At 42.8% G+C, this 72,089-nt stretch overlaps 1 protein-coding gene across 2 annotated transcripts; it reads right to left on the bottom strand.

Annotated features, from left to right (window-relative positions):
• Positions 1–14,667: 14,667 nt before the first annotated feature.
• LOC148017633 (O-fucosyltransferase family protein) lies at positions 14,668–64,970 on the bottom strand. 2 transcript variants are annotated; one of them, XM_087663017.1, is made up of 11 exons: positions 64,820–64,970; positions 64,543–64,694; positions 64,059–64,121; positions 63,885–63,972; positions 63,549–63,619; positions 63,396–63,484; positions 63,105–63,308; positions 62,716–63,019; positions 16,488–16,715; positions 16,135–16,332; positions 14,668–15,078 (listed from the first exon to the last, which is right to left on the bottom strand). In XM_087663017.1, the coding sequence occupies exons 2-11, from the start codon at positions 64,669–64,671 to the stop codon at positions 14,845–14,847; spliced, it is 1,608 nt and encodes a 535-aa protein (XP_087519143.1). In that variant the 5' UTR covers positions 64,672–64,694; positions 64,820–64,970; the 3' UTR covers positions 14,668–14,844. The 2 variants fall into 2 exon arrangements, with proteins under 2 accessions (XP_087519143.1, XP_087519142.1); XM_087663016.1 differs by having other exon boundaries at positions 64,543–64,962.
• Between the last annotated feature and the right edge of the window lie 7,119 nt (positions 64,971–72,089).

Raw genomic sequence — 72,089 nt, 5'->3', positions numbered from 1 at the left:
AAACCAAAAAGTTCAATAAATCTATATTATGATAGTCTTCTTGAAGAAGATGAAAACCCTAAGGTATGAAAGATAATTCTAAGATATCCATTGTGATTTATATTAGAGTATGTTATGCATTATACACAAATATTTTTAGATATTTATCTAGTAACATCTTATACTACTGCAGTTTATTGTGCAGATAGAAATTAAAGATGCAGACAACTTTCTTGGAAGAGCCAAGGGCTCAAGGCCATTAAAGCTTGGCAAAAGTCAAGGCCCTGGTCATTATATTTGAAGCTTAAATAATCAAACAATTGCAATTTATCATACCAGGTTGTCAAGCTCTCCAAGCTTACCAATAATGGCTTTGAAAGTTATCTCCAAGGTGATTGGATCCCAAGCTTTCAATAGAGATTCAGACAAGATAATTTTGGTGGAGAAGGAAGAAGCTGTAAGAGTTTTTGGCTTTATACCTGGATATAGTGGATCTAGGGAAGGATACTTTGGAGTTCTTGCCTCTTATTTGCTCTCCCATGTAGGAGATGCCAAGAATTTGAAGATCCTTCTAGGCTATAGGAAACAAGAGTTCCTGAAATGTAGAGGTCTCATCAAGTGGGATGAAACAAAATATTCCCTTAGAGGACCTAGTGAATTCCCTGAAACTAAAGACTCTTCTGCAATAAATTCAGACTAAAAGATGTCAAGGGTTTCTTGAAACCCATCTTTTTCCATCTCTTTGTCTAGTTTGTAACCATTCAAAATATCTTTACTTTGCACAAGAGTTTAAATATCCATCTTTTCTTCTTTGGGTAATAGTGGATATAGTCCTTGTCAAAGATGATACATTACATGCAATTGTGTCTTTGAGCTTAAATTTGTGTCAAATTTGTCTATAGAACCATTGAAAGACCTCTAATAAACTGTTTGCTTTGTATATTTCACCTCCATGTCTTGTGTGTCTAAAGTATTTTATTCTTGCTTGATAATGTGATTTTTCCATACCTTGGGTTGACCAAATATATAAAATCCATATTTCTTGATAAAATATAGAGCATGGTTGTATAAAATATGATGCATAGTTAACAAATAAATAAATTCAATTAGAAAACCCTATATGAGTCAGACAATAAGGAGACATACATATGCAAACTTCTTACCATATAGTGAGTGAAGTGTTGATTATCCCAAGCTTCTGTCATTGCCTTTTTAGAAAGGTTCAATTGGTTTTTCAAGTCTTTGAGATCATCATCATTCCACTCTATTTTATTATAATTAAAAAATGCTTTGTCTAGTGTTTTCCAAACATTCACTTTTCTATTCCGAGCTTGTCCATTATCACCATGATCCTTAACTACATTATCTAGGTACTTCCATTGATTGTATCTAATAGTTGAGCCACCATTCCTAGAGTTTATCTTACTAGGTCTCCCATGAAAGTCTAGGAACCTTCTAGTCTTCACTCCACCAATAGTTGGCTTTTTGGGGACACAATTGCCATCCTTAGACTTTTGAAGATCTGGTTCAATAACAACATTACCATCATACAAACCAATTGCAAATAAGACTTTTTCAATCTTTGTTATAGCATATGTTCTAGCTGATAATGACTTCGGCTTCCATGCAAATCCTATATAAATATGAACAAGGTTTTCAATTATCTTACAAAGTGCATGAAGTGTATAGATATGGGCATTCACTAAAGGAATATCTAGGACTGGCTTAAACTATGGATCCTTGTTGTGCATAAAGGAAGCGCTATTCTAATCGCTTGAGTTCAACTCTCTGGCTGGGGACATGCAATATAGGCAAGGAGATCTAGAGTTGGCTCCCTTTGATACATTGTACATGCATTTAAGTGTCTTTAATGAAAGGGAGCGACGGATCGAAGGTTGGACTCGAGAGCTATGGCGGGAGAGCAAGAGCAAGAAAGGGAGATACTAGAAATAGGAACTCCAGCCATCACAATGTGTGACTGGGCCTTTCTTTATTCAAACTGTCACTAAAAGAATAAAGAATAAAGTGACAGTGACGAGCGCTCGCCACCTGCAGTGTGCAGTGGCGGTGATTGTCAGTGTAGTAATACACGGGCAGCTAGGCAAAGACGCCTTTACCCCCAACAACCTCTTAATGGGATAAGCCTAAACTTTTTGTGAAAAATCATCTATGAACGTAACAAAATACTTTGCACCACCCATAGACTGACAAGGCATGGGCCCACAGACATCTGAATGTACCAATGCCAAGGGCTCACTCATGCGTGGCTTACCAGACTTCTTATGTGTAGACCTAGTCTGCCAGCCATCCATAAAGACAATGCTCACATGAATCAAAACATGCATAATCAAGGGGCGGTAAGTACTGAAAACCAAAAAGCATTTTCATTCCCTTCAAAGACATATGGCCCAAACGGGCATACCAAAGAGATACATGTGGGATAGAACCCACAAACAAAACATGATCAAGGGAAGAAGATGATACAATCAAGGGGTAGAGAGTGCCAGCCTTGGCACCTCTCGCAATCACAAGTCTGCCACGAGTGATCTTCCATGCAGAGTCTCCAAAACATACATGATATCCTATGCCATCAAGCTGTCCAACTGACATGAGACTGCGTGTCAAAGCAGATACATGACGTACATCCTGCATAACAAAATTGCTACCAGAAGGAAACTGTAGCCTAACATCACCAATGCCCACAATATCAAGAGAGCTGTCATCACCCAAGCGCACAGAACCCAAAACAGTATGGTATGAATGGAACCACTCTCGGCAAGGTGTCACATGAAAGGACGCACCTGAGTCCAAGAGCCAACATTGTGCATACATGGAGTGTATCTCTATCATCTACGAAGCACTAGAAGAAGCTGCTAGGATATAATCATCATCATCAACATTCTCAGGCTGCATAACATTGATCTATTCAATTTTAACACTCAACTTTGCAAGTACTATGCTGCGATCAGAAGACTTATCTTGCACTTTGTCTTTCCCCTTATCTTTGCGCCTTTCATTGTGCAATTCATGGCATTATGGCCTAATATGGCCCTTTTTCCCACAATGGTGACAAGTAACATCTGCATTCCTACCACGGGATTTGCTACGTGACTTCCCACGAGACTTAGACCAAGATTTCTGAGAATCCTGTCCACGGCCACTATCACTGCCATGCTTTCCATATCCATCATTCCTCCCTCTAATTGTCATAGCATGAGACACACGAGAGGCATCCAAATTCTTACGGTTAACCTCTTCCTGCAGAAGAGCACTTTCAACATCAGATAATTTCAAGGTAGCAGTAGAGGCACATAATGCAGTGCGGAATACATCCCATGACTCATTAAGAGTACCAAGCAAAAAAAGAGAAGTGACATCCTCTGCAAAAGTGATATCCTCCTGCGAAGTCAAGTTCTTGAGTATAGCATGGAACTGGCTCAAGTGAGCAGACATAGTCACATTCTCCTTCATGCGCAGATCCATAAGCTGCTTCAGCCAATACATCTGACTTGCTGGACTTTTCTTGTCATAGAGATTTTTTATCTTTTCCCACAACTCCCATGCACTCTGTTCTTCCTCAAATACATTATAATGAACATGTTCTGTGAGAGACAATACAATAGTGGACTTGCATAACTCATCAAGCTTAAGCCATTCCTCATCTAGCATAATTGCAAGCAGATGCCCGCTTAACCTCAAAGGTTTAATCTGTGATTTCTGCACCAATACCTGTCAAATCTAGCTCTTTCAATAAGAGTAATTCATACCATCAAGCTTAATGATGTTGAAAATAGCATGATCAGTGGACGAACGCGCCATAATGCAGGCTGGAAGACTGTAGACAATTCAAAACTGCTTGTTGTTTACTGTAGAAAATGACCAAAAAATCACCAAAATCAAGGAAAAATGGCGAAGAAAGTAGAACCAAAGCTGCTGCCCACCAAGTACTAGTGAAAGTATATCATTTCAGAGTGTTTCAGCGTGAAAACTCCATGTTAGTCCATACATATATGCTTGCTGTAATAAATTTCAGATTTCAATAAAAGAGAGCTAACACTGCCAAAATCGGATCCCAAGGCAATCAGATACTGCCAAGACCAAATCCGACATCATGCGGGCATAGCATAAGCATATGACGGTTGATAAGCATGAATCCAACACCCAAGTATGTCATACAAACATCTGCCAGTGAGTAGGTACACCCCCCAGGCAATGGGGCAAAGTGTTCCTACCACTACCAAAACTTGACACAAGTAGGTGTCAGTTCACAAAGATACGGATCCAAAACTGAGACTTAGCTCATAAGCATACAGTGAACCAAGACATATGATGTATCATCCCAAAAGGTAAGAAGTCCCAAAGTCTCAAGTATCTGTAACTGCTCAATAGCATGTAACGGCTCAATGCATAAAAGTAGCATCTACTCAATGTCTGATAAGCATTCAAGAATACTCCCACTGGCACAAAAGTCGTATGTACGAGCTCAATAGCTCAAGCCAAGACCGAGCTCTAGTAGCAATAGGCTCCAAACAATGTAACTAGCATGTAGTAATGGCATAGGCTAAGCATGTCAAGACCGGTCAGACATAAGCAACATACATGCCATAAGTACATCCAAGACGGAGCATCCAAATGCTTTGCAAAGCAAGCTCAAGCTCAACCAACGATCCCGAATCAAAACCAAGCTCTATGTCGAGCCCCAAGTGTCAATACATCACCATATATGCCCGAAACATAGCCCGAAAAGCATATACATAAGTATACATGAGTAAAATGACTTCAGCCCAACTGTGTACAGCAGTGATTTATTGCTCAAAACTGAGAATTTCAGCACCAAAATTAGCTCCAAATGGTTGCCAAACAATAGGCATACATTCCCCTAACATCCGGGCATCAAACTGGACCAACCGAGCATCAAATGACAATGCCAAACAAGCTGTAGCATCAAATGTCAGTGTAACACTGTCATAAACTGCCTGTGGACTGTTATGATAGTCCCAAAACAGTGTTAAATCAGTCCAAATGCATCAACCATCAAAACCAAGCATCAAGCCATGTTCATATGCCCGAAATGGAGCCTTTCCAAGTGCCAATGGAGGGGGAGAGCTACTATTGTGACTGTCAATGTTGAAGAAACATATGGGAGGGCTATGTGATTCTGCAAACTGTAAATGCTGGTCCTGGGGCTGCAAAAAATGGTGGCCAAGCTTCGGAGGGGTCCGGTTAAAGCCAAGGAAGGCCTCAAACAAGCTCCAACAAGTCTTGTTCAAAGGCAAGTGAGATATGAAGCAAGGGAGCTTCAATGGTGGCTGCCCCAATCTTTTTTACAGCCTGTGAGACCTGAGAACTGAAGTAAACCCTGAAGAAAATGATCAAATACCTCTGATGTAATGCCCTGAAGGTACTCAACAATGCCAGAAAGGTGCTCGGGAAGCCAGGGAGTGACGGGAGCTCGAAGGAGTCGGATATGGCTACCGGGAAGGAGACCCAATGCAAGTGGGGAGTTGATGGGAAGCTGAGAATGCCACGAACCAAGCTCAAGAGTCGGAAAGCAAAGCTCTGATACCATTTGAAAGGGAGCGACGGATCAAAGGTTGAACTCAAGAGCTATGGCGGGAGAGCAAGAGCAAGAAAGGGAGAGACTAGAAATGGGAACTCCAACCATCACAATGTGTGACCGGGCCTTCCTTTATTCAAACTGTCACTAAAAGAATAAAGAATAAAATGACGGTGATGGGCGCCTGCCAATTGTAGTGTGCAGTGGCGGTGACTGTCAGTGTAGTAATACACGGGCGGCTAGGCAGAGGCACCTTTACCCCCAACATTTAAGTCACCAACTATGTGCCACTCAATATTATACTTTCCAAATCCTTCAACAAATAGCTCTTCTCCTGCTTGTTATCTCTTAATAACATCAAGTATTAGTGTTCGATGAAAAATCCAATGCAATATATCAAAATCCTCTGTATCTACTTCAAATGCTCCTAGTCACCAAATGTTGTGTTTCAATTGAATATTGAATGACATTGGGTGATTGTAATAATCTGATGAAAATGCTCTATTCATCAAGGTAATAGAGACCCTCTCTAGTTTTGTACATTTTAGAATCTCACTTTCATCAAGTTTAACCACCAATCTAGCCACTCCTTGTGCCTCTTCTAGTAATAAGTCATAGAATCTAATCATTAAGCATTGTAGGGTGGGCAAGTCAAGGAAAATATTGTTAAATTCATTGAATACAACTTCCTTTTTCTTGCCCTTGAAGCTAGCCTTGATATGGAAAGGCTCACCTAGAATCTCCATTACCTTGTTATTCACTCTCTATCTAATAGTTCTAATCACAGATGGCCTTGGAAGTATGCAATTATGTACTTATTCTTGCTTCATATTTGATTGTAAAAGCTGGAAGAGTTGTATATAAGCATCTCGAATGATACTAATATTATCTAGTGTCTTCTGCACTAACTCAGTATCCAAAGAGAGATCCTTTATAAACGACTCCAAGCATTATTTCTTTGCCTTTTTAAATTCCTTCTTCTCCAAAATATCTTTTGAAACTACTGAAGGAAAAAGATGATAATAAAACTGAGATGCTTTCAAAGAATCTCTTTCACTTGCCTTTGGTTGAAAAAGAGACCTAAACAAAACCAACATTACAAATCAATACAATAATTATAAAGAAAGTCATATTTTATATTTTTAAAGTGAAAAAAAATGTACCTTGCTACTTGGATTCTTTTACTACAACCACCTCCTCCTTGTCTGAGACTCTTAATATTTCTAAGAGCCTTTTGTCGATTCCGAAGTCCTAAAATCGTTGCTTTCATTGATAAGATTTGATGTGTTTTTCCAACAAATGAATCCTCTGTTGATAGCCTTCTAGCTTCTGCAGTAACTCGTTGTTATGTTTTGATAAAATGGTTCTCCAATTTGAGGACATCATTTTCTGCACCAAGTTAAATATATAGCCCAAAAACCCATTATAACCATCACCAATGAACCTCAACAATGAAGAGCTACTATAGAAAGGCGGAGTGCTATTTTTGCTAGGATCTTTGGGATATAGCCTGTCATCTAACCAAAGATCAAGATTCTTCTTTTCGTCAAACCTGAGTATATGTTTCATAGACTTTGTAACAGTAATGGGTTTTGTTCTCTTCCTTATTGGTTTATACTCACTATCTAGCTCAATATGAAGATGATAGAGATGCCTTTTACTAGAGCTACAAAGATCATTGGATGACTGATCTATAGCTAAGCATGTGATTAGAAGATTGGATTGAAAAAGAATGCAAATTAGAAACAAGAAGGAAAATGAAGAAGAAACTAGTAAGGATGGAAAAGAAAGAAGAGTGAGAATGGAGGGAAGTAATCAAACGTTGAACAAAATTTAAATTGAATATTAGTTTTCACTTTAATATAAGATCTTTATTATGACAATCTTTGTCACCTTTATGGCGGCCTAGATTTCTAGGTTTGATGTGACTACGAGAATATCATGATAATAACTTATTAACAATTTTTTATATATTTACTTACTAAAATATAAAAAATTAAAGATAAAAAATAATTTTATTTTCTAAAATATTTTCTCTCTCTAGGATCGCTTACAGGGCATTTTCGAGACCTCAAAACTCCCCTAGTGATGTACTACATCTTCCACTACATGAGGCAATCCAAGATCAAGTGCATATTATTCGAAAGCATGTGGTGCTGCAACATCTTGCTATAATAAGTCTATGTAGCTATTCACAATAGGATTGGACCCCAAAGAAAGTAGCTGAAGAACCTCAAATACATCACATATGTCATAACTGCTCATGTGAAAATGCTACAATTTTAACAGAGATAACGTCTCGATTGATAAAGACTTTCTTGGTGCATGGATCAAGCAAACGATAGCCTTTGCTCTCCACCAAAATGTAGCCAATCAAAACACCAATCAAGTATAATCTTCCTCCATACATTGAGAAACCTCTTCTTTATGCATGTATTTGCTATTTTCATTGATCCTAACATCCACACCTTTCGCTCCTTTTATAAACAATGCATATTCTCCTCTTATCTAAATAATATCTAAATTTTAAACATTATATTTAGTCTTAAATACATATGCCTAACCTTAGGGCTATCAAATAGAGGAATACAAATATAAAATGTTTGGAATTAAGCACACAAATGATACATCTCAAAAATATCAAAAATATTATCTAAACTCGATATAGTGCTTCCTTGGTAAAATAGAAAATATAAATTTCTCAAATTCTCCAATCTAATCAACTACCTACTAAAAACACAAAACAACATTAATTCCCCTATCGTGCACCTAACATAATGTGACCAATGTTATATGTTGACACATGCCACAAACAAAACCAAAAATTAAGACAATTCTCAAAATGTCATTTTTCTTAGAACTCTACTCAAAAAATAATGAATAAGAGGAAACAAAGAAAGAGACGAGCACCTTTGTTTTTCCCAAAATCTACTACTACAAGTAGAAGAAATTAAAGAGGTAAGTAAAGTAATTAAAACCCTAGTTTCTCGTAGTATAGAGCTTCAATATAGATGAAAATCTACTAGAATAGAGAAGAGAGGAAAAGAAGTCTGTTGCTCAATTTTCAAGGTAGACAAAGTTCTTGGGAAAGAAAAAGAGCAAAGTTGAAAAACATCCAAATTATATGATGATAGACATACTCATACTCAAAACTTGTGCACTATTCATTCCCTCTTTTTTAAAATTTCCACTACCCCTTTTCTTAATTAGAAACCCAAGATTTGAAGAGAGAAGATTCAACCTCCATAGATGTACATATTATTTTTCTATTGGACAATCCAAAAGGCCCATCTCTTGTATTATAATATTTTTAAGGGGCCATTTTTTGTCCAAATTTTTCCTAATGCATCATTATGTTTTTTAGTTAGAACCTTAGTTCAAATGGATGGAACTATTAAGAACTTGTTGATGTAAGAAAATGGTTTGGAAGGTGATTATGAGCTACCCATGTAGGGTTACAACAAGTATACTTCATGCCTATGTAATGGCACCCCAATCAATAGAATATGAAATGCATCTCTCTCTCTCTCTCTCTCTCTCTCTCTCTCTCTCTCTCTCTCTCTCTCTCTCTCTCTCTCTCTCTCTCTCTCTCTCTCTCTCTCTCTCTCTCTCTCTCTCTCTCTCTCTCTCTCTCTCTCTCTCTCTCTCTCTCTCTCTCTCTCTCTCTCTCTCTCTCTCTCTCTCTCTCTCTCTCTCTCTCTTTGCGTGTGTGCGCGCGCACGCATGCAGCTAGCTCATGTAGGACAAGAGACTTCATGGTATGCATAGGTCGAGCAGTGGCTTGCAAGATATGGGATCAACATGGACCATCTCCCTCCCCCCTCCCCCCCCCAACCTCAGTATGATCATGACTCCCCCTTCATACACCTCTCCCACAAAGAGAGAAACTTGATCGTGCAATAGAATCTCTACCAATTGTACGTATAGTATACATAGCTATCACCCAAGCAACACCTTCCCTCGAAGATGTCTTACAACAAAGACCACTTCATGAAGACTACCATTGATGGCTTCATTGAGAGACCTATATACCTAGATGTATACATGCCACATGAGATGCAATTAGCCATAGGCCAACTTAGGGTATCCTCTCATCAACTCAAGATCAAGACCTCGAGAGCAACCCACATCCTTAGAGCTAAGCTGATTTACAGATTATGCTAGGAGAAGGTAGAGAGCAAGGAGCACTACATCAACATATGCAAAGCTTGCAACACAATTCAAGCTAGATACCCCACGCCATGTGGAGGAGACACCTCGCTTAAACTAGTTATGGAGTTCCCACACCAAGGCCACCTAGACCATTTCCTAGTTTTTAAAGGCTCCTCACATCACTACTACATGCTAGCACTACACTGAGAGGGGGGTGCCAGTCTCTCAACTTAATAATCTCTTCTAGACAGTAACCATACACATGGCACCTACACAAAGGGGGGTGACACTCCAGAGAGCGGAGGAGATCAAGGCAACACATTGCACGTAGATATAGGGGTACCAGCCATAATCATATGCAACCATAGGTAAAATTGCATAGCTCTAGTTCTTCACTAATACTAGCATTCACACAACATCCCTTTTCTTAACTAGCCAACTTATTTTTAAAGAGCATATCAATTTGTTGAATCCCCCATTCTTGTAGCCAACATTGCCCCAACAATGCTGACATATTGTACTTAAAAGGTGCTAAAGAAGGTTTAAAGGCAATCATACTAGTAATAGAGCTCTGAAAATCTTTCACCCTCTCCTACTAGGGGCTAAAGTGTAGACCTCGAGATAGGATCCAAATCCTATAAGATCACCATAAAGTAGCAAGGAGTCCTCAATTGAAAGGGAATATTGCAAGTCAAAAAAACTCCATATCAAAAGTTTTAACCAATTAGGTTTTTCTCATTTATTTCAATTAAATTTTGCACTTTTTGTTGGCATCATGGGCAATATGCTAGTCAAAGAGCAACCCAATATTATTTCATTTTCCTCTTCATCTAATACATCAATGAGCCTTGAAATTATTAACAAACCTATAATATGTGAGAAATACACCATTGTCAATAATGGAGAAGAGAATGAAGTGGCATCTAAGCTCAAGTTGAAGGCCAAGAAGATCACCTACAAGAGAAAGAAGCCCAATAACTAAATTGATATCTTACATCTCTATGGCTAACCTTGGTACCAACTACATTGCTACAAATTTGTTGTAATCAATCAAATACAACCTTTTTTTTTTTTGCAAAATTTAGTGTGTTCTTTTGCCAAGCTCTTGTATGGAGTTGGACATTGCCTTGAAGCTATAAGTTCAAGTTAAGAACTCTCCAAATTGAGTAGCTCAAACTTAATTTTTCAAGCAGAAAAGTTTAATGGTCACAATTTTCACACTTGGTTCACCAAAGTGACCTTTTAATTAATACATAAGAATTTTTGGGATGTAATTGCTAAAGGTTCATCTAACCCAAGCTCATCTTCATGGAAATAAGAAAATCAACAAGCTTTGTTATTAGTTGGTTTAAATATTGCATCAAGGCTTATCCAAGTACATGTAACCAAGTGTGGTAGGAACTAAAAAGGATATGTGGATCAAGGCAAAGAACCAAGAAATGCATCCAAAGTTTGTGTTTTACGGGTTAAAGAGTTCAAGTACTCTTTCACAATATATATCAATAACATGGAGTATTATTCCATAATTAGATGACATAGATGCAAGGATACCAAAAACACATATTGTTGGTATGCTAAATGTGAGTCCACTAAAAATATATCACTACCAAATACACATTAAGAAATATGAACAATGTCCCTTTGGAGCATTTTGTGTTGGCTCTTGTTTAAAGAGAAGGAACTTAGAATGACTTATGTCAATTGTTCCAAGAAACAATGTAATCTTCTACACCAAGAATACATGATTCAAAAGAGTAATTTTGTGGGAGAACGTGGCATGGCATGGCATGGCATCTTCTTATCAAAGGAATGAACCAAAGTGCTTAAAATGCAAAAAACTAAGGTACACACTCAAGAGATTGGAGCCAACAACATGCTAATCTCAAGGAGTAAGTCTCCAATTCAAGAACTCAAGTTGATCTAAATAGACTATTCTAACACTTGTTTGTACAAGTTGAAACTACCCATCAAGACACTTATTGAAGCCACAAGCCACGAAGTCCAAGATATGATGTATTATGTCACGATTTTTTTTTAATTTTATGTGTGTGCATGTGTGTTTTTTTTTTTTTTGGGGGGGGGGGGGGGGTTGCGGCGAGGTGTAAAATTACAAATTCAATCAACCCTTCAATGGGATATTGAGTATTTGTCTTTGTTATGACCATAGTCCAAAAGGATGCTCAAGCTATTACGAAAATGTTGATGTAAGCATGAGCTTCACAACTATTGTGCTAAAGAAAATGATTTGAATACAAGGCTACATCCTCTATTTAGGTTGGATAGGTGATTATGGGCTATCCCTTGAGGGTGTGTTGCATCAATCAATCTCTCTTATTTCATGATGATACCCTTTCATTCTAATCTTGGTTCAGGTTGCACCCAACACATCCTGGTACTGAAAGAATAGTGATGACATGTAAAGAAAAGCATCTTTTTTAGTTTGCCTATCACATGTATTTCTCAAAGGGAGCCTTCACAAAATATGTAGAATTTAATTGGTTGAAATCCAATGATTGGCCCAAACTTTTGCAAGTGGTGCTACCAATAGCATCAAACATTTATTAGCTTCAAAAAAATAGGAGACCATTCAATGCATTCATTGAATAGTGTGATGGATATCTAAGGAGATTCCTCAACCTACATCAAAGAAAGCTCCGGGCAACTCAATAGGAAATATCATCATGGCAAATAAATATCCTCTAGAAGTTTCTTGATGATCTAGATTGCACTTATTGATGCATATAGTTGATGAGTTTGCTATAGCAAGGGTTGTCCATAGACAATGCACATTCTTTCTTCCAAGATTTAGAAAAGGGACTGAAAGGGTTTGCTTATCAAAGAGCTTAATCTTCGACAAGTATAATAATGACTGGCTTGTTCAAGACTAGAATCTACTAAAATTTCATAGATAAGGAAAAAATCGAGATATATGAAGGAAGACTAACATAGCCAAGGAAGCCCTTTGGGTGTCTTATTGATGCCAAGGTGTTGTAAACAATGTGTACCAGCTATTTCACTTCAAGTTGGAATTACTGTTTGTTGCCATACATGAGAGGAATTTTTCATTGAGGAATCCACATGAGAAGCGTGATTGATTGATTGGGCAAAAAGCTCAAGGCCAATGTATGAAGGGAACCATCAACATAGCAACGTTAAGATATCTTAAGCTTAGGTACCATGAAGAAATGGATTGAGAGCTAAAGATTAAAAACATTCAACGTGGCTAGACTCAAGTTGCTCAATATTCTCACTTCCGTCAGTTGTAGAATATTATTACTCTAATGCACTTCCGTCTCATAGACACCAATCTTGAATGGAGTAGATTAGAAGTTTATAATCTTTGATTATGTTGTAAAGTCTAATATCTTACAAAAGAAAGTCATGCATATGGATAGTTCTAGACATGAAGTTTTCATGCTAAACATCAAGAAGGTTGACATTGCAAAGTTTTCCTACTTCAACTTTCCAATCAAGTGGTTTGAGGTAGCTATACACGGAACACAAGCAATCATACACGAGGACAAGAGTGACACTTTTGTGACTCGATGTAACACAGTGATGTCACATTAATGAGTCAAATAAGCTTTAATCCCATGCATGCTAGAAAGAGATTTTCAAGTACTTCTAATAGTCGAGATGTAGATGAATTGAAGCAGTCAGGGGAAGACCAGATTAGCAGCACAAGAATGTGAAGGCAAACCTGCAGCAACAGAAAACATCACCATATGACCTAACATGAATGTCTGATACCATGTCAAAACAGAGGGCAGCGATGGAAGTGTGAGAATCTGCTGTAATAGACTGCACAGACTCAAGAGAGGAGGGAAACGCTGCAAAAGAACTCAAAAGATTAGATGCTCAGGAAATTAAATCCATATACCAAGACAAGAGAGTACTGAACAACAATGAGTTACTAGCTGTGGGCAGTAGCTCCCTCTCTCCAATGAGACCTGCAGTAAAGGTGTATGCTGAAGTGACTAGAGGAGGGAACCCCTGTCCTATTTTTAGGCCCAAATCATGAACTGGCCAGCCAGTAGTGAAGAGCCCAGAAAATAAGGTCAGCCACAATAAAGTATGCAATCAGCCATAGAAAACTAGTGCAAAATACACAGCAGCCCAGACAATGACTAGTACAAGGTACACAGCCCACTAATACATGCACAGACTCACTCATGAACTGACTAATATACTGACACGTTTTGCCTTTGGGGGGCATTACCTTATTGGCTCCTTTACCCTATCAAGCTCTGGTTTCTACCTACTACAAGTGATGAGCCCTTCCACTCCCATCATCTAGCACCCTTGAGTGTACATGCAGTTGGTTGGACATTATTCCTCTAACATCGCAAATTCCTTCAAAAGCATTTCCTCTGTTCTATCAGTCATAATTCTACTCTTTCTCATGTCCTTCATATGTTGCAACAAAACCTGAGGGACTCACGAGCTTCCCCCTACAAAGTATTATTATGAAGGATCTTCAGCTAATCCGGTTATTACTTCACCCATAGGACCACACAGATCCATATGTGGCAATGCCAGTAACCCTTCAAGTAATGATTTTTAGCCTTGTAGGGAATAGAAACCATTTTTGGGTCAGACTTTATCTTCTATATCCCTCCCAACTTCCTAATCCGCCCCCTTCTCCTCCAGCTCCTTCAATACCACCTGGTTTTTGACCATGGCTTCATCGACTTGATACCCCAATCATCTCAGTCAAAGCATCAGTAAGATGCTCTATACAAATGCATTGTCCTGATTAAAGAATTTTATTTGTCCACACATGCAGAGTGCCTTCCTAGTCCAGGTACTACCAATCTCTCATGTATTCCACCTCTTTATTAGCCTGATCCTCACACTGGTATTGGCCTTTGCCACTTTTTTAAATCCTGAATTTTTAAATTTCAGACAGATTTTCGCTTGACTTTAGTGACAAGAGCTATGGAGAAAAATAATTGAAACAGCCCTTGGAGCATAGTACATACAAGTGAAATTTAGCTCTCATTTCTCTTATCTGCAAAAATCTGGACAGTAACATTGATCAAGTCTAAGAAAATTGTAGGGAGGAGTCAAAATAAATAAATGTTGCCTCCTTTAATGAAAAGGAGAGGCTTGTACAAAAATATAATCAAGAGTATGTACAAAAAGACTTGCTTCTCTCACCCGTCCTTTGGAGGAAAAGTATGTTTGCACACACAATCCGGAGCTGGATATGTGTACAGAGACTGCCCAATTTGACGAGGTTTTACCTGGCCAATGCGGTTTGTGTGACTATTCCTAACATGTTCCTGGAACTCTCCCCACTCAATACTAGTGTTAGCAAAAAGCTGAGGCAAGAGGGCAAAATTTGGTCTTATCGTCTTTTTAACACCATCATATGTCCGATGTCCCACCTGCCACAGGTACAGATTCAGCTATCTACATTGAGCTCTTTTGCAGCACCACATACTTAAAAAAGTTCAGTCCATGAGAATAACAAATGATATAATGCCAGCAAAAACCAAATCTTCTTAATGCTATGCTAGACATAAGGTTCTTTTGTAGAGTTTACTGCTGCAGGCAAGGGACAATCAGCGGAAATACACCCACAAAACATTCTTTGTCAACAGATGATCTTAGTGAATAATAAGGACCCTATTACAGGACTGTAAATCCTACGCATGCAACAAATCTCAAACAAATAACCCATTCTGTTGGCTTCATTGCGTTTAAACCCTGTCGCTGATCATGTTGCCATCCATTTAAAGTTAGTTTCTGTACAAACTATTCTTGATCTATTTGTATTTCTGTACGACTAGGTTTTCTTTTATGCTATGTTCTCATTTTTTCTGGGTCTCTAACATAAATCAAATGTTCCACTGTACATAAATAGAAAGCTGAGAGTATTAAAACCTATACATATATGATTCTAGATGATGTAGAGAGATCAGAAGTGTGTGGTTACTCCAGTGTTTCTCTCTTGAGCTATGCCTTATCCATAATGCCAACATTATAAACACCTCTCTCATCCAGGGACACCTTGCTAAAAACTTTTTATTTTGTGTTCTGAAATGTTTCCAACAGGAACATAAACTTCATCCCTGGAAAGGTAAGGTGGTATTTGAGTCACAGTAAAGTTCTAAGCTGAGCAACAATAGGGTAATAAATTCCTAAATGTTAGACTAACAGATCAACAAGAACCAACTGATAAGCGCCTGAGCACCTTATTTACATTTGATGGCATCAGCACTATGTTTTAAATTCACCCCTACACAGAAAATGTAACATCAGTGAAAGACGAGCACAGCTAACTAGGAAGATTCAGATTGTGAAACCAAATGAGAAAGGAAAACTGGCAAAAAGCATAATGAACAATAACCACACTAGAATTCACTTAAATTAAAACTTGAACTGAAAAAACAAGAACAACTTGTGATTTTCATAAGCTGAAATTTGTGAAGGTAATCTACCAGAGCATTATGCATGTTTCCGGGTGACGCTGAAATGAAGACATCACTGTGAAGACTGACATAATAGTCAAGAGCTGCCAAAACTGAGGCCTTATTACGGAACTTTGCTATCTCCTCCTCCATAGTTAGACTGTATTTATTTTCCATCGAGGGAAACAACTTGTGCAAAGCAACCATTCTAGAAGCACCTCCATACACCTGAAGGATGTGTTATTAGATAAAAGATTTATCATGAAAGGCAATGATCTATTTGAAAATGCACAAACAAATGTATCATGATAGATAACTAGTTATTTGAGAATGCATAGGCAAGAAGAAAATTGATCTCTGATAAAACCCAATAAAAATGTTACCTTGTATGATGCTACATACAAGCGTGTATTTCTCTTAAACCCTAAGGCAGCTAACAGCAAACCAATCTCTTCTGGTGTCAAGGGACATTTGCCAAGTTTCCGAAGTTCTTCAGCAGTGCGATGTGAATTTGAGACCCTTCCCTGCCATAAATCTCTTCGATACTTTGCCATAGCCAAGCGTTCAATTTTCCCACCCCCAAAATCACAGGCAGAGTGAGCTGCCATATCCTGCATAAACATGTTTGTTACATCTGTTTAACATCAAATCAGGAGAGGAGGCATATGAACTTGCAATGATTGCTGAATCCAAGTTAAGAGAATAAGATGGCCAAATTCATCCTTCATAAAACAAATGTGCTAAGAAGCAACAATTTTGAACAAGATATTTGGACAGGATTCATCAATGACTAAAAGTGAACATGCATGGAAATAACACTTTGAAAAGGAAGATTGCTCTTATTTGTCACCCAACTTCCTTGATCGCAAAATGCTTCATAAAATTTGCAACCAGAAGGCAGGAAATCTGCCATGTTTCAGAGGAAACTTGAGGAGCAAAAATAAGGAGAAAAATATCCAAGAGAAAAGAGATAGGATGATCCAGACCAGACCCTGCCTCAGTCCCACGTAAGAAAGGAGGAAAAAATTAGGAAGAGAAAATAACCATGAGGCAGAAGAGGGTGAGGAGAAAGAGGAGAAGAAGAGTTGGAGGAAGCTCCCTTGTCATTCTGTGGCTAACTAGCCTTCCTATGAGCCCGACTTTCTTGCATTCTTGCAGAGCCACTCTATTTGCCTGCTACTGTCACTTTGAGCCTACTGTTCCCGCAAATTTGTATCTTTTATGAATGATTTGATAACTGATGGTCTGTGCTGCTCTCTACACCTGCCGCTTTTGCATTTTGTATTTTCAGAGGTCCTGCACTTGCCTTGTAGCCTGAAAACACTGCAGCTAAGATGCTTTCAGCACCTCTAGAGTTTTGTTTTAAGGCCGGTTTACCCATCCACCGGCTTAAGGCTACCAAAAAGAGTGATAAGATATAGATGCTGGCTGATGGCGGACGTGTCAAGCAGGGACCTAAGTGACAAAATACACACTCTTCAAGATAAACATGATCGACATTGCAACCTGTCATAAGAAAGCTTGTTTATTACTAATGTCACTGCTTAGTTACATCTACTCGAACTTCACCACTTGATTACAGGTATTGCATGCTTATAGAATTCTCCAACTCCAATAAACATAACTCAAATTTGAATTGAAATAGAGACAAAGTGACCTGGAATGCCTGCCCCATCACCAGACTAGTCACAACTGACCAGTGAATGATAGCCTTGTGGATTCTATTAACCAAACTAAGATCACACAAATACACAAGCTCCAAGCATGACATTGCACACTTCCTTCCCAACAACAAAAGAGCAGGACTTAGTCATACACTTGGATCAGCATAACCATTGCACATACAAACAAGTGTGTCCCTTCAGTTCAGACCACCATTTCACATGCATGTACGTGGATCATATAACATATATGCATATGTTAGGATCTCCACCGCCCCTCTTTTCTTGTCCACAAGGCACTTGCACTTGCATCCACGAGAGATTCCAAATACAGAGCAATGATGTGGTTTTATTCTAGTGCAACTCACGTTTTACCACATGTGCCCTTTGGTGACAAATTAAAAGAGCAATGCTACATTTGATCCAATTTCTTGGGTGTAAGGAGGTTTGTCATACATGCAAATTTTATTTTAGGATAAATCTAATGCTAAAAAATTCTTACAACATATAAAAACGCATCACACAAACTCAAGTTGTTCATTCGAATGGCTAGCCCTAACGCTTGAGTCATTTGTTGAACATGAATCTCCAAAAAGATGCAACAAGCACAAAAAATAAACATAAAAAGAGGCATGTAAACATAGGCTCGATCGTGACCCCACAAGGTTCATGCTCTTGACCAACTTTCTTACTTTGGCACATGGTTGACATAGAAAACTCTTTGAGGATGCATTCTATCATAGCTCACACGTAAGGAGACTAATTGCATGCATGTCATTAGCTCTTCAACTAATAGCAAGGTGTCCCATGGTGGAAGAGATGACTGGTCGAAGACAGCCACCCCAAGAAAGTAAAGGATGGGTGAAGAACTTTATGTGGAGTAGGTTCCCCCTCTGAGATGGGAGGTGGAGGGGCCCCCGCTGAAGTTGAAGAAGTAGATGCGCCCTTTGAGGGCAAAGAAATAACATCCCCCTCTGAATCCCCCTCTAAAGTAGATAGGGAATCCAAAAACTCATGGATCACGAACTTTGAAATGTGTAATGACAAAGGAAGTGCCACCGGTCGGGTCAAAGAAGGTATCTGAGGTGCCAAAGAGCTCCCAAAGGCAGCCTCTCGAACCTGAGTAGTCGAGGGTGGGAAAGGATGGGCCTCAGAATGAGCAAGAGATGGGCAACAGTCGCTGTCTCTCAGTGGAGTAGACTAGGTAGTCGATGAAGACAAAGAAGTCGAGCAGCCACTATCTCTCGAAGGAGCGAACTGACGATGAGACAGTATCAAACAATCACTATCTCTCGGTGGAGCGGACTGCAAAGCCGTAGGTCGTGGAAGCCACTGTACCTGAAAATAAGTGGGAGAAGACTACCGCTGGCATTGCGACGATCTCCACGAGGTCGTAATGCTAATTGATCCTCCATGTGCTCAAAAGGACTTAGTTCACATTGGATGCACCTTATTACCTTGAGCATAGTACTCTGATAACCGATGCAGAACGATCTCTGTAGCCCAGAAAGGAGAGGTGGCACAAGGAGTGCCCGGTGGAAGACACATGTACTCCAGAGGGGTGGCGAGTAAAGGTCGATTTCGACAGTCTTCGATGGGATGACCATTCATACCGCAGTAGGAACACCCAGTAGAAGGGCAATCTGTCGGGGGAGACGCCATGGTACCGGTGTAGCAAACTGAAGAAGGAAGAGCTCAGCCACCATGAACCATGAACCGCAATGTCCGCCTCAAGGGGTGGGAGGATAGTGGAAGGGCTGGAAGTGAGCTGCTAGAGGGAGGAGAATGTGACCAGCAGTAAGAGCTTACAACCAGTAGAAAAACGCAGGTGAGGAGAGAGAAGGACTAAAAACGCAGACAATAAGAGAGAGAAAGACTAAAAACGCAGGCAAGACAGCCTACAGGAGAGAGAAAGACTAAAAACGCAGACAGCAAGACTGATGACATGGCAGGCTGTTCGGCAGCAGGTTTGCACAGGAACAGCAGTCGCCTAGCTGGAATCAGCTCCAAACTGCGTGAAGAGGGCTAGAAATCAGGTGTCAACTGATGGAGAAAGCAATGGACAACTTCGGCTGAGATGTCCTCCGCGAACGGGGTGTGGCCAACAAGCTGAAACACCTGAAATCTGCAAAAACGAGATTTTGATGCAGCGGAAGAAGAAGAAGAAGAGAAGTGGATGCCGAACCCGCCACTGGTCTTTGCCTTCACTGGAGTGGAGGATCTTCGCTACTAGGTGAGCAAATCCAGCTCTGATACCATGTCAAAAGATGACGTATCAGCGAGATAGTAGGGTTGCGGGGAGGAACATTGAGTGAACTCAGCAAACATGAAGAGAAGAAGAGAAGAGAGAAGAAACTCTCATGAATGGAATGATGAAGTTCTGAATCATGGAGTGAATGTGATACAAGGGAACAAGGGTGCCGTAGCACAAGGAAGATGATGAAGACAGCCACAAACCACGAACCACAATGTCATCCCGAAGGGGGGTGTGAGGGGAATGAAGAGGCTGGGGAGAAGAGGTGACGGACTGAATGAATCAACCATGAGGAATGAATGAGAGAGTGGCCTATAAATAGGCATAGTCAGTCTAGGATGGCGCCCCTTTTTAGGGCTGCAAATCCTAAACGCAAAACGTAGAAAGGCAAAAAACACAAATTGCAAGTGAAGGATAAAGGGTTTCTCAACACGTGCAACGCAAAGAGACATCACATATCTGAATCCCATGGTGTTGACTTGGATGCATATCACCTGCGCTTGATTATCATTGCTTGTGTGTGTGCTGGCTTTGCTCTCTTTTTTTGTATTATCTATACACAGTCACAAAACACATTGTTTATTTATATACACATTTATAAATCCATGTCGCTTCGTAAAGATAAGAACCAGTTGTAGAACTCAATATTGCACTCGAGTGTGGCACACGTATCCAATACTCGTGTCAACCTACTCAATATCAACAGATATTTCGCAACATCGAGTAGCATGGTACCTTGTCCGAGTCTACTTGCAACATGTAGCTCCTCCTCAGTGAGAATCTTATCAACCAGAGAGTTCTCTTGGCTAGTTCCAGCTAAGTCCATACCCCGAATGGCAGTCAGTATTCGAAAGGAAGTTGATGCCACATAGGTTGGGTCTCTTTGAGACCGCCATTTGGCCAATCGCTCCTCTGAGACTGTCATAATCTGGGCTCCAAGTTCGGCCATTGTAGCACAGTTTTCAAACCAACGTTTTTCAAATTGACTTGGACCCTTTGATTGTCGCTTTAATTACTCTATCTCTAGGAGATTTGGTTGGCAAAGCACTTCATTGAATGTCACAGTTAGACGTAGTTTGTCGGCCTCCTTGTCAAAGATGAGTTGCATGCGTTCATGTAGGAGCTTGTCATAGTGGTCGTCAAGATATTCCTACTCTTCCTAGGATAGAGGATATGACAAGTATTCCTCAAGCTGCTCCTTAGAGAATGTACCCATTTCTGCAAGGACGTAGATACGTGCGAATAATTTGAGTTTAGCATCCAACTCAATTAAGCATTCTGTGACACTTCTATGTTTAATGAGGGCTTGCTCGATTGCTATCTCATGCAAGGTTCTAGGAGTTTCCCTAGGCTTCAGCATGGCTAGGGACTCAGGCCTAGATGAGCAAGATTGGTCAATGCTAGGATTGCTTATGTCCTCGGGGTTTTCATGTTTCTTCTGAGACTTTGCTGCTATTGTGTCATGGTTCTCCACAAATATGACTGATATACTTTTGTCAACCTGTTGTGACAGTGTTGTATCCACCCTTGATTGGTCAATGCAAGTTCTATTGTCATCCGTGGATTGAGTGTTACAAGCAACCGTTGATGGTAATGGTTGCTTTGATTTATCAAAACACACGGATGTGTCTGAGGTTTCACTGCTGTTAGGAGAGATGGCAATGGGTTCATTCGTCAGTGGACTCCATGCTTTATTCCTCGGCTCTTCAGCACTCTTGGTCTCAATCTCCTTGGCGTCTACGATCACTTGTAACTCCCGTTGTTTTCGTTGTTTTTTCCTCTTTTTCTTAGGCAATTGAGGTGTATCCCTTACAAATTCTGGACCCTGAACTAAGTCAACCGTTAATGTGCTTGGTGGGCCTCAGCCCTCTCTTCCTCTAATGTGTCCTCATGGGATGTAGCTGCGGCCTGCTGAACAGCCTCACTAGATTGTGAGGGTACAACTGTCTCATTTTTTGGAGAGTCTAGCTCTTCAACTAATTCCCCTCCGTTTAGCTTCTCATTTGATTGCATTGGGAGTTACTCTTGGTCGGGCATTTGCTCTAGGCTCTTGTCCTTACCCATTGAAACATGTCTCCATTGCTTCTTATCAATGCCGGTGTTGTACTTAGAGCTATTTTTCTCTTGCTCAGGAGGTTTGGGTGACCCTAGTGTAGAACCAAGGGACGGTTTAGGATTCTTGTCATGTAAGCTTGGACAAAACCAGTTGAAGAAGTCAAGGTTGTATTGACGAGAAGCATAGAGATCTAGGATTGCAGGGTCTTGAGTGAGACAAAAGACATATGCGCTAACATCAAGAACCATGCCTCCTACTCCTAGCCTGCTAGCTACATATAGATCTTCTTCTAGAAGCAGTTTATCATACAAGGGATGTTTTTGGATAGTGGCAGAAAGCTGGACCTTATGGACCACTGCCAACACTCGTAATGAGGTTGGGGTAACGTACATGGGATCATGTATTGATGTCCAAAGGGCTTTCCTTTGCTCAGTGAGTGTCATTAGTCGGTGGCCAATTTTCGCTACCACTTTGATTGGAGTATCATTTCTGCGCAAAGTTGCCTTGTCCTTTCCCTTTTCACTTGATTGTTTCAAGCTTGTCCTTGTTTATCTCACATTGGGCAACATAGAGTGAGGGTATCAAGCGCAATTCTCTAGCTATGGCCTTTGGGATGTCCTTTATGACTTCCTCAGCAATAGCTTCATAGCGGGAGCAAACATGTTGCTCATCCCAAGTCAAGGGTTCGGCTATGAGCTTCATGTGCTCTAATATTGGCCTTCCCCCATCCACATGGACGTACGCACGTGTGATGGCTGTCAGCTTGTGATCAAGCTTCATCAGGCACTTCATCAGGCCAAATCTTCAAGGGATTTCTCCTCAAGTCTAGACTTTAGGTGTTTCGGAAGTGCCGGAGGTGTCAAGGATGTTGGTTGTGACATCCCTTCTGCATGCGAATTGCTAAGGACACATTCCGCAAGGGGCCTCGTCACGTCCAAAGACTGTGACTGTTGTGATTCCTGATTGGAAGAAGAAGCGGCTAGTTCAGTGAACTGGATACTATTGGTAGACCACGGTGTCAAGTCCTTGGGCAAATCAAAAGTGGTCGTGTCTTTTATTGCCCTTTGCGCATTCACTTGTGTAGATCAAGCATCAATTGAGCTAGTCAAGGTGGATTGCACAAGCATATCTTCAAGTTGAGAACTAAGGGAGGTGTCATGTTGTGCATCTTGGACCTTTGGAAAGCTCAGATGGAAATTGAGATAGGAATTGAGCAGCTGCACTTGATGATTGTCGTCGTGCCTCCTGTGTCCGTTTAGGAAAAGAAGGTGTAGGAGACTTGGGACTCCTAAGTGGACTTGACACTCGCTGGAAGATTTGCTCGTTGTTGTTTGACGATTCTGCCATTTGCTTTATTGAGCAATCAGCCTTATCATGAGCAACATTGTGCCCGTGGTACTCATTATCCTCTTGGAAAATCAAAGGCTCCTTGGGCACTAGTGGCTTTTGTGTACCCTCAACGATTACATCTGATATCTGTTTGTTAAGCACGCTAGGCTGAGGATCTACCCTTCAAATAGTCATGTTTGGTTTCTTGATTTCAATCATGAGGGGCTCAATCACTCCAATGTTTTTGACTCGAGACTTGTTTTTTCATTTAGATTTCCTCTTGTGCTTCTTCACTCTTGATACATCCTGGCCTTCAACTGATAGAGGTGGTCTAGCAGGGGGTTTTGGTACCCAAATCCATCCGTTACCTACATAATACCCTTGAGTACGTAGCAACGCTTTGGATATCCATCGCAGCGTTGTGCTGGCTCTCCATTGATACCTTCGTCTATAAGGCTTGGGCTTCTTTTGTGGTCTTCTACGGTATTTGTAAGTCCAAAGCCTATCCTTGGCATTGTCTCTTGACCTTCTTGTTTCAAGCATGGTCTCACTCACTAGTTCTCTCTGTTCAACATACGCTTGCATCAACTCTTTCAACAAGTCCTTGTTCTTGTTACTAGACTTGCTTGGTATGTCAGAATGTTCCTTGTCCTTCCCTGAAGGCTTGACGAGGTCACCCTTACTAAAGGTTGTGATTATCCTCACACCCAATAGTGTCAAGTGTATCCTTTGTGCTACATAAATAGCCTCACACTTTGTCGCCCTTTTGAAAGGTCTTCCTAGGAGGGTTTTCTTTCCACAATTAGCACTATTTGAGGGAACATGGAACAGGATAGGCAAGCTTTCAGTTTCAATAGTTACAAGGATTTTGCACTTCCCTATAAGTGCTTGTGGATGTCCCCCATAAGGATTAAGAGTTGCATCAGTTGGTGCGAGCTTTGGTTAGCCTAGTAGAGTCCATGCTTCATAGGTCAAGATATTAAAATCTGCTTCTTCATCGATGAGAGCATCGACACTATGCTCTCTTTTTGCGATGAGTTTGACCCTAAGATAAGCAGGAGGTACTATGTCTTCATCTTCCGGGTCTTGGCTTATAAATTCAAGCCTTCTAATACATGCCTTTGAGTCCCCAACTGCACAACTAGATGTGGATTCTCCACTGATGTCTTGGGTCGTCTGTGCAATGCCATTCGAGGTGCATCTATTATTAGGATTGCCATGTCTAGTCATCCTCGTAGTAGCTTGATGTTGTTGCATTCTGTTTTGACTAGATGCAATCCGAACGCAACCTATACATGTTTTTGTGGTATGGCCTTTTTGCCCTTGTTGGCTAGATTGGCCCATTGAGGTTCTAGGGTCTCTTTTTATCTTTGTTTGGTTATGGGCTTTTGGTTGTTGTTTTGCAAGTGAGAATCTATGCTTGTGCAGAGCCATTACTACACAAGGATCTAATTTGGAGGACCTATCATGGCGGGCGTTTTCTCTCCATCCTTCTTGGAGGAGGTGCAGAGAGGGAAGAGCCTCTATAGGGGTCCAGGGGGGACAGTCCCCCTCGGCCCACAGAGCCGTTACGCTAAACACCATGCGCGATTTGAGGGACCGCATCCATAGCCAAGTTTTGAACTACTTGCTCTAGATTTCAATCTAGTGATGGATCTATGATGTGCTTTTGCTCTATATGGTCTCTGGGTCGGTTTCAAGGTCTACAAGTTAAAATTTTAAAGAAATCCAAATTCGGCCCAACAATCCCAAATTGCAGGTACCGAATGTTTGATTTGGCTTGTCCGAATGGCCTAGGGCCGAATGAGGAAATGGCCAAATGCGACTGGTTCGAATGTCCGATTCGGCCAATCCGAATGTGGTTGTCCGAGAGCCAAATGGTCGAACGATAGTGGGCAGAATCAACCGAGCCAAGGACCGAGTCATGTGGGCTGAATGCCAAGTTGGTTCGAATGGTGAATTCGATCGGGCTGAATGTCAACTTGTCCGAGTAGGGAGTTGGGCCAAGTCGGCAGGACCGAGGGTCAAATATCAAGTTGGTCCGAGTGGTCGATTTAGATAGGCCGAGCGATGGGCGTCCGAGTGGTAGTGGACCGAATGGCAGAATACAAGAGGGCCAAGGGCCGATTCTAGGACTCCGCCCAAAATCACCGTCACTCGAATGGGCCAAACGCAGCGCGATTTTGACCGACGTAATGATAAATCACTCGAATCACACGATTCAGGTCACGACGTATCGCACACACCTCCAGATCAAAGCTATGGATAAAGGAGAAGAGTTGTATATACCTGGAATAGCACATAAACTCCAAAATGCAAATCGGCAAACAAATCAAACCCTCATGCTCTGTTACGACAGCAGAAACCCTATTGCTTATTTTCATTTATTTTTGTGTGTTTTTTCCTACCCTAATGCATCCAAATCACAAAAAAAAACCTACACTACTCCAACATGCTTTTCCAAATCCAAAAAACCAAAAATCTACTTACTAAGATGATCGAATACCTCGTCAAACTCCCTCGCTTCCTACCTATCTATCTCAAGCACCGGTTCGAAAATAACCCTATTTCAATGCTCGATTCAAAGTGCGCAAGCACTCAAGGCTTGAATCAGTTGGTTCTAGCAACAGAACCAAAATATTGAGCCGAGCACAAGCTTAACCACCAAGATCCACGAACCGCTTATTATTCAAGCGTTCCAAGCCAAGCACTTATGGCTACCTCTTACACACCCGATGTACTATCCATCTCTACAAGTGTAGTAAGCTTACCTCCATGCCCGATCGAGTTGCTTCCTCTCACGAGCACTCCGATAGCTCCACGATCCAAGTGCAAGCTTCAAGCGAGCTCCACACTCCAAGCTCCATTGCCATGAGCAAGACAAGAGAAGAGAAGAGAAGAGAAAAGAAGAAGAAGAAGAAGAAGAAGAAGAGAGAAAAAGAAGAGAGAAGAAGATGGAGAGCTTCTCCACAACGGTCCCTCAACCTCACACACTCACTCCCTCACACTGTCACACACCCTCTCTCAAGCACAAGCTCAAGCAAGCAAGAATAAGAAGAAAAAGGGAAAGAAGAAGAAGAGAGCTACTTTTGGCCACACATAAGAATGAGCTTCTTATTCACTTTTCAACTTTATATACAAAACCCTAAATCCCTTTTGAGCGGTCATAGCCTTATCCCCTTTTTTACATGGCCAACCGTGGCCTAGGCTCTTTTTCCCATTATTCTCTTATCTTCCTAGCTTCCTTTCCACCGTCCACCTACCTTTACAATTTGCATGGGTAAGAGCCTGATGCTCTTAAAATAAATCCTGGTGCGCCTTGCGCTTTTTTACAAAGTATTGACTTGTGCTTTTTCTTGTGTATCTCTCTCCTTGATTTGGGACTATTTTACACTTCTTGTGTTTTCTGATTCTTCTTTGGCGCGAAAAGGTCCTCCATTTCACTTTTGCCTTAGCCTTGCCTTTTGCTTTAGATTTTCCGGATTTTCCATCTTGGTTGTTTGAAGGTTAATATATGTACTAGGCATACTCTCTGGGGTGATCACTTGGGCTCCCTTGGTAAGATAACCATCGCCTCTGTAATCTTAGTAGGCCACTGGACAACCGCTTGCACCTTTTGTCCAATGCTCTAGCTACTTTGAGATGGGATGCCTTGGGGTAAAAGATCTTTCTCGTGGCATCGTTGTTAGACCTATGAGGGGGTGTTGAACTAAAAATGCATTAGCTTTACTTAAACATCTCCAAAATTTGCTTAACTAATGAAGAAACCTTGTTTATTTAAAAGAAACGCGATCCTAGAGAGTTTCTGTGTCCCATAAGCACAAACCCACTTGGAAGGCCCCAAACTTTCTATAAATAACTATGATGCCCTCCATTCAGCTTTCAATCTCGTTTTTGCATATTTCAAGTGTTTCATCTTACTGCCCACATCCCGTTCGCGGAGGACATCTTATCCGATGTAACATGCCCACCTATCAACTATCCAAGCACGTTTTAGAGATCCATCAAGAAACGAATCTAAGCGTCGCTGCCCGGTACTTCCATGGAATATTCCAGGTTTTATCGCCTAGGATTTCTCCAGTTTGCATTCTATCGTCAAGTTTTGGATATCCTACTTTACGCAAAGATACCCAAGCCGAAGCAGATCCATGCCGCACTTGGTTCACAGAGAATGGGAAACGAGAGGGATGCGTCGCTCAACCTCTCTACCCGTAGGGTATAGTCCCATTTCGATCCCCTAAAACGGCATGAATCGGGTTCCAAATTAACCATACCTAAAGGTCGAACGACGATAAAACCTTGTGAAAAGCCTCCCAGTTCTCTGGGATCACCTTGCCATAGGACAGACCCGTCGAGGGTTCCACCCACCCATGTCCCTCAATAGGCGTTCTTTAATTATCTAATTAGGTCCTATCACATTTATGTGTGACATTTAAATCAGCTTCATTAATTAAGCCTTTTAGGAACAGGGTTCGTTCGCACAAGCAATCCTTTTGACAAAACAAATTCCTTAACTTATCTTTAAGTTAATCTTTGTCTCCTGCCATGCAGGAAAAATTATGTATCCCTTCTGTCCAACAGAAGTACTCGGTCCAAATCATATGGCACCATGATTTCCATCCATTATCTAGAATAGGATCTTCCAATGCCTTCACGCATTGGGCTCACGGCAATCTTCAAATCCGTTTCGGACTAGGCAAGGGATGTCCAGAGCTCCACCTGACCCTGAGCGACCTAGGAGTGAGACAACTTCCGTGGTTGGCCTTTTCACCACTCGACCTTCGGCTCGTGAATCAAGCAATGCCCTCTCAGGTTGAAGCGCAGTATGACCTTGGAGATGATCCACTCGCACAAAATATCCTTCCTTAATTAACTCAATTAAGAAGCAAGCACAATCAAGGCAATCAACCTAATATCATCTTCCAAGAAAACATTCCTTTATCCCCATGGCAACTTGTCATCACAAACCCCTGCCATGCATTTACCATCAAACACAAGCACTTGAAATAATCATCCAAATCACGTCCTAACAATCAGTTTAATGCAAAAGCATTTAGGACGTTGTTTGATGAATCAACAAAAACAATGGTATCCTTTTCCAAACATTGCAAGGACAGTCGCGATAACCTTTCCATCGCATATTTTCTCTCCCCCTTGGGATCAGGAGCGGTTCTATGTAAAATTTACTTAACGCACCCTTCTCTCGGCTAAGGCATATGTTAAGGTTTCAAACACTGTACAAGACATAAGTTCTATTAATCACTTACATTGATCGATAACCCATCCTTCTTCCCAACAAGTACAAAAGCATCAGTCTTTCCCTTGACTTGGGCTTTCCTAACCCCTTGAGCTCTCTACTTGCCTTTGAGACCCCGAGGAGTTGTTTGTATCTAGCCCAATCCCCAAATTTGGATTGATAAACGTAGTGGGTATCGAATGGATCTCAAGGCTTCTTAGTTTTATCCCTAAGTGAACCTTTGTAAGTCTGATAAGCCTCGGGACAAGTAAACTCTTCCCCTCAAGGAGTTCTCCCATTTCAATCAAGAGAAGACAAACAATCTACTAGCAACAAAGTATATCTCAAAATTTTTGACATAAACCAAAGCAATTTCATTTGAATGCTTTACAAGGAATGAGATAGTCCATAGCCTTCTTCTCCTAGATGTTGACCTAAAATATGCATTACTTGCTGATTAGCCTCTTAAACAGCCCCAAAACACACTAAAAAATGCTCTTTTGGAGTAAAAACCTTAAAACGGGAAGCAGTTCGAGAGAGTTCAGTGGAAACCCTAAAACGGGAAGCAGTTCGAGAGAGATCAATGGAAACCCTAATTTTGGGGCACCCTTCCACATCTATAAATAGACAAGCTGCCCCCATTCCGCCTCAATTCTGTCTGTGCAGGTTTCTCACTCCACGTGCAGATTTCAGCCATCAACTTCCTCTCATGTGGCTGTCCAGCCCTCGAGATTGCTGCCACTCCATCCGTGTTTGCCCCTACTACTGGCGCCTTCATCCATGCTGACGTCAGCTGCTGGCGACATCATCATCTGCTGTAATCTGATCATCCAATCATCGCCAGCCACATTAGACACTGTTTACAGCACCTGTGCGCAATTTCCAGCCTCCGATTGGCAGTACACTGCTGCATTTACCAGTGTCCAGCCTCCATACTGCTGTGTTTTGGTGACCAGCCTACTACCATTCACTATTCAGCACTCCGACTGGTGGTCACAGACTTGGGATTTGTCTCCAGTGGGCGTCACACTTCGACATTGCTCTGCCCTTGAGCACACTGTACACTCTTACATTCATTTACAGCATTCATTCACTTCAGAGTTGTGTTCTCTCTCTCCCTTCTTCTGTTTGTGTTCCAATTTCTATTTGTGTTCAAGTTTCTGTATTTGAGTTTTGAGTTTTGCGTTTAGGGTTTGAGTTTTGCCCTCTGTGTCTGTGTTTGTGTCTGTCTCTTTGTGTTTCTGTCGTGGTCGTACACTCTGTGTGTCCTCAGTGCAGACCCTAGCAGTTTTCTTCACATGGTATCAAAGGCAGTGCTCTTGAAAAGAGTATCCTGCGGCTATTGTAGAGAGCTAGTCTTTGTGCGAGGCACACAATGTGACTCATAACCGAATCACAATGTCCCAAACACCTTCTTCTCCAGTTCCTATGATGTATTATCAGGTTTCTCCATCATTGGAGGCCCTGAGATAGCATTATGAGCTCAGTGAGGAGGACAACACTCCACTTTTACCTTCACCTTCTTCTACTCCTATTCCAGATTTCACTAACATGACAGAGGAGGACTTTGAGGAGTACTACCGCAACAAGTACAGTGATGTTTACACTCCTACCAGTTTTGCTACCACATTTGGACCAGTTGGTGAAGCTAGCCACCTCTCTGATCATGGAGGACATACGGCATTCGAAACGTCTGGCGATCCATCTTCATCATCTCAACCAAGTCCAATGTCAAGTTTGTATAATTCTTTTGTGTTGCATGAACCAAAACCCTCGCCTGTTTCTTCTTTTGAGGTACAAGATCCGGATGGCCTTACGTATGTGAACTTCAATAGAGGGGGGCTCACGAAGCAGACGGAATTCAAGTACCTCTACAGCTTCTGTTTCATTTGAGAATATCACACACACTTCTCATTTCCCTCCCATCCCAGCCTCTTCTATAACACACCTTGATCACCTCTCATCATCTTTCCAAAACCTTGGATTACACTCCACATGTGCGTCACACACCCTAGGGGTTGGGTCTTCCATCTCCACTCCTAGCACATTTTCCTTCTCCACCCCATTCTCTACCTCTTTGCACCATGGTACTTTGTTAGGGGGAATGCCACCCTTTAACACAGTGCCTCTCATCTTTCAGCAAAGGAGCACACCCATAACTCCTGGGTCGACTGTGATGGGCATCCCCCTCACTATCCCCAGCTTCACATCTCCCATGACCACTCATACGTAGGGGTTTCCATCCTCAGCTTATGGTGCGTCTTCACACTCTCCTTAGGTTACACCTACCCAGGGATTCCCATCTTCTACTTCCCGTGTTTCCGTTCCACCTCCTTGGGTTTCTCATGTGGCTACCATGCCCATGCCTAGTCAGCCCATCCCTACCTATGGATCCACCTTGCACACTACCCGCATGTCTGGTGGGCACTCTAGGGTCCATTCCCAAGTGTACTCCAGTCCCTCATCCTACCCACACTACACTTTTTCACACTATCCATCTCCGAGAACTACCACTACTATTGCAACGGCCAAGAATGCCTTCACGGATAAGACACGTTTTAACAAGTCAAATTTCACCACTTGGTCTAATTTCATGCAACAAGTGCTTGAGTCTTAGGGTCTTTGGGACCTCGTCATTGGTCTAGAGCCTATGCCAGACCCTCGACTAGCTCACCCTGATTAGATCCGTCAATGGAGAACCCACAATGCCACAACCAATGTTGAGCTGATGCAGGGATTGCTTCTTGAGTTTCACTCTCAGTTGCAGCACTTCTCGCTCGTGTCAGAGCGTTGGAGTCACCTTCTCGAACACTATGTGGCTTGTGATCATACTGAGTGCATCAATCTCGACTTTGAGCTTAAAGAGTTCTCTATTAAGAAAGGGGATGATCTGAAAGTCAAGATGGCTGAATGTAGGCGACCCGAGTTCGCCACTACTAGCTCTCCAAAGTCAGATGACGATCAAGTTAAATTCTTCTTGAATAAGTTGCCCAAACAATACTTTAATTTCATTCAACACATCATCTCCCAACCTCAATTGCCAACCTTCTATGAGTTTGAGTGCCAGTTCTTGCGTTACGCGAGACTGCATGATCAAGTCCACAAGAAATTCTCATCACAGCCTTATTCAGAGCAGAGAGGGTTGGTTGCCTCTTCTTCGGGAGGAAAAACCACCAGTGGCAAGAACTCACAAGATGCGAAGGCAAGCCAATCAAAGGGTGACTCCTCTTCCTCAAATGGAACCAAGGAATCTAGACCTATCTAGCAGGAACTCCCTAAGAAAAACCAGCTTTGCAAACACTGCTAGAGAGCGGGCCATGTGGACGAGGAGTGTCGCTCCAAGGCCCAAGGTCTTCCACCTAAAAAGCCTCAACAAGCCATTGCAACTGCACAGTCCAGTGGGGCTATGCCTTTCGCTCTTGCTTCATCCGCTCCTTCAGCACCCGTTGTTACTGCTCAACATGTGGCTCGAGTACAGCCTCAACAACCCATCTCTTTCACTACCCCTGAGAGGGACTGGCTGATTAGTCTACAAGTTCCAATCCCGTTGCACTTCATGCATCTATCTCACCTTCCTCCCCACCTCGTCCGGCATTCCCTTGGCAGAGCCCTGCTACTGGATGTATACGATAGTGGCCACCTTCTTAGACTAGCATGTCTCTAGGTCCTTTTGGATATCCTAGGTCAACCTAGCATTCATTTTTCGCACTCTTAGAGTTGGGCCCATATGATCCATTGTCCTTAGTTTTTCCATTCTTTTTACGTCCGCTGCATCTACTCACACACATACACATTCATTGCATTTATTTTGAGTTAGATTTTATTTCTGTTATGTTTTGCTTTGGAGCATCTCACCACTAACCTCTGTGTTTGCAGATTCTCATCTCTTTTGCAAGGTTTTGTCTTTCAGTGTAGGGCTAACTTGCAGATTGCTTTGGTCCTACCTGGGCTAGAGACTTAGGGATGCGCACCGTTCCTTTCATGGTTTCATCATTCTAGGAGTGCTTGCTCTTCTTCCAGCATACCGGTTTTCCCTCCCGAGGCGGATTGTGCAACATCTCTCTCAATGCTATCATGGCATTACCTTCTACCTTGCTCTTCTAGCGGGGTGCTTCATCCACTTCATCCACTTCCTATTCTTTCATTCCTTATGGTTCTCGGCACCATCCAAAGACCACCATCAGGCTCCTCTTCCTTCTTCAGCCTCTGCATCCAGGTTGAGAGGGGGTTCCTACCCTTCTTGGTATTCTACAGGCTTCAGCACTTTGTCTTCGACATCGGCTTTTTCCCCCTATTGTACCTTACCCTTTGCATTGCATAATTTCATCATCTTTGTACTAGGGCGCTCAAGCAAGTGAACAATTTTCCCATGAGGGACACTATCCAAGTGGCACTTGCTACATGAGCATTCTTTAGCATGTAGCATACTTTGCATCTCATTCTGCAAAGCATCACTTGAGCGGATCCTAAGTTGTTTCCATTGGCGACTGTTGTTACCACACCACCATCCTCCATCACATGGATACCTCATCACCTATTTTTCCTCGTCATCCACATCTTGAGTGGATGGGTTAGCTTGTACTTTTTTGTGATGTGTTGGGTGTACCCTCCCTACTCCCGTCTTTTGGGTCACTATTACTCAATCAGCCGCATTCCATAAAATTTACCTCACTTATTTTTTATTTATTTTTTTAATCCATGTAGTTCCATCCGCCTTTGTAGGGCTTGGTAGACCACTGGGCAACCGACGTCCACCCTTTGTCCGATGCCATGTCCTCTCTGGGGTGACTACTTGGATTCCCTTGGTAAGATAACCATCGCCTCTATAGTCTTGGTAGGCCACTGGGCAGCCGACGTGCACCCTTTGTCCGATGCCCTAGCTGCTTTGGGGTGGGACGCCTTGGGATAAATAAACATCACAGTGGTTGGCCTAACCTTCGGCTCAATTTTGGGCCTGAGGAGGTATTGAGCTAAAATATACATTACTTGCTAATTAATCTCTTAAATAGCCCCAAAACACTAAAAAATGCTCTTTTAGAGTAAAAACCCTAAAACGGGGAGTAGTTTGAGAGAGTTCAATGGAAACCCTAAAACGGGGAGCGGTTCAAGAGAGTTCAATGGAAACCCTAATTTTTGGGGTGCCCTTCCACATCTATAAATAGATAGGCTGCCCCCATTCAACCTCAATTCCGTCTATGCAGGTTTCTCACTCCACGTGCAAATTTCAGCAATCAGCCTCCTCCCACGTGGCTGTCCAGCCCTTGAGACTGCTGCCACTCCATCCGTGTTTGCTCCTGCTACAGGCACCTTCATCCATGCTGACGTCAGCTACTCGCGACATCATCATCTGCTGCGATCTAATCATCTAGTCATCACCACCCACATTAGACACTATTTCAGCCTGCTGTTTACAGCACCTGTGCGCAATTTCCAGCCTCTGATCGGCAGTACACTGCTGCGTTTACCAATTTCCAGCCTCCAGACTGCTGCGTTTTAGTGACCAGCCTGCTGCCATTCACTATTCAGCACTCCTACACTCTGACTGGTGATCACAAACTTGGGATCCGTCTCTGGTGGACGTCACACTCCGACATTGCTCTGCCCTTGAGCACACTATACACTCTTACATTCATTTACAGCATTCATTGTGTTCTCTCTCTCCCTTCTTCTGTTTGTGTTCAAGTTTCTGTGTTTGAGTTTTGAGATTGCGTTTAGGGTTTGAGTTTTGAGTTTTGCATTTAGGGTTTGGGTTTTGCCCTCTGTGTCTGTGTCTGTCTCTTTGTGTTTCTGTTGTGGTCGTACACTCTGTGTGTCCTTAGTGCAAACCATAGCAGTTTTCTTCACACCAGGGAGTGTAATTACCTTAGGGATTAATACATAGGTTATGGGTTTATCAATTGGTTCCAAGAATAATATTGTCAACTTTGAAGCCCAAACCAACCTAATTCTAGTGGTAATCACGATCCAACCAGCTTATTAATGTAATAACCTATTTAATGAATTAGATAGCACTTGGAAAGCTTGCGATGTGGGTGGAACAGGCGTTACACTTGCAATTGGATGCTTTGGGTCCAAAGTGCTTCTCTTGGGTTCCATGCTCGTCCTTCTCCCCGTGCTTTAGACTTTAAATGCTTTGATCATCAAACTCTTTAAGCTACGACTTTAATAGCTCCAAAGATCTCTCTCTCTCTCTCCCCTTTTTCTTCTCTCTCTTTCTTCCTCTTCTTCTCCTCTCTTCTTACCTCTCTTCCTTCTTCCTCCTCCTCTCCTCCTCCTCCTCCTCCCCTCTCTCTCTTTCTCTCTCTCTCTCTCTCTCTCACTCTCTTTTGTGAATATAATTGAATTAAGTAGTAAATATTTACATCAAACCATCACGTCAACATTCTCTCTATATCTCTTACTTTCTGTTACATCAGACCATCAGGTCATCACAGAAACTCTCTCTCTCTCTCTCTCTCTCTCTCTCTCTCTCTCTCTCTCTCTCTCTCTCTCTCCTGTACATTTTGTGGCATCAAACCATCAAGGTCCTCAAAGAAAGTGATGAAAGACTATTAGGACCATATCACAAAGAGAAAATCACATTGCTGGTGTAGAGCGAACAATGGCTAGTCAGTGGGAAGCAATGTCAGGAAGAACCGGGTCAGCTGATATCATAGAAGAAATCTGCCATAGCACTAAACCTCGAATACGAGCCACATGACCATGAATGCCCGAGACTGAATCAAAAATAAAGACATTTCCGAGTACGCCAAATATGCCACAAGGCAGTCCATCTAAGGAACTAGAACAGGCAAGAATAATCAAAATGCAAAGAAGGCACGGATGGCAGCTTCCCATAATCCATGACCGGGCTGTTATCCGGAGCTATGTCGCCGAGAGCCCCACACGAGAAAAAAACACCAAATCTGTCACTCAACTGAACAAGAGACAAAAAGATGAAGCAATGTTTCATCACATGTAGTGCAAAATACACGACGACCAGCAGAGATCTTTAGAGCACGCAGCACCTCTCCAGTTGGAAGACCACCAATCAACAGTCTCCACAAGAAAACTTTTCCCTAATAGGGAACCTTAGACTTCCAGAGCTGAAGGAATCTTTCCTGCCACTTCTTTTTGCCGTCCTAAATATGTCATAATTTATTCACCTTTATAGTGACCCATCTCTTGGCCTCCACCATCTGATGGTACATCTGGTTAGCAAACCTCTTCTCGAAATCATCCGGAATCACAAACTTCTAGTCACGCCATGGATACAATGGCTGTAGTACTGGTAAAGGAGAAAACCTTTGAAGATTGACATGTATGATGACCAGGTATCACAATATCCACGGGGTACCCGAAAGTGTTGACGAATACGCCGAAAAGAGTAAAGACGGGACTGCCCAGGAATAACACCATCAAAAACTATCTGCAACCCCAAACGAGCCATCCAATTAAACTTGAGTCTATGCAAATCTTTGTTCAACCAATCCAACAACCTGGAGGAGGCTAAGACCTCTCCTTGCAGTGAATTCGCCTCCTTGCGAATCTCAGGAGGGCGCCAAACTGAAAAACGTAAGAGCTCCTGCTAGGATGCAATCAAATGAGAAAGAAGAAAAGACTGGGTGGTCTTAACTGGCCTCGAGGAGTTGAGCACATGCCACCAGGAGGCACGAATAACAGTATTACCATGAGAGATGCCAATCTTTTCAATGAAAAATTTTGCAATGTCCAACCAAGGATGACTCTGTACACATAATGCCTGCAAAAGGGCCAACCTCAAAGATTTCATATGCAAATGAACATCCAACAAGGCTGCTCCCCCCATTTTTTTAGGCATAGTCACATGCTACCACGAAATCCAAACCCAACCCAACTGATTCCCCTTCTTTTTCCACAACATAAACCTGACAAGCTGAACAAGTTCCAAAAGGGACTTCTTAGTCCAGGGAAGCAGTGGCAAAAAGAACAATATCATACTAATCATAATACTTTGAGCAACTTTCAGTCTGACATGTAAAGGCCAGCCTTGAGATTTCCAGTGCGGAAACCATATTGACGTGGATGAACTAGGTGCGGAAAAACTTTCTGTAATTTGTTGGCAATTATTTTGGAGAAGATTTTATATAACGAACCCATAACAGAAATAGGTCTCCACTGTTTCAAAGAGATTGGGGAGGGAACCTTGGGCAATAACCGAATGACAACAATCTTCCAATCAAATGGCATGATACCAGAGTTCCACACTTGCTGACACAAGTGAGTCAATGGCTCTTTAAGCTGCTGCACATTAGCTGAAAACAGCTCATTAGGAAGCCCATCCCAGTCAGGGCTTTTCCTTCAAGGTAGATGGAATAACACTTCATCCACTTCATCTTCTGAAATATCTGCCTCCATTAAGTCCACCCATTCTAGTTTGGCCTGGTTGCTTACCAACTCACAAATATATCGGTGAGCAGAGAGGACAGCATCAGAAGAATTCTCTTGCGGACCTAGCAAGGACTTATAAAAGTCGACACACATACGAATGATGGAGGCCAGATCCATCACCATAACACCCTGTTCATCCATTATGCGCAAAATATTTTCCCGAGCATATTTTTGGTGCAGGCGAGCAAAGAATTGATGGGATTGACAGTTATTATCGTACAAAGCTTCAGCTCTGGCCAACAGTTTGTATTTTACATATTCCTATTCTTGAAGAGAATGAACCCTGCCTTTCAACCATTCAATGCATGTGATCAAGTCATCATTAGAATCCCCTGATTGACTTAAAGACAAGAAGTGGGCCAATAAAGATTGGGCATTTTGCAATTCAGCTCGTAAAGAGGAAGCCTGCTGAATACCATACTGACGGGATAATGGTCGAGCATTATCCCTAAAAACAGCCCATGCGTCCATCCCTCCAAATAGGACCTTCAAGCTAAAGGAAGCGATCAGTTGCTGAACATATTCCCAAAATTGATTCTGCTGCAGAAAAGATTGATTAAAACAAAGTGGCAACCGAGTAAAAGGAGCCTTAAATACATGAACATGTCTATGGGTCATTTCCAGGACCAAAGGGTAGTGATCTGATAAGACATGCTGTCGTTCCACCCACATGTCAATAACTGCAGGAAGAAAGGAATCACTCTGACAAATATATATCTGATCCAGTCTAGCCCAGGTGTTTGGATGTTGCAAAGATCGATAGGTATAACCAGATTGTGATGGATACATCCAAGACCACATGTCCTGCTTCAAAGATCCAGCTGCAAGGGCATCCCAAGTCTGTCGCTCAAGACCATCCATAATAGCCTGATCCCCAGATAGACATGCATTAAAGTTGCCCATCACAAAACCTTGGTGAGCCATGGAAAGGCAGTGCAAGTCATCCCAAAGTTGACGACGTTCCTTTACCGTGGAAGAAGCATACACGCCCACCAACCACAAAACCTCTCCCTCATAAAGTATCTCCAGAATCACAAATCGACCTCAAGGGTCTTGAGAAACCAGCGATGGCTGCAAGCAGGATTTGATAGCCAACATAACTCTAGATTTAGATGGAGCTCAACCACTGAAAAAAACAACATAATCCTTATAAATATAGGAGGATCTAGCCAAAGCATGTTGTTTATGCTCCACCGCACAAAATACATCCCACTTTCCAACAAACACAACTTTCCACAACCGATACTACTTGCTACCCGAAGAGATACCTTTCACATTCCACAAAGCAATTCTCATAATAAATCGAAAATGAGAAAACTATAGAACCACTGCTTTTCCTTTCTCTTTTACATCTATAGCTTTAGCTGCCTCGAATTTTTCCATCTCGCTTCGGATTACATCTACAAGGTCTGCCCTTTGCAAACCAGCAATCGAAGCACGAGAAGAAAATTGTTGTTGCTATGAACGAAAAACATCCCTGGGAGGCACAAGCCTCCCCTGCATATCAAAGCACAAAGCAGAGTTGGAATTCATTTTATCATCCTCGGTCGGAGCATGTGAAGATTGAGGGTTCATGTAAAACCCCCTACCTCTACGTTGAAAGGTCTAAGTGATGGGGTGTGGCGATGGGTGGGTAAAAGCCGAACAAGAAGCTTGCCTTGCATTACGTCTTGTGAGAGTGCGCAACGGAAGAAGAACACGAACACAGAGGAGGAGAGAGAGACAGCAGAAAATGAAGGAAGAAAATCTGCACTGGCTGTAATGAATGCTGAATACAAAACTGTGGACTGATCAGCCCCCCCCCCCCCCCCCCCCCTGCACGCAGCCCGAAGCGTCAGTGAGGGCACCAGATCAGGCTGATGATGACGGCAACACCGAAGACGGAGGAAGATGACGGAGTCGGAGTGTGCACCTGCCAAAGAAGGAGGGAAGATGATAATACAACTGACTACCAAGTGTGAAACGGCTATAAATAGCCAAAAAACCCAAAAACTGGCCGACCTGAAATTTGAGGCCATAAATATGTCCGACCAGCATTTGATGCTGATCCGACCAGCATTTAATGCTGGTAAAAATGCCAGGAATGCTCAGAAAAATCCCGGAAAGGGTGGACAATGTCCGGCAGGTGAGGCACACTGAAGAATGTAGAAACTGCCTCGGGAAATGCACATAAAATCCCGACTGGAGGAGAAAATGCACTGAAATGCAATAAACTGAGTGCTCTAGAATGAGCTACCTCCTCCGTCAAAACAAGTGATAGACAAGTCAGAGCTCCTAAAGTCCTCGTCTGACTCAAACTGAGGCTCACAGGCAGGAGATGACAAGGCATGACAATCATGACTGCTAACACCTCCTCTCAGATCCTGGATGTGGCGGAAGGCCAAGGGAGAAACGGATCCTGGGGTGGCAAGAGGAATGCCAAGGTCGATGAAGTCCGTCGATGAAGATTGACGATGAAGAAACTCCTCGCGATCCTGGGAAGCCCCCTCTAAAACAGTAGGGGCCAGGAAATCCACAGCCGCATCACCGAGATCATCTCCCTCTGAAAGGGATGGGAGGTACGAGGGAACCACCGGAGGAGAGGGTGGGGGATGGGAAGGAACCTGTGGAATAGAAGGTGCACAAGCGGGAACAGGTGTAGCAATAGACTGCCTCAGAGGACTCTGCATCAAAGAAGGGGAATGGAGCCTGTAAAGCCCGCTCTCCTGCCAACCTGTAGATAAGTATAAGAATCCTCAATAACAATGGCATGCTCGGTGAAGATCACTCGTGTGCCAAGCCTCGTAAGGCCATAAACTGAGAGGAGGGGAAGGCCCAAATCCGAAACATGTAGGGCCTATGAAAAGATCGGTCGGTAAACAAAGGCAATGTGCCAACACCACTAGTAGGCACCGATAAAATGTCACGACTCACCAACAATGACTGAACCCTCTGATGGACGGAGATCTTGTAACAAATCACCTCGGGGAGTCATATGACTCGAAGCACCACTGTCCACTAACCAAGGTTGCACAGAAGACACTGCAGCCACGGAAGAAGGATCCTCCTCCAAAGCATGGATATGAAGGAACACTGACTCATGGGTAACAGCTGGTGTAGAGGTAGAAGAAGGCTCCGATGTAGATCCACCCTTCGCTCCCGGACGAAGGTGAGGGTACTTCTTCCAGCATTTCTCCTCGGGATGTGTCCCTTTCCCACAGTGTGGACACTTCGGTCTCTCTGAATCTGAGTCAGAGCCTAAAGAACTGTCCTTCTTCTTAGCCTTTGACTTCTTCTTCTTCTTCTTCTGTCCTCCCGAACCTGCAACAAAGGCTCTAGTGGAGTCGGATCCACTAGCAGTGACCTCTCTGAGTCGCTCGTCATGCTCCAAGACAAGCAGGGATAGCTCCTCCCATAGAAGCTTCTCACGGGTCCTCGATGTAAGAAGGCTGGTGTAGAAGACATAAAACCGAGGCGATGGCAGCTGAGTCAAAAGAATCATAGCCATGTCTTCAGAAGATATCGTCCAACCGAGGGATGCAAGCTCATCCCTCATATCCTGTAATCTGTTGATGTGGTCATTCATGGAAGGACTATCATCAATAGCGAGCATTCGCAACTTCTTTTCGAGAGATATCCGGTGGGCAAACGTCTTCTGTTGATAGAGAGACGCGAGCTTTCTCCACACGTCTGCTGCAGTCTTCAACCTATGAACATGAACAAGGACAAAATCCTGCAAACTCAGAAAGAGGAAAGATCTGGCACTAGAATTGAGCCAATCCCATAATGCTGCACAATCCATAGATGTCCCATCTACGGGATCCACCTTAGGCTGGGGAATAGAAACAGAAACAAGCTCCCAAAGATCGAAGGAGTCCAAGATACACTCCACCTTGCAGGACCATAGAGAAAAGTTGGAGCCATCCAACCGGTCCTCTTTGGGCAGCTGAGGAAGAGCGAGTACCTGTACAGGGGGTACCAAAGGCTGCATCTTCAGCCCACTGGAAGGGGCTCGCCGAGATACATGAATAGAAGGGGGACAGGAAAGAGGAATAGACTCCAGACAACGGTCCTCGTAATAGAAATCACGCCTCCGTTCAGATGAGTGTCGAGACAAAAGCTCATCATCTGAGTCATCAAAGCTCATAAACTGATGAGAAGACATCTTCCAATCTGCAAAACACCAAACACCAAAGAAAACTGTGCCGAAGCCGAAGTAGAACCAGCAGTCTGGTCACCAACCACCAAAACACAGGCTGTGATAGCCTACAAACACCTGGAGCTGCAAAACGCAAGGGTATCTGATGAAGATCACCAGAACAGAAAACCGCCAGCACCAAAACGCAAGCAGGAGGGGTTGTTTGATGACGTGGCAGCCTCTGGAGGAGTCGTCTGCAGCAAACGCAAGAAGAATGGCCACCTGGAGGGGCTGCCTGGGCAGTTGGAGATGAGACGACAGTAGCAAAAGAGGGGTGAGGTATCTCTCCACAAGGTTAGATCCTCTGTGCTCTCAGTCAGGCTCTGATACCATGTGAGAGTGCGCAACGGAAGAAGAACACGAACACAGAGGAGGAGAGAGAGACAGCAGAAAATGAAGGAAGAAAACCTGCACTGACTGTAATGAATGCTGAATACAAAACTGTGGACTGATCAGCCCCTGCACGCAGCCCGAAGCATCAGTGAGGGCACCAGATCAGGCTGATGATGACGGCAACACCGAAGACGGAGGAAGATGACGGAGTCGGAGTGTGCACCTGCCAAAGAAGGAGGGAAGATGATAATACAACTGACTGCCAAGTGTGAAATGGCTATAAATAGCCAAAAAACCCAAAAACTGGCCGACCTGAAATTTGAGGCCATAAATATGTCCGACTAGCATTTAATGCTGATCCGACCAGCATTTAATGCTGGTAAAAATGCCAGGAATGCTCAGAAAAATCCCGGCAAGGGTGGACAATGTCCTCCAGGTGAGGCAGGCTGAAGAATGCAAAAACTGCCTCGGGAAATGCACATAAAATCCCGACTGGAGGAGAAAATGCACTGAAATGCAATAAACTAAGTGCTCTAGAATGAGCTACCTCCTCCGTCAAAACAAGTGATAGACAAGTCAGAGCTCCTAAAGTCCTCGTCTGACTCAGACTGAGGCTCACAGGCAGGAGATGACAAGGCATGACAATCATGACTGCTAACAGTCTAACCATTGATACCCAAGAATCTTCCCAAGAAGACACATTCCGGTCAACCGAAAGGGAAGTACACTCAGGGCTCACTTGAGGAACCTCCTTCTTACCTTCATCCCGACCATGTTGGGGAGGCATCTCAGAATCAGCCTACGGCTGCTGATGTATGTGGGGAGGATGGTGATCTTGCATATCCATATCTGAATCTATAGATTGCTGCAAAACCTCCGGATTTTTGTCACATTCCGAAATAAAATGACCCAATCGGCGGCATCGGAAACAGTGTCCTACGAAAGCACTCCATTTCAACTCATAAACCAAGGTTTGCAGTCCTGGAACCTGAAAACGAATTTTGGTCGAGCGAGGTTTTCCTGTGTCCCAAAGCATGCATGCCTTGTTCCGATTGCGGGGAGCCAATCAAGGCTCTACCAACACTTCGCCTAAGGTTCTCAAGACCAAAGGGAGGAGTCTCCAAAGATGCATAGGAAAATCAACCACCTCCACCCAAATAGGACATGCCTGCCTCAACACCTCCTGAAACTTGGCCATGGGCCTCCAAGGGACCATGTGAACCAACTACCCATCCAAAAACAAAGGGATGCACTGCATGATGAATGACTGCACTTCCAAGGAGCAAAAAAGCACCTCAAAAAACCCCTTGGGACCATCATAAATCTCTTCAACAAGAGGGGCCTGCACATGCCTTGGAGCATCTTCTTGGCACTGTTGAACATTTACCAGCGTAGACCGTAGCCAGGTACGAATCCTTGGGATCAAGGAAGTCCTTGTAAAATAAAAGATGGCTGTCCTCTCATGGAGGGCAGCAATTTGTTGTAGAACCAATTCCATTCCCATGACTACATCTACATGATCCCCTTCCGGAAAAGAGTTAGCTTTACTCTCATTAGCATGAACGTAATCAGACATAAGATGATTGGCAGTGGCCATCATGAGCTGAAGAGACCCATCACCCTGGACCTCTGGCTGAGGCAAATTTGAGGGGCATAATAGCGGATCTTCAACCGACATCTTCTGACATTTACCTTTCTCATCCCCTTCAGCCAACTGGCCGGAATCCTCCGCCAATGAATCACTATCCGAATCTGGTAGAAGTTGGTCGTTCCCATTCCCTAAATGTTGGTCGAGAAAGGCCACATCAATACCATTTGTCTCCTGCAGATTCTCCATCACTGAACTAGATGCTAAGCATGAACTGTTATGTCTCCCTTATTGCAAACTTCAAGACCACAAGTCTCTCTCTCTCTCTCTCTCTCTCTCTCTCTCTCTCTCTCTCTCTCTCTCTCTCTCTCTCTCTCCTCTCTTCTCACCTCTCTTCTTTTTCTTCTTCTCTCTTCTTACCTCTCTTCCTTCTTCTTCTTCTCTTCTCTCTCTCTCTCTCTCAGGCCAGCAATAGGGGGGGGCGGGGGGGGGGTTCCCGTGCGGGGCTATGCAGGGGTGTTACAGTCGAAGCTATCTACCCTCATCCTTGAGATATAGGAGTTCGAGGTTCAATATTCATTCACTACATGGTGTGTTTGCTGCATGAGCATTGTATATTCAGCAATTATATCACTTCATTTATTTTCTGTGTTCATTGTCTCTGAGTTACCCTAACCCTAACTATGTTCTCTTATCAGTCTGTGCTTTGTTGTACAATTGTTATTTATGCTTCTGTGTTAGGGTATTTCTTTACATTCCTACCCCTTAGCCGTCTCCTCAGGTTTCCTCGGGGGGGCCCCCGGGGGGGGGAGGGGCTCTCTTCCTAGAGTGAGCAAGATCCACCTTCCCTTCGTGAGGGGGAATCCCTTCCGTAGACAGGTGCCGTCTCCTTCGCAACATGAGCATCCCTTCCGTAGACAGGTGCTTTACAAGTACCGGAGGCTTCTCCGTCTCCTTCGCAACATGAGCATATCACCATTCCTCAGTGGTATCGATACCTCATGCAGAATTTAGGGATTACTCAATTCCCACAGATGCCTCTTAGCCCACGCAGGTCAGCCAAGTTACTGTTAGCCTGCTCTTATTTAGTCTCAGTCTGTCATCTCCTGGTTGTGAGCTCCTGTCAGAGTCTGACAGGAGACAGAGGAGCTCTGTCAGTGTGTTTTCAGGCTGCTTTAGTCAGCATGTAGCCCTGGGCATTTTACAGCCCAGATCTGGGCTGTTTTTGGGGTGACTGCCCATAATAGTCACCCATTATTTTGGGCAGTCGGACCAGATCTGGCCAGGTCGGCCAGTTTAGCTGGTCGGCCAGTTTTCTGGCTGGGGGCTATTTATAGCTGCCCCCCCAGTCAGTTCAGCATTCATCTCATTCATGCTCTGCAGGTTCAGCACTCCTCCCTCCGTCTCCGTCATTGGTGCTGCCTCTGTTTCCAGTCTGTCCTGGTTCCCTCACTGACGCTCCGGGCTGCGTGCAGGGACTGTTCTGTCCATTCCAGTGTATTCAGCATTCATCTCAGTCAGTGCAGATTTTCTTCCTTCATTCTCTGCTTCCTCTCTCCTCTCCTCTGTGTTCGTGTTCTTCTTTCGCTGCGCACTCTCACATGGTATCATCGCCTGATTGAGAGCACGGAGGACGCGAGAAATACCTTACTGCTGCTGCCCACAGTTCCACAACAGCCAGGCGATTCCCTCAGACAGCTGCCAACAGGTCTATTCCAGCCAGGCGACTGCATCAGAAGGCTGTACAGCCTGCGTTTGCTGTACACAGGGGCTGCCACGTCATCCAGTGACGCAGCAACCCTGCGTTTGCTGCCAGGCGACCTCTTCTGCTGCAGGGCGACCCTCCTCCAGCTTGCGTTTTGCTGTTTTGCAGGTCGCTTCTACCCCGGCTGCTCCTATCCTGCAGGCGACCTCTGTTTGGGCAAGTTTCCGGTGCTGGTGGTCTCGATTCTGGTGTTCTGCATCAGATCTATTTGCGTTTTGCAGATCTAGGTGGTTGTAGGCACTCTTTGCCTGCATCTTGGTGGTTGGTGACCACACTGTTGGTCCTATTTCGTCAGCGGCACAACTTTCTTGGTATTTTGCAGATTGGAAGATGTCTTACCAGTTCTCAGGCTTTGAAGACTCAGAGGATGAGCTTCTTTCTCATCATTCCTCTGAGCGGAGGCGGGACTATCGTGAAGTTCGTCATCGGGAAGACCCTCCTCGCACTCGTCCTTCTTCAGTCCATGCATCTCAGAAGGTTCCATCTACTGCGAAGGTTTCTTCAGTGAAGACTGCATCCACTGTACGGATGCCTTCCTTGATCCCCTCTATACAGGTGCCGATTCTCCCTTCCTTTCCGAAGGAAGACAAGTTGGATGGTTCCAACTATTCCCTATGGTCATGCAAGGTGGCTTGCATTCTTGATACCTTTGATCTATGGGATCTTGTTTCTTCGCCCATTGACCGACCCCCCCGTGGATTCATCCGATGGCACCTCAATGGACCGTGCAGCCTTATGGGATAGGCTCAACTCACGAGCCCGTTCCTTTCTTTTTATGAGTCTCCATGATTCAGTTCTTGTACATGTTCACAGGTTAAAGACCGCGGCGGAAGTATGGACAAAGCTTGCGTCTTTGTATCAGCACAAGACATTTGCCCACAAGATTTCCCTGGAGAAGAAGTTCCGGATGCTCAGTCTTGATGGTTCTTCTTCCATGAAGGAGCACATCACGAAGATGGAGGATATGCGAGGCGAGCTAGCCTCTCTTGGTCGTCTGATATCGTCTGAGGATATGGCGATGATTCTGTTGACTCAGCTGCCATCACCCCGATATGATGTCTTCTACACCAGCCTCATCACTACGAGAACCCGTGAGACTCTCCTATGGGAGGAGCTTTCCCCGCTTGTCTTGGAGCATGACGAGCGACTCAAAGAGGTGGGAGCCAATGGCTCCACCAAGGCATTTACGGCTGCCACAGGTGGTGGCAAGAAGAAGAAACAAAAGAAGGAGAAGTCCAAGGACAAGAAGGAGGAAGATAAGAAGGATGCGAAGGAGAAGAAGCCCAAGTGTCCCCATTGTGGGAAGGGCACTCATCCCGAGGAGAAGTGTTGGCAGAAGTATCCCCATTTGAAGCCTAAGGAGAAGGACTCGAAGGCGGCCCCAGCCACAACAGAATCTGCATTTGTGCATCTCTTTGTTGAGGAAGACACTGCCCTAGCTTCTACCACACAGGAGAAGCCTTGGCTCGTCGACAGTGGAGCATCTTCACATATGACCTTCCGTCAGGATTGGCTTCAGGATCTTCGTTCCAGAGGGGGTACAGTCACCATTGGTGACAATTCTACAGTTCCTGTTCATGGAGTGGGGACTTTACCTATGTTTTCTGACAGGCGGTCTTCCTCCGCCAAAGTGCTCTATGTGCCTGATTTGGGTTTTAACCTATTATCTGTGCATGGTCTTACTCAGTTAGGTACCCGAGTCATTTTTACTCAGGATGCAATCACAGTGGAGGATGCTTCTACAGGTGATGCCCTTTGGACAGGTACACAGGAGGGTGGGCTTTATACGCTCACAGCCTTGGCTGCGCGGACCTCCCATGAGCTTGGTCTGCTCTGGCATGCTCGGTATGGTCATCTGAACCTTGATTCTCTTCGCCGGGCTTCTAGGAGAAAGATGGTGGAGGGACTTCCTGATTTCCCTCCTCTTCACACTTTGTGCCCTAGCTGCTTGAGGGGCAAGCAGCACAGGCAGCCTCACCCGCAGGTTGCTTCTCGAAGGGCTACTTCACCGCTTGAGTTGGTTCATACCGACCTTTGCGGACCTATGGGCACGGCCTCCCTTGGGAAGGCCAAGTATTTGATGCTGATTGTGGACGACTTTAGTCGTTATGTTTGGCCTTATTTCTTGAAGTACAAGAGCGAGGCGTACTCTCGTTTCTGTGAGTGGCAGGTGTTTGTGGAGACCCAAACAACTTCCAAAGTCCGTGGTGTTCGAGCTGATCACGGTGGAGAGTTCACTTCTCACCTTTTCTCTCAGTTTTGCAGGGATCATGGTATTCGGGTGGAGTATTCTCATCCGAACACACCATCAGAGAATGGTGTGGTGGAGTGTGCAAATCGGACCATGATTGAGATGGCCCGATCTATGCTGGAGCATAGGAGTCTTCCTCATTTCCTTTGGGGTGAGGCGGTGGCTACAGCGGTGCATATACGCAACCGCTCTCCGACTTCGGCATTACAGGACATGACTCCATATGAGGCTTTCTTTGGAAAGAAGCCTTCCGTGTCCCATTTTCGCATCTTTGGGTGCGATGCTTTTGTCCATGTGGACAAGAAGAAGAGGAAGACGAAGTTCGACTCTAAGTCGAGAAAGCTTATCTTCGTTGGTTATAGTACGACCACGAAGGGATATCGGCTGTACGACCCGACGACGCGGCAGGTTGAGGTGAGCAGGGATGTGATCTTTGATGAGGCTTCGGCCTCTGAGGATCCGATTGATGGTTCTATTTCCGATGTTTCTTCATCATCGACGGACCCCCCCCCCCCCCCACCTTCTCTCCCTTCACTTCCTTCCAGGATCACCCTTAGCACCCCCCCTATTCCTCCTCCTCCTTCGGCTTCCCTTTCCCCTTTGGTGGATGTGCCTTCGTCTTCTACGAGCTCTTCTACCGCCTCTTCGGGATCTTCACGGGATATACAGCCTTCTTCAGATGCGGAGGATTTACCTTCACTTGGTGAGGGGGAGTCCCTCTCCGATTTGGGTGCTTTACAGGTTCCGGAGACCCCCCGGTCTCCCTCACAGAAGGAGTCTCTCAGGATTCCTTTATGGTATCACCGGCTTATGCAGGATTCAGGTGTTACTCACTTTCCTGCTTCTTCTATAGGTCCTCGTCGATCAGCCCGTTTACAGGCCCAGCGGGACAGTTCACTATGTGTGAACTATGCTCTTATGTCACAGATTCTTCAGGATTCCAAGCCTTCCACTGTGGAGGAGGCTCTTGCACAGGATATTTGGAGACAGGCTATGCAGGCCGAGCTCGACTCCATCGAGAGAAACCATACGTGGGAGCTTGTTCCGCGTCCCGCGAAACGAAAGGTGATTGGTGTGAAATGGGTCTTTAAGACCAAATATCTTGCAGATGGCTCCTTGGACAAGCATAAAACTAGGCTTGTTGCCAAGGGTTTTGCCCAGCGTGCAGGATTGGATTACTTTGAGACTTTTGCTCCTACAGCTAGGATGTCCACCATCCGAGTGCTTTTGGCTCTTGCTGCTCATCACCATTGGCCTGTCTATCAGATGGACGTCAAGTCTGCTTTTCTAAATGGCGTTCTTGAGGAGGAGATTTATGTTTCACAGCCTCCTGGTTTTCTTGTGCAGGGGAAGGAGGATCATGTCTACAGGCTGCGGAAGGCTCTTTATGGCCTAAAGCACGCTCCTCGTGCTTGGTACCAGCGGATTGACCGCTTCTTTCTACAGAGTGGCTTTGCGCGCTTCGCTTATGATCCCAACCTCTACTTACGGGTTGTGGATTCTCTTTCGGTGTTTCTCATCTTGTATGTGGATGATCTTATTATTACAGGGAGCGACACTCATCAGGTGGAGCATTCTCGGTCCATTCTACAGCAGGAGTTTGACATGACGGATCTCGGGATCCTTCACTTCTTTCTAGGTCTGGAGATCTATCAGATGGCACAGGGCATTTTTATCTCGCAGCACAGGTACATCTCCGAGCTTCTTTCGGAGTTTGATATGGCTGAGTGTCGGCCTATCTCATGCCCTATGAACCCTGAGTCCAAGCTTTTGACAGCTGGAGTTCCTCTTACCGATCCCACCCGTTACAGGTGCCTTGTCGGCTCTCTTATCTGGCTGCTTCACACTCGGCCGGATATCTCCTTTGTGGTGGCTTTATTGTCTTCCTTTATGCAGACTCCTACCCAGGATCACTGGCAGGCAGCCTTGCGGGTTCTTCGCTATTTGCAGGGGACTCGATCCTTTGGGATCATGTATGGAGATGGGATTACCCTTTCTGGATGGAGTGATTCTGATTGGGCAGGTGATGTGGATTCGCGACGATCCACTACAGGTTATGCTTTCACCCTTGGATCTGGTGCTGTCTCTTGGAGCAGCAAGAAGCAGCCTATTGTGGCACTTTCTTCTACAGAGGCTGAGTATCGGGCCCTATGTTCGACCGCTATGGAGGCAGTTTGGCTCCGTCGCTTACTCGCGGAGATTGGCTTTTCCCAGACCGGACCTACGGAGCTGCGCGTGGATAACCAGAGTGCTCTTGCTCTGGCCAAGAACCCGGTGTTTCATGCTCGTACGAAGCACATTGAGGTTCAGTATCACTATGTTCGAGAGCGGATCGTGGATTCGGAGCTGGTGGTGGTCTATTGTCCTACGGCGGCCAATGCAACTGATCTCTTTACGAAGCCTTTGCCTCAGGCTTCTTTGCTTCATCACATGCGGTTCTTGGGTCTTCAGCCTCTCCCAGGAGTTGAGAGGGGGTGTTAGCCTGCTCTTATTTAGTCTCAGTCTGTCATCTCCTGGTTGTGAGCTCCTGTCAGAGTCTGACAGGAGACAGAGGAGCTCTGTCAGTGTGTTTTCAGGCTGCTTTAGTCAGCATGTAGCCCTGGGCATTTTACAGCCCAGATCTGGGCTGTTTTTGGGGTGACTGCCCATTATTTTGGGCAGTCGGACCAGTTCTGGTCAGTCGGACCAGAACTGGCCAGTCGGACCAGATCTGGCCAGTCGGACCAGATCTGGCCAGGTTGGCCAGTTTAGCTGGTCGGCCAGTTTTCTGGCTGGGGGCTATTTATAGCTGCCCCCCCAGTCAGTCCAGCATTCATCTCATTCATGCTCTGCAGGTTCAGCACTCCTCCCTCCGTCTCCGTCTCCGGCATTGGTGCTGCCTCTGTTTCCAGTCTGTCCTGGTTCCCTCACTGACGCTCCGGGCTGCGTGCAGGGACTGTTCTGTCCATTCCAGTGTATTCAGCATTCATCTCAGTCAGTGCAGATTTTCTTCCTTCATTCTCTGCTTCCTCTCTCCTCTCCTCTGTGTTCGTGTTCTTCTTTCGCTGCGCACTCTCACAGTTACATGGCTGATGGATAGTTTACTCTCTGTGAACTATGCTCTTATATCTCAAATTCTTCAAGATCAAGAGCCTACTACAGTTAAAGAGGCTCTTGCACAAGATGCTTGATGTAGTGCTATACAAGCTGAGCTCAATTCTATCAAGGGGAATCAAACTTGGAAGTTGGTTCCTCGTCTGAAGAAGCAAAAGGTGATTGGTGTAAAGTGGGTCCTCAAGACCAAGTATCTTGCAGATGGGACATTGGACAAGCATAAGGCATAGCTTATTGCCAAGGGATTTTCTCAACAAGCACGTTTGGATTATTTTAAGACTTTTGTACCGACAACTCAAATGCCCAGTATTCGAGCTATCCTAGCTTTGGCTGTCCATCACCATTGGTATGTTTATCAAATGGACGTGAAGCCAATCTTTTTGAATGGAGTCTTGGAGGAGAAATTTATGTCTCACAACCTCCTAGTTTTCTTATGCAAGGGAAGGATGACCATGTTTACAAGTTGTGGAAGGCCCTTTATGATTTGAAGCAAGCTCTTAGGGCTTGGTACCAGCAAATTGATCGCTTCTTCTTGGACAATGGCTTCCATCGCTCGGATCATGACCCCAACCTTTATTATAAGGTTTTGGAGAACAAGTGCATCTTGGTCACCTTGCATGTTGATGACCTCATCACTACAGGGAGCGACACACCGAAGGTTGACCGTACTCGCTAAATATTGGGCGAAGAGTTCGATATGACAAATCTTGGGATCCTACACTTCTTCCTTGGATTGGAGATCTATTAGATGACACTGGGCATTTTTATCTCACAACATAGATACATCTCCAAGCTTCTTTTAAAGTTTGGTATGGCCAAGTGTCAACCTATTTCATGCCCCATAGACCCTAAGTCCAAGCTTTTAGCAATGGGAAATCCCTTTAGTGATGTCACCCGTTACAAGTGCCTTGTTGACTCTTTGATATAGCTGATCCGTACTCACCGGACATCTCTTTTGTGGTGGCTTTGTTGTCTTCTTTCATGAAAACTCCTACTCAAGCTCACTAGCGAGCCGCCTTACACATTCTATGCTACCTATAGGGGACTCAATCCTACGCAATCATGTGTGGAGAGGGGGCCACTCTTTCAGGATAGAGTGACTTTAATTGAGCAGGTGATGTGGACTCATGGAGGTCCACTACTGGCTATGCCTTCTCCCATGGATCCGGAGCTATCTCTTGGAGGAGTAAGAAGCAGCCTATTGTGGCTCTTTCATCTACAAAGGCTGAGTATCGTGCCCTTTGTTCTACAACTATGGAGGCAGTTTGGCTCCATCTTTTGTTGGTAGAGATTGGCTTTCCACAGACAAGACCTACGGAGCTGCGTGGACAACCAGAGTGCCCTTGCTCTAGCAAAGAACCCTATGGTTCATACTCGTGCAAAGCACACCAAGGTTCAGTACCACTATGTTCGAGAGCAAATCTTGGATTCCGAGTTAGTGATGGTCTACTATCCTAGTGCGGGCAATGCGGTGGATCTCTTCATGAAGCCTTTGCTCAATGCTTGTATGCTTGATCACATGCGATTGTTGGCGCTCTAGACCCTCCCGGGATCTGAGAGGGGGTGTTAGCATGTCCCTTTTAGTGTTGTCAGTCAGTCGTCTCCCGGTTCTGAGCTCCTATCAGAGCCTAATGAAGACATGGGAATTATGGTATTTTAGTGTGCATTTCCCGAGTTTTGTGAGCATTTTCAGTATTTCCCAACCTTAGCCACCCTGTCAGACACTATAATGTCTCCCTGATTTTTTGACACATCAATTGTATTATTTTCTACATTTTTTATGCAGTCAGCCAGCTAGCAACTAGTCGGCTAGCATCAAGTCAGCCAGTTTTGGTCATTTCCCGCTATTTATAGTAGACTGGCTGGTAGGGGCAGATCATTTCTTTTGCAGGCTGATCCTCCGATTGCAAGCACACTCCTCTGTCTCTAGTGCTGCTGCTGTCGTCATCATTTCAGGCCAAATCTGGTACCCTCACTGACACCTCGAGCTGTGTGTAAGGACTGATCAGTCCATCTGTTTGCATTCAGCATTTCTTTCAGTCAGTGCAGGTTTCTTTCTTCCTTCATTTTCCTATTGTCTTCTTTCTTTGTGCTCAAGTTCCATCTTCCATTGCGCACTCTCACAAGACGGCTGAATACATTGAGGACTGATCAGTCCCTAAATGCAACCCAAGGTGTCAGTGAGGGCACCGGATCAGGCTGAATAATGATAACAGCACCTTCAACGATGACAGAGATGGTAACAAAGACGGAGAGTATCCAGCCTGCTGTCCATGACAGAGATGGAGAACACTGCAACCACTTGACGAAGCACCTATGGGATAGAAAAATGAATAACTTACCCAACTAAATGGCCAGCTATATATAGCTGAAAATCAGCAAAACTGGCTGACCTGATGCTGGCTAACTGCATTTAATGCAGTCGGCAGCAATAAAATAATGAGAAAAATGCTAGTGTGGCATCCGAGCAGTCGGGAAAAAATCGCACTCACCTTGGGGGGCTGGAAATCATCCAGCACGATAGCATAACTGACAAAACACACCAAAACTAGGAAGAAAGACACAGTTAGAGCTCCAAAATATCCCTATCAAACTCTAACTAGGGCTCACAACCAAGAGATGACAGACTGACAAAATAAGGCAAGCTAAAACTATATTATCTACTCATAACCATAATGATGTATATGGATTCCAAGCTGATATTGGCCATGTTCATTATGAAATATGGACCCCATAACTGATGTATATGCTAGTTATGATTCAAATTTATGAATCTTAGATGCTAATACAAATCGTTTTTGAGCCCTACATCTCAAACCTTTGTTTTATAACTATCAATTCTTTGCTTCTTTGTCACAATCTGGAATTCTCTCTCTTTATCTTGAGCTCTTCTTACCTGAGTCTCTGTGAATTTTGGCCATACACAGGAAATCCCCTAACACTGACACCCAATGGTGGCTTGGATAGCTTGTTAGTTTTGTGGTGCATTGGGTTTGACAAAACCCTTCATTTTTCCCTAGGGCACAAATTACTCAATCGAACAAACACTAATTGAAAACCTATACTTCATGCTAAATCAAATCAAAGGTTAAAAGCCCTCCCCCAAAAAAAGTCCATTGTGGTTCCATCTGCTTTTTCAGATCTTAATAGGCCACTGGGCAGCTGATGAGCACCCTTTGTCTAATGCCTTGGCCACTTTGGGGTGATACACGAGAAATCCCCCCACACCAATACCCAATGATGGTTGGGAGAGCTTGTTTCTTTTGTGGTGCATTGGCTTTAACCAACCCTTCATTTTCCCCTAGAGCACACATTACTCAATAGAACGAACATTGATTGAAAACCTATACCTAATGCTAAATCAAATCAAAGGTTAAAAGCCCTCCCAAAAAAAAAAGGTCCATTGTGGTTCTTGGTAAATTTCTGGTTTCAATTTTGGGCTTGAGAGGGGGTATTGAGCCAAAAAATGCCTTATAATGCTGATTAGCCAAATTAAATAGTCTCAAAACAAGCTTAATTCATTAAATTGCCAAACTTTCATTAAAAGAAATGTGTTATTAGAGAGTGTTTGTGTCCCATAAGACAAACCCTAATTTGGGAGGACCCATCCATCTATAAATAGACAAGCTACCCGCCACTCACTCTCAATCTCACTTTTGCAGCTTGCAAGTCCCTTTCTTCTGCTATCCAGACCCCATTCACAAAGGATATCTCAATTCGAGCTGATGCTTTTTACTACTTCCCATCATCAGGCACTTGCTGTCCAGTCCCCCTACAGCTGTTGGCCACTGTTTACAGCCTGCTGCCATCGCCAAGACTGCTGGGTTTACTGCTGATCTACCATCTACAGCCTGCCTTTGGACCTGCACAATTGCCACATGGCAGCCAGCTTGCATTTTTGCAGTCTGCAGGCTGCGTTCAACTGATCCAACTGCCATTCAGTCTACCTCATCATCAGATTGCTGCGTTTTGACTGATTTATATGATCGCCAGCTACCACGTGATCAGCCTCTCCTGCATTTTGTTGTTCCAGCCTCTTCCTGCCCATCTTTCACTAATCCGGCCATCATAGAGCTGCATTTGCTGTAGCCAAACATCCTCAGAGGCTGCTTACTGCATTTTGAGATCTGTAAAAGGATGACACACTCTTCCACTCATACTCTTTGCCCCGATCCTCAAGACATGAGAGTTTGGGGGTTAGTTTTGACATTGCATAGTGTGTTTGCGACATTAAGGATTGTATCTATTCATTCATTATTTAAATTTCATTATCTTATGTCCTCATTGTCTCTGTATAACTGTATTGCTTTATCAATCTATGAGTTTGTCATACGATTGTGTATGTACTTTGTAGACAAGCATTTCTTTACATGTGCCACTACTTATCTCTTTTGAGTTGTGCACTTTTGGAGACTAGTGACCTTGGGCCTCTTCTCAAAACACAATGAGATTTACCCCCTCATGCTTACAAATCTCCTCCAAACCGAAGATATGCAAAACAAGAATGCAATTGACTACTTCCAAAACGTCTCTCTCAAGTGGCCAACCACTATGTTGTATGATCTAAGATTATGTACCTTTGTAAATAAGAAAGGTAATAATTGGTTTCAGCACTCCATGGTTATATCGCACGAGTGGCTATCCTTCATTAAGGTAGATGCATTTGTGAAGCTGCCCATAAATTGTATGGTACACCTAGCACTCTTGGGGTTGTCCTTGAGAAAGGATGTTAAGCTAACAGAGGTGCATTTACATTTACATCTTAACTAGCTCATTTCAAAAAGCCAAGCCCCAAAATTCAAAATGCTACAAAGTTCTCATTTTCCATAAGAAAACCTACAAACTTTGGTTGTTTCCCCATCTATAAATAGATCGGCTGCATAGTCAATTCTGTTGTACCTGATCATTCTTATCCTCCATCAACTTGCAACTAATTTCAACTGATGTCCATACCCCTCTAGGGAGATATCTCGATTCGTGGTGTGCTGTTCAGCTCCTCTCCAACTTGGCAACCTGAAACCAACCTTCCTTCCATGGATGGGAGGTAATTCCTTGATTATAACTTGGTTATAGTAGCAACATTTATTACAAAACTAAGAAATGCAAATTAACTCACAATCTTGGACAATTGACACTCTATTGGCCCCAAAATTGGCACCTTTGGGTGTTTCTTTAACTTGATTGAAGAAGAAGTTGTACATTGGGATTTTCCCAATCCTTTTCAATATTCCAACTCCCCTTGCTGTCCAAAATGGCCAACAAGTCTTCCATCTGATTTGCCCCTTGATTTGAGTAATCAATTGGCCTTCACCCGCTTTGATGGAGATGAAAAATGCCCCAGATTCATTGATTTGTTGGTCCCTCCACTAGAATTTGACAGAAAATAGCTTCAGCCCTATTGAATCCAAGTCTTGGAGCTTCCAATTTCTGGCACTCTTCCCGAGGATACTCTTTGTAGTCTGAAGCATTGATTTCTTGCGTCTTCCATTAGTTTAGATAGTTGCCCCCTAGCATCCTTATATATGCCCAAACCAACATGGTTGTGGCATATCCAAACCTCTATCCCTCATTCTCATTCACCTACACCATGTAGGTGATCATATTGCTTTTTGTGTACACTTTTGGAGAACAAAGTATAATTTGTTGAAACAAAGCATTTTACCTATACACCAATCTCCTTGAGGATTCTTCTAGTTGTGATGGTTTCTATTCTTCCTTACTCATGCTCACATCTTTCCATAGACTATTGAATGTGTCACGAGGACGTGAAAATTTTATGCTTTGCTTATGTTTAATTGACATTTAATAAAGGATTAATCAAATGTGCAATTAAATGATGCACATTTGTTGCACATGTGAGGTGCAAGCTACTTTTTTTACAATGAAGGCCCAAGGACCCTATGAAAAAAATGGGTGTCAAAGGCAAAAGTTGTAACAAGTTACACTTGTTAGATTCTAGGTGAATTTTGGTGTCAGTTTGTCCCTAGGACCATTAATTGGCCATTAAGTATTAGTGGTGACACTAGGGACTAGGCATTAATTAATGGATTAATGCTTATCCAAGGATCAATTAATGCGTGGGACCACTTTGGGTTGCAAATGGCCTAGCCAATTAATTTTTGGATGGGCATGGATTAAGGGTTGAATTAATTAATTTTAAAAATTAATTAAATGGCTAGAAATTGCTGAAAATGGATTAAGAAAGCTGCCACTTGGCAAAGCTTTCCCATACAAGTGGGGGAAAGGCTAAATAGGGCTAAAGGAAAAGGGAAATCTCGTTTTTTCATTTTGGAGCTGTCGGAAAGAGGTATTGGACTGTTGCTGCCAGCTTTTGGGGCCATTTCCCAGCTATTGGAGACCATTTTGGTGATGGAGATTGCATATTCTTAACCTTGGGAAGCTGGCAATTGCTGCTTATGCACTTTCTTCCGAAGATCACAGTCTCTGATGCTCCTATTATTGTTGGTGCATCCGTTTGGGACTAGTACAGCAGGGCAGCAACTGATTTTGATCAGTTCTTCGCAACAAATCTCAAAATTTTCTCTCTTTACAGCATTCTCTCATCTCCATCAGCCTATGCTCAGCCATTCTCAACAATTCTCACCCATTTGGAGAAGATTTAGCCATTTTTGGTAGACCGATCTATAATTTCTGCAGTAAACCCTAATTTACAGCAAAAATTAGGGCTTAGCAACCACCTTGGGATCCGTGCCAAAGATTGAAGGCTCAAGGGACTGAAATCAGCAACTAATAATTGAATATTATTAAGGGATTTCAAGAGCCAGCCCATCCCGAATTGATTTGGGGCAGCATTTGGCTAGCCAAGGGTCAAATTGGAGAATAAGTCCTAGGTGAATCAAGGGGCAAATGACCCAAAAGGCTTGCTGGTCATTGATGACAGCAAGAGCAATTGGTTAGCAGGAGGAGATTGAAGAATCTCAAGTTGTACTCCTTCCAATTGAATGAAGCTAAAGAAATACCGCAAGGGGCGCCAGTTTTGGGGCCAACAAGGAGTCTACTGTCCAAGAATGTTATGGTAAAGTGTGTATTTCATTTTATGTGCATTTATTTATTGCTGTAATTAACTCTTAAATCAGGTTATCACCACCCATTCCAAGAAGGAAGGCTGGTTTCAAGGTTCCATTGCCGGGATACATCAAATCTCTTGATTTGGTGGGCCCGAGGCACCTGATTGCAAGCCAAAGCTTTGTGCTAGTGTTGATCTTTGTGCTCAGCTGAGAAATTACAGGAAGATGTCTTCATACAATGGGATGCAAGCAAGCAGTAATGATGCCTCTCATGATGCACATTCACATGGGGAAGAAGGAAATGCAATGCCTGATCTTGGACAAGGCATGAATCATGGACAACATGCTGAAAATGTGGCTGAAGACCAAGATGTTGGACCCTCAATGCAGAAAGAGAATGATGATCAACAAGGGGAAATGGAATTTGATGATGCATTCAAGAATCAAATGAGGGCAGCAGCCAATATCTTTGCTGAATTAGCAAAAGATCCTCAATTTACTCGGTTTTTGAACACTCCTACGAAGGACAACAAGGGCAAGAAGAGAAAATCCTCTTCTAGAACTTTGGGACAGCAAGATGCAACGAAGAACAAGCCAAAGCCTTCTCAAGATGCTCCTAAAGATGCTCATGGTGAAAAGCAGTTGGTGCCAATTGGGCAAGAAATGCAAATGCAAGTTCATGATGTAAATGCTAATCCTATGGTTTTTTGACAGCAAGGTTTGCATGAGAATTTGGGGCAGCCAGCTTACTTTGGTGGTAGCACAATTTTTCATGCTATGGTGGGTGAGCGACCGAATGTGGGAATGTATGGCACACCTCCCCATAATTTTCAGCAACCAATGCATGGCTTGCATAACCCAATGTACTCGGGTATGGCTCATGGAATGCATAATCCAATGTATGGCGGCATCGGTATGATGCCTGGTGCGCAAAATCACGCATATGGGCAAGCATCAGTACCCCGTCATGCTTTTGGGGCTCAAGGAATAAGTGTTGGTCATGCAAATGCTCCGTTTAATGTTGGCTATCATGGAAATTACCTCTACACTAGCAAATACACTATGCCTTTCATGTGAGCTTGTTGAGGCCTTTTTATGCTAATGTGCCTAAGGATGTATCTGCTGAAATTCAGTCCAATGTAGAGGAGCTGAATGAGATATTGGTATCCGAGCAGATTTTGGCACATAAAGAGAAAAGGTCAAAGGTAAAGCTTCCATAAGCTATCGGGTGAAGTTTCACAACTGTTCACCAATGGATGCTAAATGGATGGAAGAGGATGACTTGGCAGACCATCCTCAACTGTTGCACCTTTACCTTGATGCCTTTCAGTTAGAGCCGACTTTGGATCTCGGGCTCTTTCAGGTTCAGTAAGGCAAGGGTCCAGAGTACCACCTGATACTCAAGGGGGAGGTAGCACTTCCACTCCTCCAAGAATGGACTACTCTCGTGTATAGTGGATCTCGGATGTATTCAGCATTCATCCAAGGTACTGTGCTGACAGTATGTCTACCATGAGGTCACTATTCAGTGTACTAGTCGCTATGGTATGTATGCAAATGGGTATGGTTTTCACTGCAACTCTGAAACTGTACATTGCATCAGGTTATGATCATGAGAGACTGATTACTAAGTGCTGGTTTTTAGTGTATGATCATTAGTTTCAGTGATATTCAGCTGGTTCTATGGACAGCAACATGTGTACTGAATGCCATTGACAATTCAGCCATGGTTTTGGCTCGGTTATGCTTTACTATGGTTATGTAGTCAACACTGTTGAGAAACAAGAGTTTGGGATGCATCCGATGAGTTTCTGGCAACAGTTCTGGACTATTGTTGAGCTTTATGCTATGTTTATGTTGGCTGGAAATTTTCAGCAAATGGTGGGTATATGAGATAGTTAGCCAGCAGTGGCCAATGTTGTGTTGACTATGATGCCTTGTGAAAATTCCGGTGCAATATTGTTTGCTTTGACACATTACAGTGCAATCGAGGATGATTGCAAGGATTTTAAGGGGGGCTGTCACGAGGACGTGAAAATTTGATGCTTTGCTTATGTTTAATTGACATTTGATTAAAGGATTAATCAAGTGTGCAATTAAACGATGCACATGTGTTACACATGTGAGTGTGAGGTGCAAGCTACTTTTTTACAGTTGAAGGCCCAAGGACCCTGTGAAAAAAATGGGTGTCAAGGGCAAAAGTTGTAACAAGTTACACTTGTTAGATTCTAGGAGAATTTTGGTGTCAGTTTATCCCTAGGACCATTAATTGGCCATTAAGTGTTAGTGGTGACACTAGGGACTAAGCATTAATTAATGGATTAATGCTTATCCAAGAATCAATTAATGCGTGGGACCACTTTGGGTTGCAAATGGCCTAGCCAATTAATTTTTGGATGGGCAAGGTCAATTTTTTGGGCATGGATTAAGGGTTGAATTAATTAATTTTGAAAATTAATTAAATGGCTAGAAATTGCTGAAAATGGATTAAGAAAGCTGCCACTTGGCAAAACTTTCCCATACAAGTGGGGGAAAGGCTAAATAGGGCTAAAGGAAAAGGGAAATCTCGTTTTTTCATTTTGAAGCTGTCGGAAAGAGGTGTTGGACTGTTGCTGCCAGCTTTTGGGGCCATTTCCCAGCCATTGGAGACCATTTTGGTGATGGAGATTGCATATTCTTGACCTTGGGAAGCTGGCAATTGTTGCTTATGCACTTTCTTCCGAAGATCACAGTCTCTGATGCTCCTATTGTTGTTGGTGCATCCGTTTGGGACTAGTATAGCAGGGCAGCAACTGATTTTGATCAGTTCTTCGCGACAAATCTCAAAATTTTCTCTCTTTACAGCATTCTCTCATCTCCATCAGCCTATGCTCAGCCATTCTCAGCAATTCTCACCCATTTGGAGAAGATTTCGCCATTTTTGGTAGACCGATCTATAATTTCTGCAGTAAACCCTAATTTACAGCAAAAATTAGGGCTTAGCAACCACCTTGGGATCTGTGCCAAAGATTGAAGGCTCAAGGGACTGAAATCAGCAACTAATAATTGAAGATTATTAAGGGATTTCAAGAGCCAGTCCATCCCGAATTGATTTGGGGCAGCATTTGGCTAGCCAAGGGTCAAATTGGAGAATAAGTCCTAGGTGAATCAAGGGGCAAATGACCCAAAAGGCTTGCCGGTCATTGATGACAGCAAGAGCAATTGGTTAGCAGGAGAAGATTGAAGAATCTCAAGTTGTACTCCTTCCAATTGAATGAAGCTAAAGAAATACCGCAAGGGGCGCCAGTTTTGGGGCCAACAGGGAGTCTACTGTCCAAGAATGTTATGGTAAAGTGTGTATTTCATACTTACAATAGATACTCCCGATACAATTACTTACAAACATATGTGAGCATCCTCTTGTTGTCACCAAACTTAGCTTGAACTATGATATCTCGAGTTTTGCTACTAATTAGCATGTGTAGGATCTCCTTTTTTCTATAGCCATTTGAGAGTTAGGCTTAATCCTAAGGCTACTGCTATGGAAATATTAGTCATTGAAGGACATTGAGATTTGCCACCTCTATGATTGTATCAAAACTAGGCTATATGATAGACACAAGAAATTGAGTATTGCTGGTCCTGTAAACACATATGTCAAAGATAACTTTGAATTTCTCAACATGTCCTAATTTCTGCTATGCAAATTCGGGTTTACAGCACAGAAATCTAAAATTTCTCAGCCAAGTGATCTCAATTATGTAATCTTCGAAACAAGACTATAGAAAGGCTGGGAGATATGAGAGAATGCTAATAAGGAGAGAGAAAATTCAGACTCTCTTCACAAAGAATTGAAGAAAATTGGTCATTCACTACTGTAGCTGCCTTGTGTCAACAACCTGTAGATGCTGTCATTTGCAATTTAGGGGTCCCCAGAAGCTCTTGCCTACAACCAACCTGCTCTTTCCTGTCGGAGAATGGAGGAAAAACTGTCCCAATCAGCTCCAACAGCTCCCTACGATTCACAACTGCAAAATGGTCACGTTTTTCCTCTTCTTCAGTCTCCCACAAGCCTTCATGGGCAAGTTTGCCAAATGGCAGCCTTCCCAAATGGTTTTTCCAACATTATCCATAATTACATATTAATTCTTAGTCTTTAAATACTAAAAATTAGTCTAATAATTATTTCGGTACTCAAAAGAATAATCTCACTAGCCAGTAATTAAATTAGCTAGACAAGTTCCATTCCTAGTGTCTTTGACCCATCTTTGACTATTAGATTGGCGTTAGGTACCATTAAACGCCACTTCTCGGGTCTCACCAACTGACACTTATGGCCAAATAAATGACCTAGGCCAACATATGGCACTAGATACCACCAAATACCCATATAGCATAGCTTATAGCAACTTTTGCCTCTGTCATTTGTGATTTCCTCCGGTCCCGAGCTCGTAAATTTTACTCTAACCTCAGTTACACCTCACATGTATAACATTTACTTAACCATATGATTAAAAATTAATCCACGTGTTAAGTGAGGTTTCAAAGATACATGTCCTCGTGACACAACCTGATTAGCCCTGCATCACAGCCTGCATTTGCTGATCACAACCTATCTACATCACTCCGTGAGCATTCAGCACATGTCGCCATCAGCAAGAGCTGTATTTTGGGTTTGTGCAAGGGGCCTTGCAACTCACGTCACCATTGGGGCTGTCGCCCTGCCTCCTACATCTGCATTTTGCTGACAGCCATCATCTCAGGATCAGCCAGCTTGTGTATTCAGTTAATTGCAGGCCACTCAGCTGCCTACTACTCCAATCAACTTGTCCAGACATTAGAGTCTGCGTTTACAGCAGGTGATCACTCAAGAGGCTGCCTGCTGCGTTTTGGGATCCATTCAAGGTACAAAACACTCTCGGAGCTCTCGGAGAATCCTCTTCCAGCTCACATCTACTCTGATCAAGCCAAGACATGGGGGTTTGAGGTTCATTGTATTCACATTAGCACAGTGTGTTTGCTCATTGTATCCACATTAGCATGGTGTGTTTGTTCATTCATTTTCATTATCTCTAAGTTCTCTTCAGCTTCGAGTTCTACTACATTCATTGTGTTACTATCATACACTTTAGGTCCATCTTCTTTGTTCAAGGTTTTTTTTTTCGGGCAGATCAAAAGACACAGATGGCCAATAAATAGCACTTTGGCGGTACAAAATCTTCTAAATTACTTTGCAGGGGAAATTTTTTTGAGGCCATAAAAGCTAGATTACCCACCAATATAGTTAGAAAAATCTTTGGATGGAAACAAAGAGTATCCCCCTTGACACATAATACAATATGCAATCTAATCTTCCCTACTCATCCATTCTTGTCATTGGTACTAACGAGTGATACACACAGGCAAGACTAACAAGCAGCGAGTTGAAAACAACAAAATCAAACTTAATTACCTTGTCAAAGCGAAGGTGTAAAGCAACATACTTTCCAAGATCCATTTCTCTTGTCCCATCAAAAGAACCTCTTTTCCAATCTACAGCTTGCCCTTCCCAACTCTCCTTGGAGAATGCATTCTTTTTGTCATCATGGACTTCAATTGACCGTAAACGGTTGATGATAGCATCTCCAGTTTCTCTAATTCTAGTCACAAACCTTAGTGCTTGAAAATTGACTTTACAACGTAACTGCTGAAGATGAGGTGGGATGCCATCATATGCCAATCTATGGGAAAAGGGTACCACCGCTGCTATGCCATAACTATCAAACCCATTGAAAAATAGTTATTACATCTGCTAAGTAGCTCACAGTGAAAACATTCTTCTGCTCAAAATTTAAAACTTACTCTCTAATTACAGGCAAAACATTCTCAAGAAACCAGCTTGGAGGTGCACGTGCAGGTGTATTCTTTACACGGGTGGCCCGAATGCCTGTAGCATAGTACTCACGAGAGCTCCATGAGAACTCTTTTGGAACATCTCTCACAATTGGCACATCATGCTCCAAAGTTTGCATGAAATGGTCCACATCAAATATATCTGCAAATGAGCTACAATAATAACAATGAGGAGTCATAAGATAATGAAATGAGGTTATTTGGCAGCACAGGAATGCGAGCTCATCCAAGTTGAGATACCTTGAATCTTGCCAAAAGGGATTTACATCAAATTGTGGAAGTATGAGGGTCACTCCCAACAGTCTGGCCACAGCAACTGCATCACATATCTGCACTCATATTAAAACACAGGACTACATTGGATGATGCTTACTTATGTTGGATAAAACTTACTGCCATGCGCTGTTGATTCAATCCACCTTCCAGAAATACTTGCAAGAAACCTGTTGAATTACCTCTTTGATCTAGACATTTGACAACACATCCAATAAAAGTATCAACCAAACTTGTCAAAGAATTGATACTTATGCCTATCCACTGTGGATTAAAGACTTTAGATGGTGGTAACATGTTCTACTCATCAAAATAGGAACCTCAATACAACACAATATTGCATAGCCTCAAACCTGTGAACTTTTCAGATAAGTACTCAAACACACCTACACTGGAACAGCCCACACATGACTTGACAAAAAAGCTACCCTTTTTCACAAACCAGTTTAATCATACAAGGCATTGATGATCCGATGTCCTTGCAAGGAAACCAGATCTTGCTATCCTCTGGAGGTGACCAAAGATTGGGTGGTTCTTCTTCGTTCTGATAAAAAATTCACAAGAATATCTAAGGATCTGGCTATGGTGATTAACTATATGAGAGCCAATTTTGGTAGGGAAGGTACTTACAGGCCGAGCCTTTGAAACAGCCTCCAGCAAAGACGCATGCATGGCTTTTGGAGCATCCCATTCCTGTAAACATGACAATAATAATGATGGTGTTGATTCTGTCCAACCACAGTACTTCCTGCATGGATTGGATTTCAACATCCAAGTGCAGTTGAGTAGTGAACAACCACAAAGATCATGATGATGATTGACAACGATGATGATGGCAATGATGATGATGCATGATCATCGTCATCGTCATCGTGATGATGGTGCCGGTGTTGCTACTGATGCTGAAAGCGATTGTGTGAAATGATGCTGATGCTGCCCCTGACAGTAAATAGTGATATTGATGGAAACGTGGTGATGATTATCAGTCAGATCATGCTCATCAGCGGCGCTGTGATTTTGGTAAAGGTAGTTGTGGTCTGATTATACTCCTAATAGTTCAGCATTTTCCATTCAAATTATGACCTGCACAGCTCAGAACGACCAAAGAACCTACCGAGAACAGTGTGGGCATCTTCCGGCCGAGAGGCTCAAAGAGTTGAGGCCACAAGCAAGGCAGCAGAGCCACTGCCAAGCATGCAAGCAATCGTTCTCGAGAATGCCTTTGGGCAGGTGTGAGCTTCATTATATTCTGGAACCAGCCACCATCTGAGGTAAAAGACCCGAGATCAACACTGTGTGGGAGCGAATGCGCATAGACCATCTCTCGACATGTTTGTCGCACTGTGCACAGTCTAAATGTAGGTATCAGCTGTGTCGGTGGGTGAATTTACCGCTCAGTGCTTTGCAAAGTCAGCTCCAAAGCGTTTATCCTGCATTTCTTGCCGATCTGCTCTGAGTATCAAGGATGCACTGTCAAGGCAATATTGTCTGAGTAGGCAGATGGGTTTATTTTCCGTCGATAGGGAATGAGATGAGATGATTGTATAATAGTAAATAAATATCTATATCTATACTTCTATACCATCTCTTATTTTCAGATAGATATGCTTCTATATTGTCTCTTATTTTGTGTTCTCCAAGGGCTGACAACATTCTATATGGCACATGTCAAAAGAACCTTGAGGAAAATATATTTTCAAATATAAAACCGGACCTCACAACATCCTACATGCCACATGTTCGAATTCAAAGAACTTCGAGAGGAGAATTCAAATATTATCCAATTTTAGGAAAATTTTACAAGCGCGCAAAAGCACATAGATAACTAGCAACAAGTGATCCTTGAGATTCAAAGAACCTTGAGAGGATAATCTTTTTTTACATTTCAAAAAAAAGATTTGTTATATGCACATTCTAAAAATAGATTTGTTCTATGCGCACAAAGGCATACAACGGTGTTCAAAGACCGTATTTAGCGAAAGTATGGATTTAGGGATAGTAAAGATATTATGGCAATGAATATGAAGCTACTATTGAAAGTGGACTTGCACTAATGATACCCCATACCATCTTCCACCATCCAAACTTTACATGAGGAATTCCTTTGTCAATGTTTGAGTGCTTTGGGGAGCTTGTGCGTAGGTCAGTATATCCACTAGTGATTCTAATTTTTGACGACTTCAAAATTATGATGATTAATGGGCTGATTGTCATACTTACGTTCATGTGCTTTGTAGTTTGAAGCACAAGTATAAAGGAGGTTGTAGCAATCATGTGACTATGTGTGGAACTTCTACCTTTTGACCATCCTCCTCCGCCTACAAATACACGTAAAAAGTTGTGATATGTGATTTAAATTATGGAGAGAGAGAGAGAGAGAGAGAGAGAGAGTGTGTGTGTGTGTGTGTGTGTGTGTGCGTGCGCTCCAAAGAGAGAAGAGAGAGAACCTTGCCATCTACTCCAAAGAGAGAAAGAGAGAGAAACACCTTCTCTCTCTCTCTCTCTCTCTCTCTCTCTCTCTCTCTCTCTCTCTCTCTCTCTCTCTCTCTCTCTCTCTCTCTCTCTCTCTCTCTCTCTCTCTCTCTCTCTCTCTCTCTCTCAGCATCGACTACTCCCTCCATAGAGCCCTCGTCGATCTGGCCGATGGCCCCACCATGGGGGACCACCCTACATCGACTACTCCCTCCATAGAGCCCTCGTCGATCTGGCCGATGGCCCCACCATGGGGGACCACCCTAGACACAGCCACAAAGAGATGCAGAGCTCATCATCCACACCTAGATGGCCCAAGCCCTCACAGAAGGTTTAATTTGCAAATACAAAAGGATACTATACCATCATCAAGGAACCCTACCTCACCATCCCAACCTCTCTATGCTAGATAGGCCTATGAGAGATATCCTAGGATGAGAGTGCCTCCTAAGCAGTTCCACATTGTATCTTGCTTGGACATCATTTTGCACTTATCAGTGATGTATTGCTCGCTATTTGTTTTCCATCTAGATAGTCATAGCATTAGAATATAGATATTTTGGAACATGGGAAATTCCCTAACATTTCAGATGATGATTGTGGTCTCATAGGCCAATTTGGCCTTTTGTAGACATTAATAGCACACACACACACACACACACACACTCTCTCTCTCTCTCTCTCTCTCTCTCTCTCTCTCTCTCTCTCTCTCTCTCTCTCTCTCTCTCTCTCTCTCTCTCTCTCTCTCTCTCTCTCTCTCTCTCTCTCTCTCTCTCTCTCTCTCTCTCTCTCTCTCTCTCTCTCTCTCTCTCTCTCTCTCTCTCTCTCTCTCTCTCTCTCTCTCTCTCTCTCTCTCTCTCTCTCTCTCTCTCTCTCTCTAAGAGAAGCCTATCCTTGGAGATATCCTTAGAGATACAAATAGAGAGAGAAACTCTATTAGGATGCAACAAGCCAGGAGTGTCGGTTATGCTCCAGAGAGAGAAGAGAATCAAATACTCTACAACTACACCTTAATCATGCATCATTGTTGAGAGAGAGAGAGAGAGAGAGAGAGAGAGATTACCTCCCATTTGCATAGTAATCAAAAGCTTCCCCTCATGCCTCTACCTTTCCATGAGGATGCCCCCACCCTTGAGAATCCTCAACTGACATCCTAAGTTCTACACCCTACATTATTGCACCCTATGTTTTATGCCTATTGATGCCTTCTTGCACTTATGCAAGCTGTGAGTTAGATAACTTGATGGGAGGGATTAAGGATTTTGGTTCAAAAATGCCATAGGTGCCCCCCTTTGCACTCCATATTTCAAGGCTCAATTTCTATCATACCTTGCCATGGTTAATTATATTATCTCAAGAAATAATAAAGACCTTTTGCATGATGCCCGTACATGGAGAAGTTGCTTGTAAACTCACTTGAGCTACACTTTGATGGTAAGTTGATACCATCACAATGTCTAACTAACGGAGTTGTCTGTATTTTCAAGATGAAGGAACTCATGATTCTACCTATGGATCATTTAAAGGGGAAGAGAGAATTATCAAATGACAAATGTGGGAGGAGAGATAGCATATGAAAGACTTCGAGAACAAGGCTATGGAATGAAAGATGGAAAGGGAGGGAAAGGAGACCATTGATCATGCTTGGAAAGAGGAAGAGAGGGAGTTGTGGGGAAGTGGGGAGTGTGTCCCTCACACCTCTATCCCCCTACTCCCCAGTTCATCGCCCAATCCCCACTCCCCCCAATAATAGTAAATATTATTATTAGATTGTTAAACTAACTGATTAATCTATGCACCCAATATGACTTTAACTGAGAGTCCTATCTAGAAGGGCACCGCCAAGACCCCATTTACACATGTTTGCAAGACCATGACCAATGCTCCACTCAATGTCCATATAGCAATGTCTTGCTTGGTTTGATATTTAATGTATAGAGGTGATACAAATAAGTTGCCACATTCTTGCCAATGTGTTGCTTTGTTGAATATTAAAGTTGGTCCACTAATTGAGATAAATAATGATTGCTTACCTCAATTTATGGTTTTATGCAGTGGGCCAATTATGGGTCGAGAGCGATTCGCCATAAGTTATTTTTTTCCCTTTTTTGGGAAAGTAAGAGTTATATATTTATCCACATATTTGGGAGCATTTTTTATTTAGAGTTCTATGCAAGGCAAAAATATGGAAACTATAAACTTTTGGGAGCATTTTTTAATTTAGAAATAATAACATAATAATACAATAGTACCATTGATGGATATATCAATACATACATTTTAATTTGCAATTTACTAATTATTCATTGTTATTATTGTAATAACACTTTGGCATTATATTAACATGATAAAACATTTTATTATGTTTGATAATATTTGTTTTATGCATACATATATATTTAAAGTAATGTATTTGAATAGCTCAAATACATTTCTATATAGGTTAAACTTGGATGTAGATAGTCTTTCAATCATTGTTTATTAGTGTTTTTTGTTTGATATTGTGAAAAAATATATGAATTAAAATAATATTTGTACATAGTATTAACTGTAGTAGATACAAATTAATAAGGATACATTGATGTTGCTAATCTTAATGTTTTTTATATTTTCATAACTATAGATTATTTCTATTTATGTGTTTCATTATTTTTAATGTTCATTTTTTTGTATCTTTAGAAAGTCTATTGGGATAGATTGCAGTGGTATAATGGCAATGGAGTATGATGTATTTTTGGACATTGTTTTGAGCATATTAGTGGAAAGAATGGGTGTGTAGAGTTTATATGCCTCCGTATCACACACAATAGTCCACATGCATTACATGCACGAATAGGTGCTTCTTCCAAGAAAACAAAGTAATATTCAAAAGCCCTCTTTAACATGGGTTACATCAAGGGGAGTGGATGTGCTTTGGGAAAGAGTTAAGTTAGATTGAAAACATTTTTAGACACTTTTATGGGCCCCTTCACATTGCCCGCACTACGATGATCAAATTTTGTGCCTTTTACAATGATGTGGACAACGTGTTTTGGGTTAAGAAAATTGAGAATTCACCTCTTTGCAACATCAATGACTGCTATTGGCCATTTTTGTTGAGAATGTAAGCTCGATGTGTGTGTATGTGTGTGTGAAAGCACTCTATGTGCTTAAGATTGTATGGTGCATGAATATGGATGAGAGATGTGGAGTAAAGTGTGCCACACATGGCACACATGTAAAGTGTAGGTTGTATGGTGTCACATGGGGGCACACATGGAAAGTGTGAGGGGTTATTTATGGAGCATCTCCTCCTTTATAAATGCAACTAATTTATGCAATGAAAGATAAGATAACATTTGAGTGTGCATATTATGCTCCTTCCCTCAAACATAATTACAATCCGCCATAATTACAATGCAATCATTTTGTACACACCATGATTAACCCCACATTGGGACTTGTAACATGGCATCAAAGCTTTAGTTAGGGATCTTGATCATGGTGTTTTCATATATGTAGATGTGATTGAATGCCCTTTGATCAAATTTAGCCTTAGTATATTTTAGCTACTATTTTTTTAAAAATTTTGCACACTCATTATCATTAGGATTGCATTTGAGGGATTGAAAACTTGTGAGGACCATGGAGATGCCATCATCATCAAGTGCAAGTGTTTGCAATGTCATTACAATGAAGCTATTAAAAGTGGAGTTTTTTCAATGAGTATGTGAAGCCGGTTTTGTCAAAGTTGTTGGAAGGTGAAGTTGTTATGGAGTCAAGAGGTACTTGGATTAACACCTCAAGCTTTTGATATATTTTGCTATTGTGTATGGGATTATAAATCCCATAGCTCTTTGCAAGAGCATGTGAAGGTATAAATACTTGTTGCCATCAAACAATGAATGATGGCGAGTCTAAAGCTCATATTATGGCACGTCAAATGCGACGTTGCTTATGAAGATGTTCATGGAAAGTGAGCATGGCTAGTAAAAGCAGAGGTTTGTGATAAGCGCCCTTGAAGGTGCATCATGCTTGTTGAAATAGAATGAAGTTTACAGCCATGACCTTGAGAAGCTCATTTGTGCAATGGTTCTACTCAAGTGCTGGTGCTATCTTTGTTACAAAAGCAATGTGCATCATTGCACTAACAGTTTGGGAAGTAACATCAGGGGCATAGATGATGAGAAGCAAAAGCAACATTAGTTTGCTCACTACTAGACCTACAATGATGAAGACACAAAATAGAGAGAACAATCATCATCTCCTTTGTCGACACGTCAATCAAAGAGATGCAATATGTGGAAGTAAGCAAACTCACGAAGGAGTATTATATTTGCATGCATGGATATGGTGCTTAACCTCCTACAACAAAAGGCCAAGACAAGGAGGACCAAGAGGATAAAGAAAGAGGCACCTTCAAAGTTGGCACTCCCATCTCATTGGACCACAAATCAAAGCATGCCTTTAGACTTTCAAGAGCCAATAGCACTTTGTTAGCTACATAAAAGAAAAATCAAAGAAGCTAAGGAAAGTGCAGAAACAACATCATAGAAAGCAAAAGTAGGTAGTGTTATCATCAATGTGAGTGCAATAGACGTTAAGGGAGAGATAGAAGAAGAAGCTTGCTAGCTACGGTGATAGTACCCTCTACATTATTGAGCAGCTCTAGATTCACCACAACAATCAACATGTAAGAACCCCACAATAGTTTTATACATAGGGGACGACCGGCACCATCAAATGCACGATCAAGAAGATCAAGAAAAAGAGAAATAAGAAGATGTACTAGATTAGATTCGATGGTTGCAAGGAATAAGCATAGGTTGATAAAAGCAAGTTGAGGAGTGAGGAAGCATTGATGAATATTCCCTCTAAGTCTAGGTCTCAGTGTTTATTAAAGCTAATTAGTCATCCCCATTAGCAATAGCTACATTGTACAACCCATTGCTGGTGTAGGGATAAGGTTTAAGCAGAAGCAGAGATGAAGAAGAAGACGAAGAAAAGAAAATGAAGCAGCCATGTAGCACATGTATTATCACATTCTTTTTTTATAAAAAGAATCATGATTGTTTTTTAAAGATGTTAGTTTTGTTTGGCTTTGTAAAGCCTGTTCACACACCAAAGATGCATTGAGTATTGTAAATCTCATTGGAGATGACATTCATACATATGCTACACTTACTTGACAAAAAAAAAAAACTAGATGTCAAAAATGTTCACTCATATATTATGGGTAATTATACCCTAGTTGAATGTTCAAAATGAGAATTATGTATTCACCCATCGCATGAGGGTACTCCTACTACTTGAGCCACATAGAGCTCAAAAGTGGTTGTTTTTATGCATGTAAATCTCGACGTGTTCGAGATGAGGTTGCACAAGAATTGGCTTGTATAGGGTTATGTACCCAAGACTGAGATCTCAAAAGGACTTTGTAAGTACATGGTGTGTGAGGTGTGCACATGTTGGCTATACTAACGGGTTTGTCATGCCTTCCTCCAACATTGTAGTAATTCAAAAAGGATGGGGTGGATTCGCCCAAGTAGAATGAACATTTTATATGCACAAGAGACATGCATATGGTGGACTAGATGTGTCTAATCATGTAAACACCCCAATATAGGATCGAGGGGAAGTGTTGAGATATTGAGAGGTAGCAATTGTGGTTGTACAATGCTACATTGGATGGGTGAAAATATTAAAGGGAACACCTCACTTGAGAGGGGGTTTTCAGAATTTAAGCTACGGATGTATGTATGTGTGTGCGAAAGCACTCTATGTGCTTAAGATTGTATGGTGCATATGGATGAGAGATGTGGAGTAAAGTGTGCCACACATAGGGCACACATGTAAAGTGTGGGTTGTATGGTGTCACATGGAGACACACATAGAAAGTGTGAGGGATCATTGATGGAAGATCTCCTCTTTCGTATATGTAACCAGTTTATGCAATGTAAGATAATAGAAAATTTCAATGTGCAATGTAACCAGTTTATGCAATGTAAGATAAGAGAAAATTTCAATGTGCATATTGTCCTCCTTCTCTCTATAGCCATGGAGTTCCTTGTCTATTATAATCCACCATAATTATGTATCAATCATTTTGTGCACACCACGAGTAACCCCACATTGGGATTCATAACAATTTTGTTGATTGTTGGAGCATGTGCTAATGCTACGAAGGGAGGTTGGGCAGTTTAAGTTGTT

This window comes from Lygodium microphyllum, chromosome 22 (assembly GCF_053477565.2).
Source record: "Lygodium microphyllum isolate KBCC chromosome 22, Lygodium_microphyllum_v1.1.10, whole genome shotgun sequence".
NCBI lineage: Eukaryota > Viridiplantae > Streptophyta > Polypodiopsida > Schizaeales > Lygodiaceae > Lygodium > Lygodium microphyllum.
This window is presented reverse-complemented; position numbering and strand designations above follow the sequence as displayed.

Excerpts from the sequence above, each read along its gene's own strand:
- LOC148017633 (XM_087663016.1), bottom strand. The coding sequence starts at position 64,749 with ATGGTCTATGCGCATTCGCTCCCACACAGTGTTGATCTCGGGTCTTTT. Across the intron at positions 63,620-63,884 it reads CATCGGATCATCAATGCCTT|ATCAAAGAGGTAATTCAACA; the intron begins GTATGATTAAAC and ends TCAAATGTCTAG. Across the intron at positions 16,333-16,487 it reads TGTATGTAGCATCATACAAG|GTGTATGGAGGTGCTTCTAG; the intron begins GTAACATTTTTA and ends CACATCCTTCAG.